Here is a 72,089-nt window from a genome sequence, read left to right on the forward strand (position 1 = left end):
GTCCAAAATCCAAGCTGCAATGAAAAGAAAACAAGATAAGAGTGGAACATGGTGGCTATAGTTGGTAAGTAAGACTGAAATAATAATAGTAGCAGTAACAACAATAATAACAATAACAACATAAGAATATATGACTGAAGAGATATGATTCATTATATTGTACAAAGTAACCCATTAAACAGTGTTCAAATATCAGAGTGCTGGGTACTCAGTCAGTGCATCAGTGTTTCCCATTTCTAAAGAGCAGTCTCTAAAGAGATTAGGAGTAGCTAAGGGGGAAGTCTTCATATTTTAATTTTTTTCCCTGGTGCTATGGTATGTGCATATCCTTTTGGACAATGTTTGTCATCTCTTTTTTTTAAATAGCAGATGAATAGCCCAGGGAAGTGACTGCAAATTGTAATCATAAATAACTAGATTTATGATAGCAACAGTGCACTCAAGTGTGGGGAAAAAGCTGCCTCTCATTGCATCATTTGTTCCCAATGGTTTCAAAACAATCAGTGCCAGAAGAAAAAAAACCACGTAATCTGTCCTTCCTAGCTTTTCCTTCCTCTAGATCAAAAAGTACCTGTTTCTCTGCTGGCAGATAGAAAAGGAAGCCTCCCCCCTCTGCCAGTGCCTCTGCAGCCCTCCTGCACCTGCCTGGGGCTGCTGTGTGCCAGCGTCACCCAGAGCCTGGCTCTGACAGAGCCTGACATCCCTGCGCCAGTGGGTGAATCACTGCCCAGGCTGCTCATTTGCACTGACTACGCTCTGAATTTCTGTTGGTGTAAGGCAATGATTTCACCCAGCTTCAGAGTGGTTTCATCAGTCAGTCTGGACAAGCATTTGCTGACATTGCTGACATCCCTGCTCACAGTAAGGGTTTCTCTGATTCAGACTGAGTGAGGTGATTCCCCATTTGTTTGCTGAGAAAACAGAGCCTAAGTGATTTAATGATTCATCCTTCTTGCAATTACCTCAGCCATTAAACAGACCAATACCCTCTAGCTGGTCTTCCTCTGCCTGCCTCTAGACTCTGTTATGGTTCACTTTCAGGTAGAAAATTCAAACCAGTCTCAACTCTTCTGTCTCCATGAATGGTTCTCCTGCCTCCGGATGTCATAATGATTTACCTTTGGGAAGTCATGGCTATTAAACTCTCCCTAGAGGCACATAAGAGAAGGCTGATATGTTTCTTATATCCTGAAGGCTGTATGAAACACCATCTAGCATTGAATAGATTCGTATATACGGAAATATTTCTGTCACAAAAATTGATATCCACCTTAAATTGAAAACAGCATAGCAATTCAGGGATTGGATGACATTTCTTATCAGCTGATGGCTCTATGGGGAATCACGCTGTATGGAAATCATCTTCTTTATATAGGAGTCAGTGTGATGTCATGTTCAACAGCATTTGGAAAAAACCCAACTTTACAAAATTTTTCTTGTCTCAGCTGAAAAATCTGAAGACATGGAGAACAAACTTACAGAGATTTATCAAGTTTTGAATGAAAGAAACCTGCAGCAAGAATACTAGAGGTGACATCGGCTAGTAACAATAGAACTAAATGAAAGTCCTTTATCTTATTTTCATCACTTTTATTTCTGGGTACATTAATATATATTATTATTGCTAGAGTATCTGCTGTCTACTATCACAATAATGATGTGGTCTTCTGGGGAGAAGAAAATGATAAGAAGAAAGCACTAAATATATTTTTTTTCTCCCATGAAAGCCATAAATGACTGGTAGTCATGTTTTTGGCTCGAAAATAAATGTCAGAAGTAGTACATAGTGGAATGATTGAGGGAGGCATGCAAGATACGTGCTTCAAGTCAGATTGAGGGTTATGGTAGATATTTGCATGCTCAGCAGCAGAATTTTCCACCTTGTTAAGAACCAGTTATTAAAATTATTGGAGAGATGTCTCTGCCCAAATTAAGGTGCGAATGAGACCATGTACAAAAGTCAATAGCATGGATTTTAATTTAACAGTAAATGTGAGGTAAAGAGGGAGAAGGAGAAAGAAATAGGAAAAGAAAGACGCTATGAATCCTGTAGATCCTGTTTGTCCCCTTCTTCTGGTCTCAGTGGTGAGTGTCCCAGTACTGTTAAAATGCTGGTCTCTGTCTTCATGGGGTGGGGGAAGCTGAAGAAACACAGAGTCCACTGGGTTCATATTCAGTCAGGTATGGGTGGGAATGCCCAGGTACCTCCCCTGAGGTGGGGAGCTTCACACAGGATGTTACTTTGGGTCATGGGACACCTCAGGAGTCTGATTGTTTAGGGCACCTTCTAAAACATTACAGCCACCTCTCCTCTCCCATCAGTGAAATTAAGTCAGTCATGGCCCATTTTGGCCCATCAGCAGGGATGAATACCTTTGGGCTGTGTGTGAATGTCCTGGCACTCTCCTCAAGGGGAGTTTTCCCACAGTACCTGTGTGTATGTATGTGTGTATGTATGTGTGTATGTATGTATGTATGTATCTATCTATCTATCTATCTATGGAGTTTTCAGCCATTATGTAAGGGAGGACATTGGCATGATGAAAAGCGCTATCCCACCTCATAGGATTTGCCTCTTGTCAGACTTTTCCCTTACCTTGTTCAAAATCAGCTGTTGGCTCCAGCCAAGGTGTGCACTCCCTCTGCTTCTAAGCTGTTAAATGGTTGATTGTTTGAGTCATTAAACATTAACAGTCCAGTCTCTCCAAGTCTGCAAGCAATAACTACCACAAAAGAATAAATCCGACCCAAAAAGGGCTATTTGCATGTTGTTTGCACTGATTCCCTCAGCGTGAGAGCCCCAAAATAACTTTTGCCCATCCAAAAGATCTGGTTGGATATAAGCCAACCCAAAACATTTCTATAACCTAAGAATAAAATTTAAGAAAACATAAGCCTACTCACAGTACTTATAAGTCCTTTTAATTTCTCTATAACAATCTCTGATTAATTAAGTTTAAACTTTATAATTAAACTTTTCTTGCATCCAAGGAATATTTGGGACATTTATTTAAATAAGGCTACTCAATAATGAACTTTAGAGCTCAGCAGTAGGACTCAGAAGCTGTTTAACAGAACAAAACAACGTGTGTGAGGAAGATCACCATCATCAAAATTTAACAGTTTAAATTAAATTTAACAGTTTAAATTTAGCAGAATTCAATTACCTACTTGGAGTTTGTCCAAAATGTTGAAAGCAACATGTAGGCCTAACATACCTACCTTATAAAAAGAGCTATAAAGATTTTGTGTCTGAAATGTGCACATATTTATGAGTCAGAAGATGACAGAAGTTTGACAGAATTTGAAATTTTATTTAGATGATACTATCCAGACAAGCTATCCATAAACATGGATAACCTGGAAAGCGTGCTTGTGGTGCTTAATAAATGGTTATGAATCACATGAGAAAGAGCAGCACTAAACTAAATTTCCCTAGAGTGTTAGCTCTTTTCAATGTAACAGAATGCCAGGTCCTTTTATTCCATATACTTGTTTTATTTATATTTTTCAACCAGCCAAACACAGAAAGATAGCCTCTATCTCTAGTGGGAGCTAGGAGAAAGAGATGTATGAGGAATTTCAGGACAGGGTTCAGGAATCTCTGCTACTGCTGAAACTGTTTCAGGTGGGGCTCTGAGAATGAAGATGTCTCTGAAGCTTTCATGCTGACTTTTTCATCTTTGTTTGCAATGAAGAAAGACTGATTGCAATACTTGAAAATGAACCTTGAAAACTGTCATTAGTCATTTTTCTTTAGAAGCAAAGAGTATATCTCTTTTTAAAGTTCCTGGCTGTTCCTTAGTCATTGAAATAATGATAAATGCATTATGGATACAGGAGGGGATATTCTTTCTAGTGAATCAGGGTTTCCTGTAGTAGGTTCTTCTTCCAAAGCTTTGGTATTTGGACTGGGACATGTGATGGAGAAGTGGTATCAAATATTAGGTCAGATTTCAGTCAAAAAAATGTGGGAAGACATTTTCACATTTAGGAAATTTAAGCAGAAATTACAAGGCCTGTGTACAAATATTTTGCTCTGCTATTACCTTCTAATCTCAGTTTTTTTTCTTTCTCAACACAGCCCTAACTATAGTTTCCAGTGTAAATGACAGTGAATCCAAGCTCAGCAGAGCTCGGGTAGAGCTATTGGAATCATCAGACAGAAGGTAACATTTTTCTCTTTTTTGTTTAGTGGTTGCTTCACAGCCTAGCAAACCTTTAGTGACCCTCAGATCAGATCTGTTCTGTGCTGGATTCTAGCACCCAGATCCCTTCCCTGGGACTTGACTGTCAGTAAGGAGGTGGGTTGGTGGAGAGGTACATCTCTCTACTTAATCCTGCCCCCAAGTAGGATGTCTTGACTGCTTATGTGGCCCCAGAAACTGGTGATGTTACTTGAGTGGGCGGAACTAAATGTCTATTTTAACATCTGGCCCGTGCATCATGTGAAGGAGCAGTCTAGCTGAGTCCATCTTATAGCATGTTTTTTTTTGTTCTCTGCTGAATTGAAGATTTTTCTCTCTGATGGTTCTTATTTACACAACTTTTTCTTTTTTCACAACAGAGTTTTTCTTTTCTTTACATATTGCTGCTCTACTGTAAATATTTTTCTGTCTTTTTTTTTTCCTGTTCAAAAGGAACACAGGAGAAGATATAACAGAGCTCTTAATGGAGCTCAGCATAGGAATTCAGTTCTAATCTAGACTGTAAAATTTGTGTCCACCAAAAACTTTGGCATCTAGCTACAAGCTAGAACTCCTGGAGAAACAGCTAACGTTTACACATCTGTTATGGTGGCCACTTATATGACTAGAAAAAGAAAGAGCTACAAACAATGAATTTTTATCCCAGCTAGGTAAGAGAAGTAACAAAAAGTGCTTGTTACCAGCTATCTGGCATGGATCAAAATTTACAGTCTCTGTTCTTGCTACTACAGTCAGTAGGCTATAAGGGTTTTCCAGGCATTCCTGAAGGAAAAGTGGTCCTTGCTTTGCATGACTCAGATAAAAAATAACATATTTAATAGCTCACCTTTTACTTTGTCCAGAGTAAATAAACAAATTAAGTCTGGAAGTACCACATAATGACAGAAGCTTTTCCTGTACTGCTGCTTCTGTGTTTAGCTCAGCAGCTTGACTTCTATGAAAACCTACTATGAGAAAAATAGAAATGAATGAACTGTTCAAATGGCTGTGAATTTCAAGTTCAGGATAGTAATTGATTGCATTTCCAAATGCAATGTAGAGCATTTCTCTCTAAAGATTTTGGAAATGGATGCTTTCTGCTCGCCCTAGCAAAAAGGATAGCAGAAAGTTTCCCTATGTCTCTGTAGGTCCTTGTGCACTTTTGTGCATGGCCTAGACACAGGTGTTGATTTCCTCATTAATTTAATTCCTTCATTATATAAATTGAACAAAAATTGCACCCAATTCACTAATGTAAACAGAAATAAAAGCACAAAACCCTTGACATTCTGTCTAACAATTGTTTAACAGAAGTTAAATGAAATCTACAAATAAAATGACAGTGTAAAGCACTTACCATATGAATAATTAGGCATTACAATAGCAACAGTATGCTTGGTTTGTTCTTGTCTGTATTATTTCCATTTAACCGCTGCTAAACCTGACAAACAATTGCCAGATGCAAGAGTTCCCTGATGGGGACCTGAACATGCGCTGAGTGTCCTCATGAACTTTACTGCAGTCAAAAAGTGATTCTGGACCTGCAGAAAAGTAGACAGATGTTTTGTTGACTTAGCAAATGGGAATATTCCTTCTCTGAACAAGTGGGAAATGCACTAAATCTGTCTCAGATAGAAAAAATTTGGTTAGCATTCACTGTTCAAATTATCTGCTTTTGTAATCTCTAAAGTGTAGAGCATGTTGTTCACAAACTTTACTTACTTGCAGCAAAATGAACAAACTCAGCTTACCACACATGCTTTTACAAACCAAAACACTTGCTCCCCAACAACAGGAGGGAAATCCAGATCCTTTGAATATCTCTGTCCTGATGATTACTCTGCTAATTTTGTATTAAGAATTAGAGATTACAGAATGTGCTTCTGATTACTGCCAGTGTAATAGAGTCGGAGACAGTTGCAAACAGTCCTTTGTAGAGTGAAAAAAAAAATTAGTATCACAAGATGTCACTGTGAATTCATACCATCTGTCTAATGATGAATGACACCAGTGTGGTTGGTATCAAGTCAGCCTACAGAATGGTTATATATACTTAGTAACCTGCAAATACATCACACAAAATGGCCCTGTGAACACTGTGCATCAAAGCAGAGCATATAATGCTTTTTCACAGGGGAAACTGGTCTATTAAAATGGTCACATGTTCAGAAATGAAGAAGGCAGTTGCTGGTTTCAGCCCATTTCATTCTTTTTTTTTTACATATTCTCTCCTGAAATCTCATTTTGTGATTCAGGTTCCATTTTGCTGCTATTTGAATGCCAGAAATTCTATTTTTTTTTTTTTATACCTTTTATTCTCTGATGCACGGGAATGTCACAAGTTACATTTTTTTGTAGTAATTTCAAACAGTGCACTCTAAACTTGTTCAGCAAAGTGCAAACAATCTTTGCTTCTTAATACATGTCTAGATACTCTTTCAAACATTTTGCTACAGTTTGATATTATTGATTTGTGGTTCTTTCCAGACTTGGAGCTGGAAGTGCTCCAAACTTAGTGAAATGGAACACCTAGGGGAGATTCTCTGCTTGTGTAAGCTTTAGAAATTGAGGTATGTATATGTATGATGAACTCTGACAGCAAGATTTACCTATATATTAAAGAAAATACATCAGAATTATAAATGAGATTACAGTTTCCTTCTATTCTCTTCTGTTTTTTTTCCTTCCTGGTACAGCTATATGCCTGGTCTCACTTGCCATAATGTGATTGCTACTTTAGCTTAGTTTTTCATTATAAAATTATTAAGGGCTTTGCCTCACTTGACCTAATATGAGTGATTTAAAAGTTAAATATTGAGACTAAGTTTATTATCTAGACTTCCCTACTTTGTCATTGGTGAAAGATGTAATGAGCTGCTTCTGCAGGTACCTTCTTTCACAGAGCCAGAATTCTCAGATGTCAGTCTCAGAGTAGCCATTTGTCTTTCGGTTTTCCACATACAGCATCTGCCCCCGGTCTTCATCTAGTACTGGTATCTTAGTTCTATTTCAAGCGGAAGCAGCAGAAGCATCATCTTCTTTGTTTCTTTCAACTTAGTGATATATAAAACATGATAAATCTGTGGATTTTATTGGAAGCCATATTATTTATCACAGCTTCAGGGTAATGTGTTGGTCCAGTTCCTTGTGAAATGCAACAGTCACATAAAAAGGAATGGATGAAATAGCTTATTTACAAGTGTTTGCTCTTTTTTTTACAGAGTGCTTCTCTATTCAGGCAAGATCTCTCTAGAGACACTTCATTTCCTGTGTGCTTTGACTTTATGGTAGCTGGAACCCCTGTCCTCGAATTAATCAGTGGCAGAACATTAGAACCAAGCTGAGCAGAAACAAAATCTAACAGTAGCCAAATGATTCAGGAAGAGTAACAATTATGGACAAGAAATATCTCACTACTGCAAAACTCCTGAGTTTTTAACGGACACTGCTCATTAAATGAGATAAGCCTTTGAATGAACAGAAGTGTGTAGGAAAGCTAAAAATGATAAACAGAAATAAAACAGTTGGCAGGGTGCAGCATCAAGCTGCACAAATGGAGTTAGTTTAGGCATTGAATGCAGTTTTAGTCTACAGGAGGAACAGAGATGCTTAGTCAAGTTTTATACTTTCTGTTGTTGCTGAGAACATGCACCCAGGCAGATGGTACAAATATGTTCATCTCAGGTTTTTGAACTCTCAAATGTCTTATGTCACATATACGACCTATTTAGAGTCTTAATCTGTTTACTACGGGATATGTGCACTTAGCCCCAAAGTCACAAATTTGCTCACAGAATGTCCACAGCTGTAACACCAGGATGAAATCTTATGCATGTAAATGCTTCTGTCAAGAGGCACGCTCCACTTTGCTTAATTTTTTTTTTTTTTTTGCAGAGAAAACTGTGCATACAGTTTCTTATCTGTCATAACCAGACATAAAAATATTTCCCAGTGAATAATGGAATTGCCATGAAACTAAACAACAAGCTAATTTCCTACCAACAGAGTGCAAGATGTGAACAGTATTTGCAAGGTTTTTAAAACGTGGTACTGATTAATTCTGCGTTTATTCAATGCTACATTAACTTTCTAAGTCACTCAGGTAGCATCAAGTTATTTGTGCTCCAGACAATACAAGCTTACTCATTGCCTGCAACAGCAGCAAAATGGTTTCTGTGAAAGGATATATAGTGCCAATTGGAGAAGATAAAAATATTACAAATTTTTTGTGCAAAATATGTGTGTTATAGAACATCTGATTTTTTAAATGTGTGGCAATTAATTGAAAGACAGTTGCTTTGTGTTGTTTAAATAAAAATAAATATGAACAAAGTAAATTACTGCAGGTTTCCAAGCCACTCGGATAACCATGGAAATGCTATGATACAGTTAACTGCAGCATAGGTAGCAGGCTAAGTAATTTCTCCAGGTATCTTGCAGCCCTGTTTGGATAACTCCATAAAAGATACTTTGAACTATTCATTCTTCTACAGAATGTTCTTTATTCTGAGTCACATTTTAGTACTAATGAAATATATTTCTTGTCAAAACTCTTGTGGGCAAGTGGCTATGACACAATCAGTGGGATTCAGCATCCTCCTCCTCAAATGAATTTCACAAATATTCTTATAACTGTATTCAATATTAGTACAGACTTTGATACTAGATGTTTCTATTTGAAAGGTAAGTAACAATGTATTTTAACTCTTGTAACTTATTATTTTTACCTATTTTTAATGCATTAATTATAGTACTTAATAATACAGTGAATCATCTTATGTAGAAAGAAGTTTGGCAAACATGAGTGCTATGAAATGCCCCTAATCATTGTGTTTCCATTCTGTGGATGGGAAATAAGTAATTTTAGATTTCAGCCTTGAAAAATCATGATTTTACTTGGGCTGAAGAGCAATATTTTCATGCCTCTTGTTCTAAATAAAGTCAAAATAACCCCCACATAATTGTTGAAAGATTTGAACCTGCATTTTTAAAATCTTGACCAGAAAGTCTGAGATGCTTGAAGCTCTGCAGCTGCTTGTGAGTGCAGGCATTACCATTCTGGGTTGGCTGAGCTCATTTCATGCCCACACCTGTCGTGGGGTCACAGCCTTCGGGAAGCAATTCCATATTCATGAGTCTAGAGAGAAAATGAAGCTGTAGAGAGTGTCTAGGGAATGTTTGTCAGGAAAGTGAGAGGGGGATTGAGGTCTTAATGCTGCATTTTTCTTTAAATGAGGAAAACACAGAAATAGCACTGTAAGTAGGAATCATCGTGCAAACTCAGAAGCAGCTTGGGGGTTTAAGGTGCTACTACATGATATTGAGTAGACATAGCTAGAAACCTCAAGTGTGGGTTGGTTATTTTTACATCTAGAGCTGGGTGCTGAACACTGTGGCAACCACTACTTGTGATGTGCTAGGATAGGGCCATGTGATTCCCTGTGGATGAATCCATGTTACCCTACTTCTTATTGTTGATCCTTGTTGCCTCAATTAATTAGCTTTCTCCTACTCCTTGTTCAGATTCCCTTGCCCAGTCCCTGACAAAGCAGAACATACGCTGTGGTTGCTGTGTGGTGCTAGCTACAACTGAGTTTTATTTAATAACATTGTGTTATTAAATAAATGTGCAACAAATTCTGACTAATTGCTTCTCCACTGCTCTGCCAGTCTGTGAAAAGGTCAGCACTGAAAGCCATCAAGTAGCAGCTCCTTGCTGAATCTCTGTAAGGTTGTGTAAAAAGCAGACTTTGGTGAATGAGGTTTGACTGGTAGGGAAGTTAAATGTTTTGTGAAAGAAATGTACTCATCATTGATTCAGGTGCTGAAGTTTTTCATTTTCCCCCCAGGTGCAATGAACATAAACAGTTTTGACTGTAGATCTTGTGAAAAACTCTTCCTCTTTGCGTTTTTTAGCAAATCAAACTGCTTTCATATAAACTTGTGTAAATGCTATTATTTGATTTATTACAGAATCACAGAATCAGAGAATATCATGAGTTCAAAGGGACCTATAAAGATCATCAAAGTCCAACTCCTGCCCCTGTGCAGAACACCCCAAATGTCACACCTTGGGCCTGAGAGCATTGTCCAAATGCTTCATGAGCTCTTCCCTTCCCTTCCCTTCCCTTCCCTTCCCTTCCCTTCCCTTCCCTTCCCTTCCCTTCCCTTCCCTTCCCTTCCCTTCCCTTCCCTTCCCTTCCCTTCCCTTCCCTTCCCTTCCCTTCCCTTCCCTTCCCTTCCCTTCCCTTCCCTTCCCTTCCCTTCCCTTCCCTTCCCTTCCCTTCCCTTCCCTTCCCTTCCCTTCCCTTCCCTTCCCTTCCCTTCCCTTCCCTTCCCTTCCCATTTTAATCAATGAATATAATTTCTCCCTTTCTTGCTTTCTTCCTTAGTGCTAAAAAGTACACAATGTCTTTTTAATATTTAATTAATGAGATCACTTTACAGGTTTTAGTTTAAAGGTAACCATAGCACAAATGCATCCATTATTAATTGCAGAACTGCAGTGGCTTCTTGGGAACCCTCTTTAGTTTAATATGAGAACCCCTGTCAGCAGAAAACAGCGCTGATATTGTTGTTAAGTGTGACAAACTGGCAAATGCAATGGGCACCACGCTGGAGCAATGCAACCTGCTGATATCCATGGAGGAGGCGATGTTCAAAGGCGAGGGCAAGGCGGACAGCGAGCGGCTGCTGAGGAAGGTTCGGTTCCGCGTGGCGTCCTCGCACAGCGGGCGGGTGCTGAAGGAGGTGTATGCCGACGGTGAGGCCGCCGACTCGCTGGACTCCGAGTATGCCAGCAGCTCAGAGACCGACCAGACCAGCCGGCTGAGCGAGGTGGACGGGCAGCAGAATGGGCACGCGGGGTCGGAGTGCGATGAGAATGACAATGAGCAGGATGACTTGCTCATATTAGTCAGAGCCACTAAAGAGAAGGGGTTTGGTACAAAGCGAGTCAACATCCTCAGCAAAAATGGCACAGTCAGGGGGGTCAAGCATAAAGTCAGCGCTGGTCAAGCCCTTTTTGACAATTTGGCAAAAGTATTTCAGGTAGGTGGTGCAGATCTGCTGGCTGTAAGCTGTCTCTCTGTCCCTTTTAACTCCACACATCACTCTTCCCTTTGTTCAAACTGCTCTCATTTAGGATTTCTCAATATTCCGTCTCATTCCCATTGCTATCCACTTGCATAAGGGGGGCTCATTGGTCCTTCCAGTATCAAACAGCTCCACACTCCATACTGGCTGTGAACTTTGCTTTTCAAAATTGACCTAATATTTTTTGAATAGAAATATGTATGTTGTGCTTTCCATGTCTGGATGAGGAAAGAAATGTGCCAGAGGATTTAACTGGGGCTTTGCTGGAGATCTATGCAGGTCTCCTGTACACGGACGTGTCATGTTTCCACTCCTATTATATTAATTCTAATGAGGTTACGATGTTATCTGCTGTCCCCTACATGTAAATATGTATACTTGCAAATTCCATTCTGTTTAATCTGCAAAGTAGATCAAAGTAGGTGCAGGGTGGCAGCAATGACGGTTTTCCCACATGAAAATTTCAGGGGAATGAAATCTTAGTCAGAGGTCTCTTTTATTAATGTCTGTTTTCTATCTATTTTGTAGAAGGAGCAGAATATCTGTATTGGAAACAGTATATGCCACACTAATGCCTTAGTCAGAGAAACACAGGCCTTCAGAAAAATCAAGATAAAAGTTCTAAAATATTTAGCTCATATATATAATTTATCTGTATATGCTGTTCAAGCCTTTCAATCATTAATATGCACACAGACAGCAACAAATGTGCAACCAGACTCTTTCTGAAGTTCTTAAAATCCAGAATGATGTTTTTCAATTAAATTATCCTGTGATGGTTTCAGGGCATTATTTTAAAACTTTTTATGCAGTTTTAAATCATGGGGAATTTGATTTTAATAATGACTCTTTTTGCATTTTGAAATTACTTTGAAATTAGGTAATTTTATATTAAATTAATAAATGGCAATAGATTAACATTCTCTTGCTTCTGGATAGGAATTTATCCTCTATGTCATAGCTAAATTAACAGTCTTTGTCAATATGAATGTTCTGCAGAAGTTGATGTTTCAGAGAGGAATTTCCTGTTCATTTTCATTCTTTACATCACATTCCATAGCACTCAAGTAGTTTGCTTTCTTTCAAGTTACTTATGGAAGAGTTTGTCTTTCATTCCTCATTTTGATAAAATTTGTAACAAACTGACTTTTTAAAAGTAGATTTGAATTAGTAGGTATCAACTGAGGCATGTTTGGGTTCTTCTCCAACTTCAATTCCATTGTCCTGTGCTATTTCACTACACAGAATACCCAATTTCACCCCACTAGCCTCATGCCCTTCTAAAAGCTGTCTTCTACTACATCAGTAACACTAAGCTAAGAAATTTGAATCAGCTAAATAAACAGACCCATTTGAATACATATGCACCTTAATTAGTGCCCCTGCCTTTTCCCTGCTTTTTCTATCCCCAGTTTTAGGTTGGAAGTTCTTCAGGAAAGGCCCATGGACTGAGATGAATGTACTTTGATTGCAAAGTTTCTTGTATTCCTAATAGAGTTAATGGTATGACCAGTGCTATTCCCATGAGCTGTTTTGCTAGAAGAAAGTATTTTCTTGAAAGGAGGCATATCCATCTTATATATAACTTCAGAAAAGTACATTTTTCCAAGTCTGCCACAGAATTCCTTTATTAAACCTGTAAAATAATGACTGGTTTAAAAGGTGGTAAGGATTTTTTTATTGACAATATTTTACTGTGGAAGGAAGGGGAAAAATTAAAGAATCAGATGGAAACAGTTTTTCATATGGCATGTAATTCCAATGAAGAACTCTGCTACAGGCATTGCAAAGTCCAAAAGAAAAGGCAGGTTTTCAAAGTGGATGAGGAAAATACATGTGGAATTGAGAAGCTTCTTCCTAGGCAGGTCTAAATGAGTGATGTCCATAAAAAACTGTCTATACTTACATTAAGATATATATTGAACAGTACTGAGAATAGAATGATTTGAGGTTCCTACACAAGTTGAGATTTCCCTAGAGATAAAGCCCTAAGTCTAGTGAAAAAGAATGATGGTTTGCATATCTTTTATGTCATACTCTGAGCCAATTTTGTATGCCACATGCTGAGCACAGAGGAGAGCAAAACACAAAGGTTAGCTTTGAGATGGATTTGAAACTGCTCGATCCTAATGAGAAGTATGATTGAAATCCATCCAATTGCAAATGAAATAATGGCCTTTAGAATGAGATTAGAGGATGATTTCTAGTTTTCTGTAAGCATGTTCCAGACAATTAATTGAGCTGTAATACCAGTTAGAGAACAACTAGAGTTCTTCTTTTGAAGGCTAAGTAAGATAGGAAGATGTCTTTTTTAGCAGGTACAACACAAAATCTCTCGATCTGGGCATTTTTCTAAGTTACCCTCTTGATTATGTGAGATCATCTCCAGTTACATATTTGTCTTAGATGAGTAGCAGCAAATGTACGGCAGTTAAGAGGATAGTCCTCTTCCCTGAGGAGAGTCCATCTCTGCCCCTTGGATGATTCAACAGGAGAAGCTCGTATGACATGTATGCATTGTACATTTCTCAGCATTGGTGTCAAGTTGGTATTTTTAATCTCAGAGTATGCACATGAACTCTTGAAAATCCTGTATTCTAAGCACTGATATATTCTTGTATCAAACGCTTCTTATTTAGTATTTACTATATCACTGCCTAACTAAAATGTGCATGTAAGAAGCCAAATACTGAGTGTGTGTGAGTGTCCTGTGACCCTGAAACTAGGGCGTGGCTTTTTTCTGCAATATCAGCATTCTGATTCTTCAGATTATCTGCAAACTCCTTTAATATACAATTTCCCCAAATCCCTAGAGGCTCTCTGTGATAGAGGAGAGATCCTTTAAAGCAAATCACTTCACTCAGATATTCTAGGGATAAGCAGGAATTCATTAACTGGGCTTCATTATGTTGTGCAGTCAAGACTTTTGATTTTCTCTGTTCAAATACCTGTGCTAAAAGCACTTGTGTATTTTAGTATTCTATGGAAATAGTTGGATTTGTGAATATTTTTTTCACACTTTCTTACTACAGCCTTTCTACAGAATCGGTTCAGACACTTTCTTCCCACAACAAACTTATCTGAAAAAAATCACACCTTCTGGAGCTTTTTTAAATTTTAAGACAGTGATATAAGGCAGGAAGTATTTTTGGATGAAAAGGTCTTTTTGGTCATTGTTGCTATATGATACAAGCCTGGTCTGAGAATGTATATCTAGATGCTACATCTTCCCACAGTCACACACTCAGCACTTGCCTCATCCGTTCAATCCCTGATCTCTCATTTCCCCTGTTCTCTGGGAAGCTGAGTCCTTCCCATTACTCTGTCTGAGGACTCTCTGTGTCCCCAGATGAGAGCTGCTCCAGTGCTGTGACAGTGAAAGGTCTCCCTCTGGGTCACCCTTGCACACCAGGTCATCCCTGGTGAAGCTGCTGCCAGGTGAGAGGGAGCAGCTGTGGGAGCTGGGGCCAGCACAGCCATGGGGAAGGAATGTGGGACAGAGCAGGACACATCCAGGGGTTTCCTCAGCTTCAAGGCAGAACATTCTAGGGGAAGAAAGGTGGGGAAGAGACCAGCTCTATTGATGCTTCAGGACAGCATGGTTTCCATGGCAACACCTCCAGCCTTTCCTCCTCAGGGTGGATGCCACAAACAGACTGTTGACATGGCAACCACATCCAGGCAGGGTGAGGGAGTGGTGGGTGAGGTGGTGATGGGTGTTAACATAACAACCACTCTGGGTCGGGAAGGTGGGAGGGAGGTCACTGGTGGTCATCTGTGGCGGGCAGGGACAGTCACATGTGTCACCCAGCCTCCCCTAGCACCTCATCTGGGCCTGGGGATAGCCTCCCACAGTGCTGGAAATGCAGGCGGCAGACAGCTGGGAACGGTTTATTTGTGAGAAACACACACTACTGAAAATCCTGAAAAGCAGGAGGGAGCTGGAGCTCCCACTCTCCCTGTTCATGCACCTCCTTGGTATAAATTTTCTCCTGCTGACACTCTAAAGCTGACAGCATTGGCAGCTGTGCAGCTGGGGACATGACTTGTCAATTGCGTCAGTAGCATAAGTCCCTTCTCTGCATATCTGAAGTAACTGTGGTTTTATTTCAGTATACTACCAAAAATTTTGTATTCTAATATTACAATATTGTTTAAATGCAAATGGATATGACTATTTCCCGTAACTTTCTGTAAAAAGCAGTAGAGAAATACTTCTTTTTTCCTCGAAATAAATATAATTATCTTCAAAACAAATTTTTATGACTAAGCCATTCCTATGGCTATGGCCAAGTCACATAGAGCAAAAATCCTTGGGTTGTCTCATATACTACTAGGTAGTGCAATGATCATTTTATGCCAAACTGGGTTTCCATCCCAATGTGCAATATAATAGAGCTCAGCCAAAGGTTTTACACAGGTCTCTCCTCATTTTCCATGTTTCTGCATGGGTATTTTTCCTCCATTCCCATACTTACACACTCCACTGGCCTTCCAGCCTCCTCTGAAAGGTCAGGTTCTGCTAAATTAGCCACAGAACTCATTCTCAGGCAGGGCTTCGTGACGTCTATTGCAAAAGGGCAGGTCTGGTTAACAAACCTGATGAATGCCTTGGTGAGCACTGCGTCAGAGAGGATACGGGTGAGGAGTCAGACATAACACAAAAATTTCCAAGCATGGTTCCTCAGGTAGAGCTCACATGTAAGGTTGTCAAGTGCAAGTCACTATTCAGCCTGATGAAGAATGAGCTTATTAATGTTTAGAGAGAAAGGTGGGAAAGGATAAAGAAGTTTGTTAAGAGGAGAGCTTTTGGGGTGGTTAAGAGCACTTTCATCTTTCTTTACTTGTAGGTGACCTGGAAAAGTGAATATACAGCAGGACATGCAGAGCTTACAAACTTAGAGGGCTAGCTAGTATCACAAACAAAATAAAGTTAAATACAGCAGAAAAACCAACCATCTTCCAAAGAAGTCAGAGGCTGCAAAGTGATGTTAAGGAAAGGTTCTTGTGTAGTAGTACAAGCAAAGATTTTTGGGGTAGCTGGCATGTTGTATACCACTGCAGCCTCTGGAGCATATATCACTGCAATCCCCAAAAGTCTGGGGAGACAAGAAAGAGAGATCTGCATTTTCAATGGAGAAGTCTTGATGAGACTTGAAGAGACTTCTCTTGATAAAGAGAAGTCTCTTTCTTGCTGATCAGCTGATAATCAGTGCTGACACTCCAGAAATCGCTGGACTATTTGAATTCAAAATCCTCTTTTAGGACCGGACAAAGATTGGAAAAACTCTCCTGACCTTTGCCTTCATATTCTCCTCCATACACAGTACTCTGACTCCCAAATGGATGTAACTTACAAAAGAAAACAATGGATTGCTTGTAAAGAGCATTTGATGTAGTAATGTCCCTTATATGGATGGAGATTAATACAGAGATAAATGCAGTATCTGAGTTACAAGCTTCCAGTGTATTTTCCTAGTGTTATTAAGTCTGGAAAACTAATTATCGAACAGTGTTGCACTGAAATCCAGGGGAGAACAGGAAAAATTGTAATAACATGGAGGATCAAGTGATTATGAAAAGGTTTTTGCTTGTTACAGAAAATTCAGAGTTAGAAGGAAAACTAGATCACTACTGGAATGGGCATAGAGTTGTTTCACCACTCGCTTTGTAGCTTCAGAAGGGCTTTGATCTGTGACCACACTGCATTGGACAGTGATTCTGCTGATGCTGTTAATCATGTTCTAGTTATTAGAAGTGGTTTCCAGAGTGGGTGTCTAAACAGACACACTGAATTAAAAAGGGCCATGGTCAGGTCTGTGAGCTTTCAGCTGGAACCTGGATTTGGTCAGTACTTAAGATATCATTTTTATTGTTGGAGAAATCAATGGTAAAGCACTGAGGTCAGACAAGTCTATTACTAGACTATTCAGGGCATTTGAGGATTTGTTTCTGTTGGACTTGAAATACATATTTGACATATACTTGGTAGGATCAGTAAATAGGTTTTTAACTATCTAAACCTCTGAAAGTGATATACAAGTTTTGAGTTAAAAAAGACTCAGCTGTCTCATTTTCAGAAATATAGATATGGGATATCTTAACTTCTCAATACACTCAGCATTGGGTGGCTTACCAACAAAACTGTGGTTATATATACCACTTTGTAAAGACTGAATCAATAATTGAATAAAAAAAAATTATGGGCTTTACTGCTGGCAGTCTGACCAGCATGTACTGGACATCTGTCTAATGCTCCAGTGCACTGCATGGCCTCAAAATTATTCTTGCCCTGATGAGTCTTGATCCATGTAAAGGATCCATAAATGAGGTCAGTTGAGACACTGGCCTTGTCCCTTGCATGGGAAAGAGTATAGCAAAGAAGGAGTGGTGTTACTGCAGGAAATATATATATACAGAATATGTAGTACTAGAGTGAATCAAGACTTTAGGTATAGATACAAAAAACTCATAGGCCTCTGAGGAAGGACTTAGACATCAAGCTCAAAAACTAAGATTCTCCAAATCTCTCTTGGTGCCACCTAGACTCAAAGGCACCAAAAACTGTTCCTTAATGACAATTTCATTGATGCTCTGCCTTGCCTTGTCAGGATTGACAGCACCTGACAGTTACTTCCTTCTTGTGTCCTATGGGATCCATAAAATAGGGGTTCCACTGCCTGTCCGAGCTGCATGGCTTCATGAGCATTCCTGGTGGATCAGCTGCTATACAAACTGCACATAAGCAGATGCTGCTTTGTCACAAATTGCCTCTGCAGGAGGCAAAGGTGGAAGATGTACTTTGAAATAGACAGTCACAAGATAGCAAGAATAAGTTGTTGGAGTTGTGGAGTAGAACACAGGATTGCTGATTCTCAACTTGCCATACCAAATAGTACTGCATTCTTCAGCATCATGCTTGACTTCCATTTCCTTCCTTCCTTCCTTCCTTCCTTCCTTCCTTCCTTCCTTCCTTCCTTCCTTCCTTCCTTCCTTCCTTCCTTCCTTCCTTCCTTCCTTCCTTCCTTCCTTCCTTCCTTCCTTCCTTCCTTCCTTCCTTCCTTCCTTCCTTCCTTCCTTCCTTCCTTCCTTCCTTCCTTCCTTCCTTCCTTCCTTCCTTCCTTCCTTCCTTCCTTCCTTCCTTCCTTCCTTCCTTCCTTCCTTCCTTCCTTCCTTCCTTCCTTCCTTCCTTCCTTCCTTCCTTCCTTCCTTCCTTCCTTCCTTCCTTCCTTCCTTCCTTCCTTCCTTCCCTTTTTCCCTTAAGCACAGTAGTAGTCACAGTGTTACAGAATGGAGGTATTCTATAAAAACTTACAGCCTGTGACTTGCTTGTTAGAGAAAAGAGATAAGAGAGGAGACTGAATCGGTATTCAAGACATGAGAGATTGCAAATAATCGTGTTCTTCTGGCTTGTTTCATCCTCTCTCTTTAAATCTAAAATTAGGTTTGCTTTCTTTTTGAAAGAATGAATGCAACTGCCAAATGGAAGAAAAGGCTTCCTGGTTGTACTAAGTGGGATTCCTAAGTCATATTTGCCTCAGGAAATTTTCTGAGCTGAAAACAGTCATAAATGAAACAGTATTAGTAGGAAATGCCATATATGCTTTCCAGACACTTACTTTTAATTATCAGTCTGGTAGATGACCTGGAATACCAGATGAGCACTGGGTCTGATCCTATGTTCTGCTCTGGGACTATTACATAAAAATGTCCCTTTGTGGGACTGCTCAATAAGGTGCTCAGCCTTTGAATTAACATGGAAATACTTCATCTTACTTCAAACTAACTTGAAAAAGGGTCATGTTACACAAGCAGCCTATCAAAAATATCTTAGGATGCTAGTGCAGAATTTTTTTCTCCTTATTCTAAGAGTAGGTTTTTTTCCTGAATTGGCCTCTTACAACAGAGATGAAACAGATTGACTGATTAGCCTTAATCATTAATTAGTAGCAATAACTCTTGTCTTTTGCTATCTGTGAAGCTCAACTTTGTAACTCAGCAGGAAAATAAGGAGAAAATGTGTTTTGAAGTATTCTTATAAACTAAGACTGTTAAGAGAATTTGGGGCTACTCACTTTTCTTTGGCATGGTACAGCAGGCTGCCTGCTAGTTCGTTGACCCTGAACCTTTGCATGCCTTCAACACAGCAAATACATTTTGCAGAACACATAAAGATGAAATAAATTACCTATGTACTTAATTCCTAGCCTCATACTTGGTCATTGACTCTTAATTTTGTGTACAAATAAATTAATCTGCAACCAAATATTTCAGAGTTCTCACACTTGAGTGTCTTAGGTTAAGTATCTTTTACTTATAACTTTGCAAATATGGAAGCAAATATTTGGCTACATTGGGCCAATTCATCACCAAAGTGCACAGCTGTGCAGTTGCAAAAATATGGTAATAATGAAGATAAAAAACAATAATGAAGATAAAATCCCTTTATTAAAACTTAAAAAAAAATTCTAACAAGTTAAGTGCATTAAAATCCCATTATTTAGTTTACAGATCTCAAAACTGTTTCAGTTCTGAACTAGGATTTGTAAATACACTAAGCTAGAAAATATAAATGTGTATGTGCCACAGGTATTTTGTTGCTAGACTGCTCCAGTCTGTCTACAGCTTGCTGTGATATTTATCTACTCAGGCTGGATATTTATCTACAGTTTATTACATACTGCACCAAAACAAGGTACATGATTAACAGCTTGACAGAAAGAAATGGTCAAAAAGACAATTTTTTTTTCTTGGCTGGAACTTTAGCCTGTAACTGTAATGTTTGTGGCATCATAATTTTGCAGCTGAAATATAATAAAACATTCTTTAGAATGAAATTTTCAACCAGAGGGAAAAGGGTATGGCTTTTATGCATGAAAACCTTTCTAATTGCTGCAACATCCTTTCAAATTGCTGCAAGGTAGTACAAAACATGTAAATTAAACCTCAATGAATTTTTCCAAAGCTTGGAAGAGGAATAATAGATAGGACAGCATCCCCAGCCTGTTGATTTTGAAAGAAGCTGTAAAGTTGCAGCTCCCCATCCAAACAGGCAATCTTGTGGTTTTGCTTGATGCAGTAGTTATATTGTGGAGAAGCTGCCACAGCAGGACTCTTTATAGCCTCCATCAGAGAAAGCAACAGAAATGGTCACAGATGAGCAGCTGGAGGCACTGAGGTGGAGACTCATTTCACGCATGGCAAGAAAGAAGACAGAAAAACCATCATTCATTGCTAGTATGAATTGTGGAAAGCATTTTAACAACCTTAGTACCATTTTGCTTTGGAACTTTATCCAGGGACATCATCCATCAATGTCAGATGAGCTTGTCTTCTGTACTGCAGTAAAACCACAAGGACTCATTCTTCCTCCATTTCTCAGAAAGAAATATAAAAAGTCTTTCTGGCCAATATTTGCACACATTTATAACACCATGCAATGTTATAAACTGCACTGACAAATCAGCCAATGCTGGTACAAAGGCAAAGAACAGTTTCTTTGGAACTACTGATTGCTAATTATCTAACAAGCTTTAAAACTAAGGATTTGTAAGGAGACATACACTGTTATTTAAGAAAATTTCTCCTTGAAAATTCTGTAACACAGGAGGAATTTTGTCTCTAAAGAACTTACAGCTTTTTAAAGAAAATGCAATATTTTCCTGCCCAGCCACTCATGTCTTGCTGTTTGTTTACGACATCCAAATACAAAGCACTCTCCCTCCTAGCCCTGCAGGCAACTGTGAAACATTTCCTTGTTGTTCAAGTGGAGAATGTCCTAAGAGGCAGACTGATAGACACAGTGAAAAATGAGAGCTTTAAGCATTATTGCTTCTTTCCACCTGTCACATTATACCTTGAGAACTTTTCTTTCCAGGTGTTGGCTGATGAGGTCTCTGGTGAGACCTGCACCTGCAGTGCTGCATCCAGCTTGGGGATTCTCAACTCAGGAGGGAAATTGACCTGTTGGAGCAAGTCCAGAGGAGGGCAACCAAGTTGATCAGACTCTCTTATGAGGAAAGGTTGAGAGAATTGGGTTTGTTCAGCCCAGAAAAGGGATGGCTTTGGAGTAATCTAATTGTGGACTTCCTGTACCTGAAGGGAGCTTAGAGAAAAGATGGGGAAGACTCTTTACAAGAGCATGTAGTGACAGACAAAGGGGAATGGAATTCTTCAAATTCAAAGATAGTAGGTTTAGATAAGATATTAGGAAAAGATTCTTTACTGTAGGGGTAGTAAGGCATTAGAGCAGTTTGCCCAGGGAGGTTGTGGATGCCTGTCCCCTGGAAGTGTTCAAGGCCAGGCTGGATGAGTCTCTGAGTAACCCAGTCTAGTTGAAAGTATCCTGCCAATGTACCCTATGATTCTATGATGCCTTCAATCAGATTTATTTACATGCAGTGGGCAAATCTGGTTGTTCTTTCAAATCCCACAATAATTCAAAAATATAAGCACCTACTCAGACCTTTCAAGTTCAAACTGCCATAAGGATTTTAAAAGCTCCATTTCTAAAGGACCTTTTCAGGAAATAGATTATTTTAATCTAACTGGAAGATATTGCCATGACAGCTGTTGTATCTACTGGGTGGTCAAGCCTTTTGCAAACCTGACTGCTTGGTGGTTGATATTATTTTGCATCCTCATGTGGAAGATTGTGGGGTGGAAGGACACTTTCACTGGCCAATATGTATAGATGAATGCAGATAATTAATACTATAGGTTGGGTTTTTTTGGCTGCTCCTGACTGGGAGCAGACTTGAATCATGTAGGTCCTTCAGTCAGGTGGTTTCATCATCAGCTACTCCAGCAGCTCATGAATAGACACAATAAATAAGGGCAAGAGGTCCCAAAATGGGAGAGTGGTCTAGTGAAATTTCTGACCTGTTTTTTGTGCTGTCTCAATTGTCATTTTGGAAGAAGGTTATTCAGCTGGCAGAAATGCAATCAATTGTGGAGTTTCAGCATTTCTGAAGACATAATATGAAATTAGAATAAATGTTACTGATTTTTCTTGCTGCGTGGTATTAAATGATTATCTATGCAAAGGAGCCACTGAAATGTTATTCCAAAAGAAAACCAGACAGGTGATTTAATAATCTCAGCTTCTTCATTTGTAGTCTTTTTCCTGGAACAGAACACATTTAACTCTATGCCACGATATAGATTCTAGCCCCACTGTAAGAACATTATTGTATGAAAAGTATGATTATATGAATATTTTATTTAAAAAATGAACACCTCTGAGCAAAATCCTGTATCAGACTAGAATGTAAAGTTGCTTACACTGGCCTTGGTAAAACATTAGTCCAGCTGCAGGTGTGATATATACATAATAACTAATTTGGTAATTCTTTTGACCCACAGGTTTAGGAGGTGGTATAAAGCATACAACCTTCTTCATTCTGATTTTCAGACATTATACCTGTATGGTTAAAAACAAAAAGAAAACAAAAGCTTACATCTTAGAGTCTTTCCAGCAATGAAGTCTAAAATTCTACTTCATGAAGTTGTCTTGTATTTTGCTTATAAAGATGAGTGGTGGATGAGTCATCTGTCCCCTTTCATACATCAGGCCAGCAGCCACAGTATAGGCTATTCTAGGGCAGACCTGGTTTATGTGTGCTGTCTAGGAATTGTATCTGCATAAAAATCTTGAGCTCTCTGCCTTTTTTGAAAATCTATTGCTTAAAAAAGGAAATGAAGCACTTAAAGTGTGCAATGTAGACAGATCTTTAATTTTAAAAATGGGTATTGAGTATATAAGTACTAATTAACTACTCAGGGTTTGAAGATGAAGGTACCAAATTTCTAGGTATTATTAAGTAATGAGATAGCTGAGAGCATAGTTCCAATTAGGTTAAGTAATATAGTGGGGAAACAAGGTCGTTCATCACTCAGTGCTAGGGCAGGACAAAGGAGTGCTATAACTACAATATACCCCTTTACATCACTTCCACGTATTGAGTGATAGGGCTCTCTGAGAGCTGGGGATTGACTCAGCACTTTGGTGCATTAATCACGCCATAACTTTGATCTCTGCCTTGTTCAAAGACCTGTGTGGAATTCATTACGGGTTGCAGAGGGCTTCGTGACCCCAGGTGAGACAATGCTCCATGTCCACCTGAGAAATGGGTGTCCTTTTCCTTAACTTTAGTGTAGTGCAAATGACAGCTGCAGCCTTTACACAATAGTCTGCTTTTATCTCCACCCACACGGGTAACATTTTCAGCTAGACTTCAAGTTGTATAAAGTGTCAGGGAAGAAAAAGTACATAATGAGTCAGGTGCTTGGAACTGAAAACTGAGGGAGAGTGGTGGTTTCCCTGATTTGCTCACTATTCCCTGGAAGTTTCAGGATTTTAGTGCATCTCATTTCAGCTTCTGTTTGTAGGAATACAGTAAAAGGTATAATACCTTTGGACAGAAAGCTTGTTGCCTGCTGAACATGAAAACTCCAGGGTGTATCCCAAATCAAAACCAGGATTCGTTTAACCCTTTCCACTTGTTTTATTCCTTAGGAAGGTAAATTGTGATGAATTACAGCAATTTTTGATTTTTTTCTGCTGATGATTGGAGTTGAGAGTAACACTTTATTTTATTTATGCTATTACCTTCTTCAGTTTATGAGTGAACAGTTCTGTTATATACGACAGATTGACTCCAGGCTGTAACTAATCCATGAAAATCTGAAACATTTTTCAATTAAAATGCAATATATTTTTGACTGAGCTGTGTGACTGATTAGGGCTTTCCTGAATACCAGTTTTTACTTGCTGATTCTCTCTAGCACTTGGAAAAATCACCAGTTGCAACACTGCTGCAAATATAAAGAAGTAATGGATTATTGTGTTGTTTCCTAAGCTAGTCTGATATACTGAACATAAGTATTGGGAAAACAGGCCCACTTACCACACAAAGCATATCTGACCAAAAAAGGCAGAGCCATGTAACATCATGAGCAGGATCTTACCAGCTAACTGCTTTATTCTCCACTCAGAAATATGATGAATGGCATTGGTAAGAAGCTCAACAGACTAGAATACAGTTTTCATAGACCTCTAATGCCTATTAATTAACCAAACTAACTGAAATTTGGGAATTACAAAGGAGATCACCACATGCATTAACTGCACCTGGCAATGTTTAAATGTAAAATGAGTCAGAGATCCCTGTGTGTATGTGCTACTATTATGTTATTATTAGCATTTATCAGTTTCTACAGCAGTCTAAGTCTATTTTATAAAGAATGAGTAAGGAATTAGTGAAAGAGAGGAGCAAAGAGAAAGACGGAAGGGATGGAAATCTTGTTTTTAAACTTCATCTGTCTGCCAGAAAACACTATATAGGGTATTTCAAAGCTACTGCCAAGTCAAAAATAAATGGGCCAGAGCAGACATTGTATTTTTCATGACACCCATTTGCTGCTGATCACACAAGTCTGTTTCTCTGCAGTATGAAATGTTCTACTGAGTGAAGCAACAGTGCTTACAGACAGGTGGGGTCAGGGTTCACAAACCAGAACTCACTCAGAGCCATGCTCTTTGCTAACTTTTCCACATGACCTGAGATACCAAACCCTTTCATTTTTATCTGTCTATCCTCAGCAAGTCCTGTTCTAGTTCACTTCTGACTAAAGCCATCCTTACTTACAGAATATTCTCAAAGAGGATATGAGGTGGCCAATGATTGTCCCCAAATACACAACATCGGTTCAAACACCTAGAACAGTGTGATAAATAACAAGAAAATGAAAAGCTGCTCATGACAGGAGAAAATAGGATTTGAGCTCCACAGCTGCTGTTTTAGGCAAATGTATTGTGTTTACTTTTTTAACAATTCAGGGTGTCATCATGGGAAATGGTACATGAGTAAACAGCAGAATTACCACCAAAGTCTGAGTGTGTAGTAGGATTAAACATTCTCTCCCAAGAGAAGTAAACATATTTGAAAAATTTTACTCATATTGTTAGAGAGAAATCCCCAAAGTAACTTAAAATGTCAACTGACAGTATGGAAAATAACTATGCCACAAAAATAACTAGTCATTTATTCAAATATTTCATACATACATTCAAATATAAGCAAGTCTAGAGGTGTTAAAAAGTAAAAAGTCCTTTTATGGTCAAGCGAACAAACACTAAGTGCTAAACAGAGCAATTTCAAGAGGACCTACATGGGGTTTCCAGCCCCTCTTCTTTTGAGTAGAACCAGAAAACAGAAAGGCCCAGAAGGAAAAATAAAAGGCAAAAATTGAATTATGTTTTTTAAGCTAGAGAAAAAGTTCCATTTTATCAAAGTTCAATTTTCATTTCACTCTGTATTTGTTCCTGTTGCTAGTGATAAAAGATAGAAGTGAAATAAACACTGATCAGCTGCTGAATAATAATTATTTTCATACTCCTACGTATAACTGTTATCACCAAGTGGTAACTCATAACTGTTAAGTAGTAGGAAATTAAATGATGTAATCTAGGACAAATCTTCTAAGAGCAGAGACTTATTCTCAGATTTCTGGGACTGTAGTTTTTTTAGAATTGTGTAATTAATACTAACATTCTTCTCATGACCCATCTGGGATCCATTGTTTCTGTTCTCTGGTCCTCCACACTATTTACAGGCACAGCTTCAGGTAGGCAGATGTGATGCAGCTTAAGCTATACATTTTTAATTTACTGATAGCAGCATTTCCTTAGGTGACATGCTGTAGACTTTTTTCCCCTCTTTTACATTAATTAGTTTCTGTTTGCAAGGTACATTGAAATAACAATGACCTTCCAGTTTGCCTGTTCTCTAACTATGTGTTGTCTGTTAGTAGACACCGAAAACATACAGGAAGGATAAACTGTGAATGGTTTTTACTTTCACATTTAGTTTGACTTCCCAATTTCCAGCATTTTAAAATGCCTGTATCTTACTCATGTCTGAGGCACATTGCATAAACTGCTATGCTGCTGTTCTGTGAGCAAAGTCTTCAGTAAACTGTCTCCAGATAAACAGCTGAATATAGTCAAAGTGGAAATTTCCTTGTCTTTCCAGCCCTTTCCTTGTCTTTTCTCATTGATGTAACAAAGTCATAAACCTTTCCTGGGATAATTTAAAAGCTGGATCCCCTTAGTTTCACATAGATCAGATATATTCCTATAGCCAAAATAAGTCTAATATGTCATGAAAATTCAAGCCAAAATTTATTCCTAAATTAACATATCTCCAAATGCTCATAGGATTGATGCAACAACATAATGTTTGTGTAAACATCACAACTGTGTGCAGTCCTCTCACAACATCAGCCATATCTGCCAGAAATGATATTCTTCTTGCACAAGAGGGAATTTTCAATTTGACCACTGATATGCAATGCTTCATTGCAGGTTTCCCTGGACTGGGTGTGAATCTTATTGCAAATTATTTACACATAATCAAGTACTTCACAACTCTTGTAAATTTTGTATCTGATGATTTTTAAAGGAATTCACTTACATCAAGATGTACAGGAGATGAGATAGAAAAGGATGATGAGTGGATATTGGGGTTTTATAGGTAAAACACAATAAGTTATTGCTGGTGTCAGCAAAGGTCCTCCCATCCCCCCCCACCTCCTCCCCCCCCTCCCCTGTTATTCTGTAGACATACTTGAAAAGATAAAGCTAACCAAGAGCCAGAACTAGTAGAAACCAAGGTCAGGGCAAATGATGCTGGCTGGATTGTAGCTACTGAGTTAAAGTAATTATTTTTCAGAAAATCTCAAGTGGTAATTACACAAGGTCTGTGACTGTGAATAGAGGGGATTGGCTGGAAGGAAATAAAATAGGAACACTGATATTGCAGAGGGAATTCAGGAGATAAATGCTTGTGGAGAAAACTGAGTTTGCCTGTGAGATGCTGGAGAAGGCTCTCTGGCATATGCATTCATAGAGATATCTTGGAGGGAAAGAAGAAGAGGGGAAGAGCTGTGATTCCAGTTTTAGAAATATAGTCTTGGAGCCTGAAAAGCTGATGTGTTGGCTGTGGAGAGACTAAAATAATTTTAAGTGCTCTGTGTTTTCATTGTTAAGATGATTAGGTAAATGTGTTCACTTGGATTCAGAGAATTCCTCAACAAACCTGCCAGAGAGGGAAGCAATCCTTGGAATTCAACACATTTCAGACATAAACTGCAACTAACAGAATGTGCCAGAAGGGCAAGTTCATCTGAAATTATGGTGCTGTACATGCTCCATGGCAATGCATGGTGATGATCTTCATACAAAAGGGCAAGATATTTGTGACAGTTTCAGTGAGTATAGCTGCCCAGAAACCAGGAAACTGCTCACCACAAATGCCCCAGGTTCCATCTGGGGACATCCTTCTGCTTAGGGGTGTGAGACCTCTGGTGGGCTTCTGTCCCATTTTGGTTGATTCATTCCATGCTCAGCCCTACTGAAACATAACAAGGAGGTGCCAAATACTTCTGAGCTGTGAATTATTAAAATTATGGATATTGATCTAGTACCAATATCCAACTGTGAGGGACAAAGACTCTCTAACAGTTTAAAGTTAGAAAGTGTGTGTTTATTGCAATGAGGGCAGCGTGCAGGATGGCTCCCAAATACACACCACTATTTACAGGTGATTACAGAGTGCTTTTATCTATACAAGTGTTGAATACCCAAAATACAAATGCATATTCATAACTTGGGTACATCCCATTCCCCACTTTGTATGGTAATCAGTTCCAAAGCTATTAAGCATGAGTAGTTTGTTCCTTGAAATGGGTCGGTGGTCCCTTTCATGGGGAGGGGTCCCAAATGAGGAAGTAAATGAAGTCTTCCTCCTTCTGACCTTTCTACCTTTTCAATGCAAATATGACAAATGAAGCCTTGGTAGAACTCCCATTTCCTGGTTTCAATTGGTTTCAGAACAGAGGAGGCCTACAATTGTCTTATGCTCCTAAGAGCTATTTATCAGTTTCCATATTCTTCATTAAAACCCCAGCTAACCAAACATCATGTTGACAAGCAATCAATTATTAGTTAACTACTAACTCTTAACTTCATCAAGGCCTACCCATTTATTTTGATTAACTCTAATAAAACTTATCTCTAACTAAAACCTCAGCTCCTCTAAAATCTCTAAATACCTTAACATTTATGTCTCAGCTGGCACGATGGAAATCAGCTCCCAGCCACCCCCACAGCCCAGCTGAGCACAGGTTTGTAATTTTGGCCTTATGTAAATCTCATGAAAAGGTAAGGGCCTCACTTAAATCAGTTCCTTAATAGCTGTCAGAAACCTCAACTATGGCAGTGAAGCACTCTGTCTTAAGAGAATGAAGCCAAAAGTGAGAGGCAGTAGAAAAAAGGGGTTCCACATTTTGGCAATGTTAGAGGAAATGAAATCACTCCTGGAGGCCTGACAAAATTGGGTGTTCATGTTAAAACTTATTTAAAAATTAATCACTTTGACATGGAAGAGAAATGAAGAGCAATCAGGCTTTCTGGGGGGAAAGGGAAGCTTACTCTGCAATCTGGTCAGATCTTTGAAGTAAAGAAAGAGAAAGGGATGAGGGAAACATGAGTTTTCAACTACAACTTGAATTCAGAAGTTTTGGCAAAGACAGATGAATGGGAGTACGTAGGAGGTTATTTTAACACTGTACTTCAACCACACTTGCTGGTGACCAACACTGAGTTTAATCCTTTTGTTCATTCTTTTGATTACAGCTTTAAAATACCTATATTTTAGCTGCATCTTATGGTGAATTATTTTTGTTTTTTTTTTTGCTCAAAGAGCAAACCTTAGTGTAGTTTTTAGCAGAAATTCAGTTCTGACCACAGAATTTGAGGTTTTGCAAAATTTGTGCTGTTTTTGCCATTTAATTTTCCTGAATTTCACTCTTTATCTGTACCTGACTGGCACAGTCTAGTCCTTAGGTGGTAATAAAATTTAATAAGCACTTCCAATCAGCATTTATTTTATGCAAAGACCCAAGAAGCAAATGAGAGGGCTAATATATCCTATAACACTGTTACACAGTTGTGCAGAAGTATGGGTTTCAATTTCCTGATCCAATGATTACATCAAACAAAGGAAAAATGTTTATATTGCCACTCAGATTGTTCAGCTGAAAGCCATTTATCAAACATAGCAGATAATCAAACATCAGGAGCACTAGCTTATAAATCTCCTACTAGCACCACACCTGTGGAAAACAAATGTTTCCCTGGTTGGATGCCAGGTTCCAGCACACTACAATCAGCCTTGCAATACAGAGTAGGCACAGAAGGGAAATAGGGCATAAGTCAATGCCAAAGAAGTTCATTTTTAGGACAGGTGCTGACTGGAGTTTGCACAATGTGGAATCACAGAATCATAGAATGGTTTGCATTGGAAGTGACCTTAAAGATTATCTAGTTCCACCCCCCTTGCCATGGAATGCCACTTGCTGGACGAGGTTGCCCAGAGTCTCATATTCACAACTTCTCTGGGCAATTTCATGTTTTATATAGGTCAAGGTAGATATTAAGCATGTTCATATTAAATATACTGTAAAACAGCCATGAAAAGCAAAAAGTACTTATCAGAAACAGCAGCATTTTCCCACTGAAAAACTGAGTTTGTTTTGCTGGAAATAAAAGGTTTTATGGTCTAGTGTTGTTTCCTGTCTCAAAGGAGCCATTTTGAAAATATTGTATTTATAAGTAAAGTAATCCCAGCACCTTGTCTCTTGTAGAGCAAATCTTGTTACTCCTAAATGAACTGATGAGGGAAGAAGAGGATAGTATAAGAACAGGCTGCTTGATCAACAGCATCAGAGCAACAACTAACTTTACTCTCTCCTTTCCCAATGAGTTTGTTTCAGAGATGACAAAATACAGTTACAAAACTAACAGGTGAAAAAACAAGGCCAGAATGTGCCATGGCCCTCTCACTGAAGGCTGAGAAACACTCAAGCTCTCAGTGAAAATGAAGATCAATGTCAGAGAAAGCAAGTGTATTTCCCTTGGTGGTCTGAGCCCATTTTGCTCACCTGACAAGAAACCACTGTATTTGGTAAAATGCATCCACTAACTCCCATGGAACTTTACCCAGGTGAATAGTCACTAATGTGTACTCAAAGAACTGTGCTCCAAGAGATAGAAACTAATTTTATGAAGTATGCCTCCAGTCAACCTTCCTAATGACAAATACATTCCCTTTGCCTAGTGTATTCTAGGAAATACTGCTTTTCACTCACTTTATTTAGTGAATGCCTTGTGAGAGACAGAGCATTCTCTCTGTCACATTTACTTTTATGAGGCTGAGTCTTGGTTACCAATTAGAACTGGTTAAAGGCCTTGAAATGTATGTGTGTTGTTAGCCAAATAAGTAGATCTAAAATAATCATCCTAGAGTAATTCTTTCCATGGCTTACAATGATTGATAAAGTCAAAGGAACCAAAGCAATGGGACAACACCCAATTCCTGATTTGCACTGCTACTTATTCCAGGAAATATTTGGCTACAGAGACATATTTTGTAGGAGAGATCATAATGAGGCTGAAAGGTTTTGTATGAGGTTTCAGTTGTCAATTTTGGTGTGAGATCCCACAGCACCCATTGAAAATGAAAGGGAATGCTATCATATGCCTTGCTGAAACTTGGCTTAGATGACTGCTGCCTTAATGTTGCACTGGGAGGTTCCTGCTGTACCTGGCAAGGAACTGAACCTGTCTGTCCTCAGGAAATTATTACATATTATTTTTGCATGGTGATTGCAATGGTTGATGAAAATTTTCTGAAAGAATTTTCTTGTGTTAATGCTGTTAAGAAAATTGTAGTATGCTGAATATTGTGTTGAATTTTTCTGACATGAAAGTCATAAAGATGTAGTGATAGGATTATGGGGAATAACTTCCAACAGAAGGAGAGTAGGTCTAGATTAGATATTAGGAAGAAATTCCTACTTTTGGCAGTGGTGAACAGGTTGCTCAAAAAAGTTGCGGCTGCCCCATCTCTGGAAATGTTCAAGGCCAGGCTGGGTGGGGCTTTGAGTGACCTGGTTTAGTGGAAGGTGTCCCTGCCCATAATATGGGGGTAGACTTTGAGCTCTACTTCCAATCCAAACCATTTTATGATTCTGCGATTTTCCTTGGTTGTGGAAATTTCAAGGGTATTGGCAGTCCATCTTTTTACAGGCAGAAAGATTACCTGCTGGACCATGTGGCTGGCTCTAATATTGTATTGATATTTGTTTTGGGCTCCATGTGTTTTGCTTGGTGCCTTTATAAGGCTAAGGGGAGGGGAAGAGGACACTAGTAAATTGAACCAAGCAGCTCTCTGCAACAATTAAGGAGTATTCAAATAATGGTAACAGCTCAGCTATTACTTCTCTTAGCCTGTTCCCTACACAGGAGGCTCTCCCTGAAGGGACTTCATACAAATGTCAAGAACAGTCTAGGTGCATCTTGTCTGGCTTCTGCTGAATGCAGGAATGCTTCAAAGAACTGCACAATGTGCAAGGAGGTTGTTGGACCCTCCTTGTTTTGGCTTCTAGTGTCTCATGTAAACTGCTGAGAACAAAACTATTTTCAGTAGCTCCTGCCTCTTCCCCTTCAATCTTTGTAAGGAGTGTCCTTGCAGAGCAAAGAAATGCTTCTCCTCTCTTACCAGCCGGAGGAACATTTCCAAGGGTCTTCCCAGAGCCTTTCTCTTTTTTTTCATTTGAGAAGAATTTCTTGGAGATGTCAAATTGGTAAATATGAGGTGAGAGAGAAATAAGGACTGAGCAAGCAAAAGAGAAATAGGCATTATATTACAGTATTTCTTCCCAGGAGAAGTGTAGACTAGGTTAGAGTTAATCACAGATTTGCTTTTGATTTTCAAATATTTCATTTTGTCCTACCATATGCTGAATGGTATAAATAAGAAAATACTGATAGAACTTTCAGCACTTGATAAATAAAATCTGATTAGACATGAAGAGGTAGTGATCTTCTTTCAACTAATTTGAAAATATTTTTCATATATTTGAAATTAATTCTGCCCTGTCTGACTTGGCAGCATTGCTGCACCCTGTTGAACAGGAGCTGCTTTTACCCCAGAGTCAGAGCTAGATGTGTATCACACGGTGTGACTCTAGAGGCTACAAGGCAGAGCCCACGAGCCCTGGGGAGATGATAACCTGCTCTCTTATCAGAGCTCAGGTCACCTGGGAGCAGGCTGTAACCTGGTGCTGTGAGGGTGTGCTGGATGAGCAGCAGTAGGACACAGGGTGAGCTCAGCTGTAGCCTTTGTACCTTCTGAGCCTGCCCAGAGCTGGAGCACTACAAAGAGTAGGGAGAGGCCAGGTCATGCCCTGTACTCCTTTGCTGTGGAATTATAAGTATTTTTCCTGCTTTGATATGAAAACACTTTGATATCCCTTGAAAAGCAGCCTGTGCTGAAGATATGTGGAAAAGCCTGCAGTGGCAGGAAAAGAGACATGATGGTATATTGTATTATTTGAGGAACAGAAAGGGCAACAACACACATACACATGATGTCAGAGGATGGAAAGACCTCCTATTTTAGGTTTTTCATATTTTAGTATACTGCCAAGTGATTTTAGGATAAAAGGAACAGTATAAATATCTTCCTCTGACATCCCCATAATTGATGGACAGTCTGAAAAGTACTAATCAATTACAAACATATATAAATATGCTATACCAATATCTGAGGTATAATTGCATTCTGTATTATCTATTTTATGCTACAGTTGAATAATTTTGAGGATGTCAACCTTCAGGAGGTAAAACTGTGCTATTTTACAATCAGCAGAATATGTTGTGTTTGTAGATTAGAGAGACAAGGATAGCCCAGGAGTTAGAAGACCAAAGAATTCAAATTGTTGCTGGATCACAGCCCTTCCCTGTAACTATGCCCAGCTCCTCAGAGCTATCTAGCCCTATGAAATGCAGACAGGAACAAAAGAGATGTTTCATGTCCTGTGTTAAAACAGGCCTGGGCTCCTGTTCCAAATATCTCTCAAATATATTTCCAAAGGCATAGCTTTTGGAAACTGAGGTATTCCTGGGGCTGCTGTTTGTGTGTGAGGTGAGTACAGCACACAGCCCACAAAGCCACACAAGAATTTGTGCTGTTTTAAAAGCTGAGAAAAGCAGCGACCTGGCCCCTTTTTTTGGAGAAAGCAAAGCTAGTATCTGTTTGGGAATGTCCCTGACTCTCTAGCTACCTTGTGTAGGAAGGCAGCTCTTGATGGCCTCACTTATAAATTGGTCTCCATGGTCCTTCCCAGCTTGCTGGTAGTCATGAGGATGGCTACTGGTGATATCATTTATCATTCCACTGCCCTGAGGGGTCAAAGGTGGCAAATCCTGCAGTTTATAGTCCCTTTAACTGCCAAAACTGCATAAGGAAAAGTATAGTGTTATTTTAGGAGTAGATGCTTTCACTTGAGTGTTTTGGTGCTGTCTTGCAGACATCAGACTTCATTCTATCGAGCTTTTGTAATACACTGAATTTAATAAAGTTCTGAATTTTACCAAATATTGATGTAGGCTGGGTCTTTGAAGGCAATGCAAACAGGACTGGAGTCTTAATGCATTAAAGTGCTTGAGAGACTGTGTAGATCCAAATTTACATGTGCACTCTGCTTTGTGTGAGACCCCATAAAGGGCTGGACTGCAAAGAGTGAAGTGGAAGGGAATGTGGTTTCATGTGAAGAATTCACACCTTGGTCGGGGACTGCTTGCAACAGCTTCAGTATGTGTAAACAGATCTTACCCAAGAAAAACATTTTATTTTGGTAGATGAAATCTGTGTGTTGGAAGAGGCCTTCTGACCAGCAAATCAATTTTTCTGAAAAATGGCATTAAAACTTTAATTTGAATGAGGCAACCAACGAACAGAATGGACTGGTTCACAACACCCTTAGCAGTGTTCTGTGTGGTTATGATGGAAAATATTGTGGTTTTTGCTTCAACATAGACCTTAAATCTTCAGCCATCTCATTCAAATGTTATATGTTTTCATATAAACAGCAACTTGATAAAAAGTATGTTTTTCATAAAATGCTGTACATTTTTGAAAACATGTATGCTCTCATGGAGTATTATGTAGAAAAAAATTGAAACATTTTGGTCATAGCTTTTGACTTTCAAATTATCTTTCAGAATAAATACTAACTACTTTTAGTATATATTTTAAAAGTCTTTTAAACTGCAAAAGCTAGTAAAGCTTTTAAATATTGCAGAAATTAAATGCTTAAATTTTGTGTTTTTTTTTTTCTGCAGAACTTCTTCAACAAGAAACTCATAGCTGTTTTCTTCCTTTCATTTTCTGAGGGTAAAATAAAATCAGAAAATTCAAAGCAGATTGTGATCAGTTTATTGTTAAATCACAATTCTTCTTGCCACTCTGTTATTGATACAAATTCAAGCTATAAATGATGTAATGCCAATTATGAACTAAGCAGCTTAATGCAAAGTTTTTAGATATGCAAGCATACATGCAAAATAGGCATGCATGTATATTTATGTATAACTAGCTTTCTTCTGCTCAACATTTTTGTTGGATTGTGAGTTTTGCATTTACTCACTGAAGCATCTCTGGCACAAGGTTTGTAATGTGCTCTAGATTCCTGCCTCAGCCTACTTAGTGAAGCAGATACTTCTGCCAGTCTGATAGTATCTAATTACAGAGCCAAGGGGTGCATAATTCAGCAGAACTCTCTGAGATGTTGAAAGATGATCTTGTGAGACAGAGAAGGGTATATCAGCCCTTGATTTAGGTCACACAAGCAATTCAGTATTGCATAAATAACATGTTGAGTGTTTTACCTGAACATAGTAAAAACCTTTACAAATGTCATATGTGATAAAGCATTTCAGCTTGTACTGAGTACAAGGTACTATAACAGCTATTTTTTTTTCATTTATTATTTTGTTCTTTAAAAGAATCAAATGTAAATTTGTGGGTGATGCTCCCATTGAAATTAATGATCTATGTATGTAGCTGTTCTTTTCAACCAATGGGGTTAAAGCACATGTTTATATTTTCTTTCTAGATGGAAGATTAAAAAAATGGAATGAATACTTTAGTAGTGTTGCTTTCATGGTTTTCATTTGCAACCAAATAAAAATGAGGCTAACATCATGAGTACAGTATTTCTCTTACTGATGGACTTGTCTGTTTAGTTGTTTACAGACTTGGTCATATACAAATTTTTCAAAAAGAAAATTTCACCACTGTTTAAGGAGCACCACTTTGTGCCCCAAGGGATGCAGTGGTTCTTACACTACAAGCAAAAAAGCATTGGCTTGGACAACTAATAGCTATTAGTTATGCTGCAAAAGTATCCATCTTAAGGGTTTTGGTCCAAAGATAAAAAGCCACTCAAAGTCACCAAACAGACAAAAATGCTGTAAAATATGTTAAATAAAATCTATAGTGTTTAGAGAGGGATTTATGGCAAATACGCTGAAGAATTAATTTGGTATTGGTATTCAATTGTTAATTTTATAAATTCACCTCCCAAAGAGAAGAGAAATATCTGCTCAGACTGGTGGGACAGGTCAGGGCCAAGGTAACTATGAGACCAATAGAAAACATGGATACTTCTGGCTGCTGCTTCAGTTGCAGCTGGACCCAAAAATCAGGGATAAGATATAGTGGGGGAAAGTCTGAACCCAAAAATATTAATGAGATTAATGGTATTTATTTGGCTTTTAGAAGCACCATGGAAGCACCTGACTATTGTACTGTTTTTTTCAGAGCTACTGAGAAGTCTGTTATTATTCTTGAGGCAACTGTTGTAGGAGAAAGGTAAATTGTCAAAGACAAGTTTTAGGAGTATGATTCTCAAATATTTCATATTTCTGAAGCTCTAGTAATACAAACCATTTTTTTTTTAAAGACACTCCAAAATTTTTAAACAACTTGGAGATTCACATATTCTGTAATGTATTTGTTGTACAGTTACATTGACTACTTAGATTTCTTTTTAAAAAGGTTCAGGATTTTATTGAAGTTCTCTGTGTTTTATAATTTACTTTGTTTTGTTTTACTGCCTGTTTTTTTTTTTTTGTCATATTTTTATTTCTACATTTAGTGTCTACTACTCTTGCTCTCTCAGTCCTGACATTTTAGGTTTTGGTTTATCATCTGGTTTTAGTTCTGTATTTTCAGCCCTTTTTCAGTCCCAGAATCCCTTCATTTCGTTCCTCATCTGTTTGCTCTATTAAGCCTTCTCTTTTTAATCAGCAATTTCTTCCTTTCTTTTGTGGTGCCACTTGATAATGAGCTCAAAAGTTTAGCCTCATGGATGACATGCCTCAGTTAAGGATTATATTTAGTCAGCCGTGTCAGATGGGTGCCAGTGGGATGGCAGAGGGATAGATTTCCCCCAGCAGTACATCATGACAGGGCTTTGAACAAACTGCTCTAGTGGGAGGTGTCCCTGCTCCTGGCAGAGCTGTTGGAAGTAGGTGATCCTTAAGGTCCCTTACAACCCAAACCATTAAAGAATGCTATGATTCTATGATTTGCAAAAGCCCTGACTGACCTGATAAAGAAGTCTGGAAAAGACTGAGTCAGGAACAAAGTAAGTAACATTGTGGTTTTTTCATGTTCAATCATGACAGGATTGAAGTGTTGAAGCAATTACTTTTTCTCTCTAGACAGAAGAAAAGGGCAGCAGTTTCTTAGGCTGGAAGTGGCAGCTCTGCTGTGAAGTGATGCAGGTCATGCTGCTGCTGTTGCTGGCTACTTAACTCTCCCAAGGAAAATGCAAGCTCTTCAGGCTGAGGCAGTAAAGCAGATTTGCCCTTTGGCTCTTGGGGAGATGGTAACATTGGGCTGCTAAATTAAGAGATGTAAATGATGTAGAGGACTACTACTGAAGCAACTTTATTTCCTCCTGAAAACTTAAATTTCTTCCTTGCCAATCTTTCCATACAGACACTTTCTCTGAAGCACAGCCCTGGCCCATGTGCACAGGGTTTTCCAGAATATGACACAGTAGCTGCCTCTTTAGGTCAAATGGTATCCATAAGTGTTGCTTATAATCAAAAAAGGCCTTGCAACAGTATTAGAATAGTAAAATAAAAAGCAGAACTTTATTTGGAAGCTTCCAGGTGTCCCAGTGATGATAGGCACACCTGGCTGGATTTCTACAATTTTTACAAGGTTGATTAATTAGGATATATAATGGATATGCCCAATAGGAGATGCAGTTGCCCCAGTAACCCAGCCCTGGGTCAACCCCTTAGCATTGGTCCAAGGGCTTCTTTGCCCCATTTCTTGTTATGATGTCTCAGATTCTGGCTGGAAAGCAAAATGTTTGTGGGCAAAATCTTCTTGTAGGCCATCTTCCTGACAATAAGACTAAACACTATTTCAGGAACAAGGTTAGCTTATTGCTCTAATATCTAGGGAAAAAGGGTAGGAAAAGTACTGGAGCTACAGCCATGCATTAGCTATTTAAAAAGCTACATATATATGAAAAATATATAGAAAGCTTAGGGATCATAAGCTTCTTGCTTCGATGAGAATTCCACCTACAAGAAGTGCAAATAAGAGGTTAAGTTCCTCCAAATCTTTTGATATAATAATCCGTCCAACTTCTGCAGCTTTATTAAAGTTTTGTCATGCCCATTAACCAGAGAATAGCCTTCTGTTTAATTTCACCTAGAGTTTTATGTGCATTTGTGAGTTACATGGAGTGATTTGAATTTCAAATTTGCAAAGCAATATTGTAAAAGTTCATTTTTGAAAGTGTCTTTCTTTCCATTTGTTTACATTGCTTGTTATTTATTACAGTTTTGCCACAGTTCCAACCTAGGAAGGAAAAGCACAGCGTTTACTGGTTTATTTCAAGAGTGTATTCTGGTAATTAAATATGACAGTTTTCAGCCTCTATATTGCTTAGAAAAATAAGAATTAATATAGATTATAACCCTCTTGTTCATTACCAATGTGGTTTTCAGACAGGTGGCAAGAAGGATATCTTTCCATGGCAAAAGTCCTTGAAAGGACAAGTTGTGCACATTTGCAGCATAGAAAACAATCGTTGTATGAAAATTTCCCTGAAGAATTGTTTAATCAATGTTCTTGATACTTCTTTGCAGGGCAAACAATGCTATTTCTTCACTGCCACATTAGGAAAAAAGAAAGGAATAAACATAAAAGTGACTCTTTGTACACACCTTCCACTTGATATCTTTCCAGATCACTTTACAACTTTCCATTTTTCCATCTCTTCAGCTGCTTATTTGTATGCTGCAGGGACACCACAGTCCTGATGCTTCACCAGATAATGACTGTCTGTACCCATGCTGCCAGCCTCTGGTGTCTGGGAACAAGCAGCATTAGAGATTGGAGCTGTGGAGGAACAAGAGCTTCCCTCTTGTTGAATAGTTTTGCACTTCAAAATGCATTGCCACTCCAAAGAGGCAGAAAAGAGGAATACGTGAAATTTTCTATTTAAGTAATATTTTAAGAACTTGTTTTGGTTACTTATGAAAACAACAAACTCCTCTTCCTTTAAGCAACCCATGTGTTGTTACTAAAATATTTTGCAGTATTTATGTAGAGTAATTATCTTTTATGGAGAGAACGAGCTAATTCTCTTGTTTGGAATGTGTGAACAATATGCTGGAGGAGAGTCATGCTGCAGGAGCAGTGCAACAGATTTTCAACCCAAAAACGGGCTGCAGAAAAGTAACCCATTTTTATAAAACTTATTGTTAAAACTGAATTTCTAACATCCATTCTAAGAGAAAAAATATTGACATATCACAACATGGTTCCTTTCCTGAATGGGAGATGAAAGCCCTGGCTACATATTACACCTCCAGTGTTCTGTAAGTGACCTGTGAAATGCAAATATTTTTCCTGAGAACTCTTTACTAAATGAAGAACCTTATAAACACCTCTCTAAGCAGAATATACTTTTTCAAGGACTTTTTTGGTATTCAAGTAGTAAGTTAAATCATGACTGGCTATATCGCAAAATCTGCAATAACATCTGCCCAATTTAACAGCTGTGTTTTTATAGTTAATTCATGAGATAGGTAAAAAATTATCTATTCACCCATCAAGGTCATTTTCCATACAGTGCTACAGTGTAGTAGAGGTATCATTGCTTTTTGTTTTCTAACTTGTGTTTTGACTCCTGGAGTACTGATGAAATAATTAAATATAATTTGCTGAATACTAAGGATAATTTGGAAAGCTTGGAAATGCATTACCACCCTTTTAAAAAGATGGGATTTTAGTTATATATTTGAACATAATATCTTTATTTAGAAGAATGATTCTCAGGCTTCTTGAAAATCTATCACACTCTCTTGGGGAAATTAATCCCTGTAGTATTTACACTATCTGATTGTTGTCATCCTAGAAAGGAAAGAAACAGCATAAAGTTTTACATATTGAAAAGTAGGGTAAAAAGTAAAGTCTGAATTGTAGTGTGAAACTTTTTTCCAGCCAACTGCAGGAGGTTTTTGATTGGACATTGAATACACAAAATATATTTTTTTACAGTTGTTTGGATGTTAGAGTAATTTGTTGAGGAACTACGTTAAAAATTAGGGATACATCTGTACCTTCTTCAGTCATAATCTAGTTCAGCATGGAGACCTAAAGTATTCTAAATTAATCTTTGGTCATGGGCATGCTAAGGCTTAGCTTAGGCTCTTGTCTTGAAGCAGATTGTCAATAACATCTAAGCCAGTAAGTTTAGTCTTAGTCTGGGTCCTATCAAACTCTGTGCAAACACAAGTGACTGTATTAACAGAATCAGACATCAGCAGAGCAGGGTCAATTTATTCCCATCTGGAAGTCCATCAGGATCTAAAATATATCTGTTTCTTGAAAATATATGTTGACTTACCATCTCTAAGACTTTCCAAAAAAGTCAAGTTGCACCTTACTTTAAGGACTTAAATTGCCTTAAATTGCTGTTTTCAAGAACTTCCTTCTTCCTGTTCCATCTTCATATTTGAATAGAAGTTGAAAGCTGGATTGTGTTTTTAAATACTGCTTTTTTTTCTTAATAATATTTTAAATAAAAATAATCAATACTTGGAAGATATTAACCCTTTGCTTAATGTAATGGGAATTATTTTTTTTCCAGGTCTCAACAGTCCCAGAGTTTGGCCGCATAGTAATTTATACTACCAGTCTTCGTGTGGTGAGAACCACTTTTGAAAGATGCGAACTGGTTAGAAAGATATTTCAAAATCACAGAGTTAAGTTTGAAGAAAAAAACATTGCCCTGAACAGTGATTATGGAAAAGAACTAGATGAAAGATGCAGAAGTGTCTGTGAGGTTCCCTCACTCCCTGTTGTGTTTATTGATGGCCATTATCTTGGGGTAAGTAAAGCATGAACCTTTATTTTATTGTAGAGTTGGGAGGAGCAGATGAAAATGTTGATGAATGAGAAGAGGGATTTTGAGAAAATTGCCCATGATGCTTCAGTGATGGTAACAAGCTAAGACAGAAATCCTTTTGTAGTATGCACTGCACAGATCCTCACTGATAAGTTTGATCTGAAGATGCAAAAGATAACCAGGGAGTAAGAGGCAGTAATAATCTAAGATATCATCTGCTTCTTAAAAAAAATCTTATTTTGCAGTTGAAACCATGAAAATCTAGAGAAATTGATTTTTTTTCATTATAAGAACCTGTATGTATGGTTGACCCAGGAAGATGGATACACACAGCATAAACCTGTCATTTATTAATATCTGTGTTGAATAAGAGACTAACACTTTGGAGTGTCAGACTTTGAATATACATTGATGCAGTCTTTATCAGGATCTGTACTCAATTGAACATATTTTAGATACAAAATTGATTAATACTTACTTTTTAAAAAGCCTAGCTGTAAAAGAGAGAGAAGAAGACCCCAACACTGCCCTACTGTAAAACATAAACTCCAAATGGAAAATCCCAATTTGTACACTACTATTCTAGGTCTGGAAGCCTACTGACATTCAAAATTACCTTTTCATTGAACCTGTATATTTGAAATGTATTTCTCATAAACAGAAAAAAAAAACAAAATAAAAAGATTCTGGAAAGTGGCACAAAGAAAACAGTTTGAAAACTCAGAGAAGTACTTGTCTTTTGTGGTGAAAATCTAGCAATTAGCACCAACTGTGAGGCTGTGATTTGTGAAGGCAAACTATATTTAAACACAGTGAGGTTACTGTGTTTGCATCACTTAAAGCTTTCATTTTCACAAAACATTTAAGTAACAAAATGCAGTGTAACCAACAATCAGGGATAATAAATATTGGGGCTGTATGAACACTTTCTCCTATTTTTCCCCATCCCTTCCAAGATATCCATGCATTCTGCATGAGTTAGGCTTCCCTGAGCATTATAAAAAATGGTTTTGCAAAGGCCTTTCCAGACCACTAGAGCAGCTGTAAAACCACCTGTGTGCAGAACATTAGCAGACACTGATTTTTAATTCATTGTAGAATATGCTTTTATCAAAACTCTGATTTGGAGATTTCTCCAATCAGCCATGAGTAAAAGTGCTACCCTCAAGAGCAGTTTAAAATTCAACAGGATTCAGATGGAGATTTGTTCATCTAATTATTATGTTAAAAGTGTAAGTAGTCAGTTATGATTGTCTCCAAGAAAATCTCAGTCCACCTATGACCAATTTGTCAAAAGAATTCAGCTAAGATACTGAAACTGATTAAATAAATTATTTGCTTAACTGGAGGAAATGCCTGGATACATTCATTTTGGTATGATGGATGGCTCATTAAGTCACTGCCAGGTGGGGGATTTTTTGTTTGTTTGTTTGTTTCCAAAGACTTTAAGAAATGTTTTCTAAAAGAGGAGTGACAGTGTAAAACCCAATAAAATCTCATTAAAACTCTTTAAGTACTGTATGAGATTCCTTAGAGAGGTGTGGAAAAGAAGGCAAGGGAGTTAGGAGGATAGCTTACTATGGAAGAGACAAATCTACCTTCTATAGGTAAAGAGAAATTAAATAATTTAGTGCTCTGATCTAGATACATTTATTGCAGCAAGAAAATTACAGTTACATTGTTTAGCACGAGAAAACTAAAAGCATTGGGCTGCTAAAAACCAGGAATACCCCCAGATATGGGGTGTGCTTTACTGCTTCTTTTCCTTTTTTTTTTTCCTTATCTTGATGCACACTGTAGTTAGCTAGAAAAAACCTTGAGTTTAATGAGTTAATTAGAGTTATTCCACGAAAGAGTGACATTACTTATGGAAAAGCAGCTTTGCAGGCAGGGAGCAATGCATGAGACAGCTCCTCTGCTCACGGAGCGCTCATGGCAGCGTCTGCCTCACCCCTCCTCCCGCACAAGGTCTGTGCCCTCCATGCTCTCCACTAATTATCATCATGGGAGGCTCTGCTGCGTGCTGCAGCACCACTCTGGGGTGCCTTAGCTGGGGGGAGATGTGCTCATGCATGATGAGGAAGCCAAGTTCAATGTGAGCAGGGCAGCAACACGGGCAGCGCTCTGCGGCTGCTGGGCTGGGGATGGAGAGCCCCAGGACAGGCTCGAGGGACCTGTGTGCCCTCATTCCTTTTGGTAAATGTGGCAAGTCACACCGCTTTATGGCAGTTATTTCTCTGTCTTATGTGTCTTCACGAGAGAATCTGAAATTCATTCATTTAGAGAAATAAGGAGGGGTGTGTGTTGAGAAGGTCTGGCAATGAAGTATTCCCCCCACTCCCCCAGCTCTGTCAATTCACCCTCAGAGGACAGTGCATCCTGACCCCAAAGGCTGTGTGCTGCCTGGAACCTGTGCCAGGCTTGTGTTTCATTCAAATGCAATCGAGAACTAATTACAGAATTTGGTCTCGTTGGTAACATGGATATTTCTATAATGCTTTTTATAATAATTAACTTCTGATATGCAAATGAAACACAGAAATCCCAAAGCCTGGTGTGTCAGTAAATAAACTGTGCATTATTTTCCTTTTTTTTTTCTCCTTCTCTCTTCTTTTTTTTTCATTTTGAATATTTGTTTCTGGAGAAATCCCTCCCTGAAGGAGATTGCATGGAGCAGTACAAAGGAGAATCTATATTGAGCTATGCAGCTTTCAATGAGTCATAACGAGAAAAAACCCCAACCCTGAAATAAAATATGAACAGTTTTGAAAAGTGAAAGATTATTCTTAATGAGATAAAAGTAACAAAAGCACCAAAACCCAGCATATGTATGTCTGATAGAGTATATTGTACCCAAGCTATTCAGAACCATGGACAAAGTTTTTTCAGCATTGCAGGCCGTGGGGATAAATATTCACAGTGCTCTGGAATTTATCATTGCCTGCACAGGGACAATGAAACAAATCCATGACTTGGGCAGAAGCAATAAAAAAAAAATCATATTTAGCCCTGTCAAGGAAAGTACTGCATGCTGCAGTACAGCAGAGCTTTTAATCTTCTCTTTTTTTTCAGGATTGGACCATTGTATTTCTTGACACACACTGTCTAAATATCAGTCTGTCAGGAAATTGCTGTTTCTTTCTGCTGCATGCTCTTTACTGGCTGATCTAATCCCTTCTTTTCACCTGAAGTTGTCTCCATCTGAAATGGAATTATGCCATCTGCTGGGATACCAATGCAGAATAAAAAACTGTTTCCAGCACACAGAAAGCCACACAGAAAAAAAAGAATTTATTTATTCTTACAGCATTCATTTACTCTTATAAATGCATTTGGAATAGTTAAAGGTTTATGTTATGCAAAGACCCATACTCCTGGAAAAGGGATGCAAATAAAACAGTCAAATAAGTAATTCTTTGTAAATATGTTAACTCACAGCATAGTATTTTAAAAATACATGTATTTTTTTTCCACTTGAAATATATGATTGAATTCCGGCGTTCACTTGCCATATGTACCTCCTTGATTTTTTTTCAGATATGTGAATTTAAGACTTTTTTCTGAAGAAAATATCTCCTGTTTCGTTTTCCCAGCTAGAATGAATCCAAAGCAGCATGAGATTTATAGTAAAATTATTTTATTTGACACATTGGTTATGATCCTTTCCAAAGAATAATGAGGATTTTTCTAGCTGACTTTTAGAAAATATATGTGTATAATTTTTTTTGTGAAACAGGAATTAACAGTTTTCTTTTAGCTGATTTCCAGTGCCCATATGTATTTAATTGTTCTCTGTGTTTTGTTAAATACATTCTTCTATTCACTTGATGGGAGAATATGACTGGCTCTGTGCCAGTAAAACTATTATTTAATTATTGCATTCAGTCACCTAGCCTTTTCCCACTTGCTTCCTCCATTTTGCAGTTTAGCATGTCAGAAAACGCAGTGTTCACTCACTTTTTACACATCAACCTTTCCCATTCTTTGCACAGCAAATCTGGACTTTCTGGTGCTGGTGCTGTATTGCAGTGCCAATTTTCTCAGTTTATGGGCAGATTTCCAGGCAGTCATTTGTACCCTCAGTGTCCCTGCTGCCAGGGGGCCCCTGGCTGTGAGAGCTGTGGGCAGACAGGACACACAGAGCCCAGCTCCTTGCAAGGTCCCAGAGAACAACGTGGGCCAGTGATGTGAAGTGTGTGAGTGCATTTTTGCTGCCTTAACAAGAGGCCTTGCTTATGTGCTTGGCAGAATAGAAAATAGGGCATGCAATTTATCTGCACTGCAAAGGTGTCCACAAGAGGGATGGTGTGGGGCCTCCCTAATTTTTCTCAGTATTTAAGGAATGATGTGGACCAGAGGCTGCTTCCCAAAAGCTGCAGGTATTCTAGTAAAGCCAGATGCAGAGCCATATATCTGTGTTTATTCCTTGATGAGGAATTACCATCTCCAATCATGGAGATGGTAATGGTTTATATCCAAGACAGGTAGCAGCAGACAGGTTTATTGACCAGACAGAGTTGGGGCAGTAGAAAACACAGTGGACCTCGTTCTAGTTCTACAGATATTGGGAATTTAATATTTGAAATATGATGTTAATTTCTGGATGTCCTCAAGGGAAAATTGGGAAAATAATTTTATGAATTAAAAGGATCTGGAAAATATGCTGAGTGATTTAGCCAAGTCTGTGGCATTTCCTTGCCAATGGAATATCTAGCTATGACCCCTGGGCTCCTCCAGCAAAATTCAGTAAAGAGAGAATCAGCAAAATTGATAGGCAAATGGTTCACAGGCTTTGAAATTTAAAAAAATTGGGTAAAAAACCTGAAAACTCACTTGTCTACTTCTACTCACTTCTACTACTGAAGATTATGCCCATTGTCCCTCATAGTCCTTATGTCACACTCTGGAGGAACAGACTATTTAAGGCTTCACATACCTTTCTGAGTAATTGTGGACTGAGCACAACCTAGGAAGAAAAAGAAAGGCATCACTTTCTGTTCAGAAAGCACCTATTGGACTTAACAGCTGTGTTAATTACTCTATTAATTATGGATTCTGTGTGTTAAGACTCAAAGATCCAGAGGGAAGGTTAACCTCTACAGACTTTTACTTATATTTCACTTGGGGTAGCCATTAATCAGAGATGACAGAGTGGCATTTAAAAACATTGATAGCCATTCTGATGTTTGGGTTTTAATTTAAAAACCATGGCGTTCTATTTTGCAAGGAACACAGCTGACTGAATGTCATCAGAAATATAAATCCTTTAAAATATAAACCTATAATGGGAAACCTGTCCAACTTTTAATTACTGTGTTGTAAAAGCCAATTAGCATTACACAACATCACGGAAACAGAGGGCAGAAGTCACAGGAATGCTTTTCCCTGTGGCAACAGAGAAGAGACCTTTTCCTAAAGGGGGCAATTTGAGGCTTGTCCAGCTTAAGGAATTTGGAGTGCTGCAATCCCATCATCAATAAAGTTGCAAATCCTTAATGTCTCTACTTCAGAAGAGCAGCACAAGCTTTGTCTGAAGCTGCTGCAGCGTATTCAAACCCCAAGCTAATACTCCATGGGCTGTCTTGGCCACGTTGTGCCAATTGCTGCCATTGCCTGTTCCCTGCGTGAAAGCAAAGATGAGAGGACAAGCATGAAGGGGGCCAACAGACTGCTAAAATCTGCCCTGCTGGGGACACAGACAGCCTCATGCACATGTTGGAGCTGGTGCACTCTGTGCCCATGATCCATAATGGATTTCAGTAGGAGAGTCAGCACAATAAGGCTAGCTCATCAGTCCCCTGTCATCTACTGTGACTAATTAACTACAACTAATTACCTTGTGGGATACTATTTTTTAAATATCTCTCATTGAAAGTATAACACTGTAAGAGTAGTGTCCACTGAAAATGTGGCTTTCCACATCCACTAAAATATTAACATTTTCTTTTTTAACTAAAATCATCAAACACAGTCAAAAGTGCTGCTGTTTTTTACAAACCTAATCAAAAAGACTTTCTGTAGGGAAAAGAACCTTAGTAGGGTGTCATAAAAAGAGCTTTGAAAGGTTTGGTTCCCTTTAGTTGGCTTTTGGGCTACACACTTGTAGCCTCAGTAGTGCCCAGCAAGGTTCTGTGAATGGCTGGACACTTAGAGTCACACATATATTCCCTGTGCTCACCAGCAGCTTTTCCTGTACCTCCCAGAAACTGGGAGAGATGCTGGTGAGGAGCTGGGGCTGACCATGGGCAGCTCAGACTAATGGCACATCTGAGATGTGTGCCAGCATCCCACTGCACCCCAGCCCTGTGCCAGGGTCCCACCACACCTTCTAGTTAAGGCTGGAAGCAAACTCCGACAAAGTTTACAAATTTGGAAATGCAGGGACCAGCAAACTGGGGCAGGCATGAATTCACCATGGGTGAGGATGTGGCCAATTGCCCCAGCAGCAAGCAAGGCCTGTGTATCTGTGCCTCAGTTTCCTCAGCTTTTGTTGGTTTCTGGTTAAAAGTGTCTGCCAGTATTTCACTATATTTAATATTCAATGAAATCTGTTCCTTAAGTGAAGTATAGATGTTCAAATGTGGTGGTCTAATTAGAAGAGAAGGGAACAAGAGTTCCATATCCTCCCTAACACTTGAATTTTGTCTGCAGATCTCTTAGCATTTACTTTCTGGAGGAAAAAAATCCCCAGCGCTTCAGTAGAGCTTTGGCTTGGGACACAGAAACCCTAAGAGGCTTAATGCAGTCAGACTAAGTTATTTCTATGTACTGTTGTGTCTGACTTTAATGTTTTAGAGTGTTTTCATTAGCCTTTTTCTCCTTTTGTTACACATTAGGCACATTATATCTTCATTCAATGCTCAGCTGCCAGAATATTTGAAATACAATCTCCCCATTTTGCTGCATTCTCTGATGTGTTGTATATTTATAAAATTGTAATTTTTTGACATAATAACTAGAAATATTTTTTATTCTGCCAGGAAATGTACCCTGTAAAATAAGGGGAAGACAGTCAGAATTTCCAAGCTGTGTCACCTTTTACAGAAAAGGCAATGTGATATGTCACATTACTATTTAGGCATTACTATCAGACCTGTGATTAGATTTTCCTCTCCTTCTAGCTTTACTAAGGTTGACCTAATTGCAATATAATTAATGTGATTCAAATTTGTCCTCAGCCTATTTAAAGTTTCAAGTCCATATCTTCTAATCATCTCTGGTTTTTGCATGGTAAAATACCTGACATTTTTCATCTTTTCCTAATAGGGTGCTGAGAAAATTTTACTAATGAATGAATCTGGGGAACTGCAGGATCTCTTAAACAAAATTGAGGTAATTGTATTTCTGCAAATAAATATAGGGAATATACATTTACTATTTGTAATCAAGTAGATTTTTTTTTCTACCATTTCCTTTTCTTCTGCTATAAATTCATGAACCCAAATGCTTTTCTTGTTTTACTGTTTTTTACACCCTATTTTGGGGTGGAGGCCCTAAAATGTTATTACCAAGCCAAATGTGTGTCCTAATCTTGGGTCAAAAAAGTACATATATAGGACAAACAATGTCAGACTACAGGAAACTGATAACTTCTCACTGAATACCACCACTGCTTCACTGCCTTTTGGTGTTTTTTGGGTGTGTTTGGTTGGTTTGGGGTTTTTTCCCTCTCATTTTTTTTTTCCTCAAAATGGGTTTTACTGCAGTTGCAAGGAGCAGTCTGTTTTCTTCATTGCTGGAGATGCCAAAAATGGTTCCACAAAGTGCCATCTGTTCAAGGAGGAAATGGCCATTGCTCCAGAAACTGAGCTAAAGCAATTTTGCTTTTTTTTTGTAACTTCTGTTAGTTCTCTTAACTACATCCAAATGTATCTGTATATTTACAAGCCCAACAAGCAATAATGAATGTAAAGATTAAAAATATTATTCTCCTAAAATTTTGAGATTATTTGCAATAATGTTCAATAAAGTAAAAAATCACCAAAAATTACAAAATGTGGGAGCACACCTGAGATAAAAAGAATGTTAATTTTACATTGAATATTTCCAATTGTTGTCCCTGGAAGAGCTGATAGCAATGAGAGCTGTTTGCCTTGTGAAGAAGAACAGCAAGTTTATGAGCTACAGAAAAAAATGCCTTGTTTGCATGTTTATCTGAGTTTTCAATAGGTGAATGCTATTATTAGTGGATTTGCAGAAATATTTTCATTTTTCTCAATGGTGCTCCAGGTGCTACATTTTTTGTGGGTATTTTACTGTACTCTGGTAATAATTTGTCACTAATTTGTAGTGGTACATAATTCTTCAGACTGACAGTAGCAGGAATTGTATGGATTTTTGTTCTTTCTTTGTGAACAAACCTGCAAAGTCCGTACTCAGCAGTTCAATGCTAAAACAGGTGGTGGTAAGTACCCAAAGTGGTAAACCTTTCCTTTCTCTGATTTGAACTTTGAGGAAATTGTTGAATAAGCTAGCCAAATTTTCAGCAAGTGGAACTTAAAAGAGTCTTTGAAGTCTCTTCTTCTATGCACTGCTGTCTTTAATCCAATAAAAAAATAAATTTATTGTTTTACTTGGGAACTGGGACAATTGAGAGGCCTCAAGCCTTCCTTGAAGCAATTTTCTCTGGGTATAGCTGTAGGACATTGATGATTTTTCTTCTTTACTCTAAAAGCTTCAGCATTCTACCCCCATAAATTTGAGTCCACCACTTATTTCCTTGAGTACCACTTGTCAGAAGCTATGCATGGCTTTTTGATATCATCAGCTTTAACTGTAATAGGTATAATATGTTCAGCATGAGCATGCAAATGCTGAAGGTAATAATATATATCTTAATGTACAGCATAGAACACATAACATCAGCATAAACTGCCTGGAGTTTGGATTCAATCATCTCAATTCCTCCTAGATTTAATCTAGACCCAAACAACATCCAAGTAATGCATGCAAGCTATCCTTTAGCTTGCTGTTTTGGCAAGTGTAAATGCAGGCTATGGAGGTATTAAGTGACCAATGAACCTGCAGTGAGCCTCTCAGACACTGCATGTGGACCTGGCCAAAGGAAAAAGCAGACCTCCTGCTCTTCCATGGTGGTTTGCCACGGAATGGGGTGGTGGACCTTGTCCAAAGTGGGAACCAGGATGTGGATTTTCAGCTGTCCTGGAGTCCTCCTTGTCCTAGACCTTATGGTGGTTGATGAGGTAACACATCTGTCTTTCTTTCATTCCTTGAGCAGAGAGTCCAGCATCCTCAAGAGTGCCTCTCTTGCGGGGGCTTTGGTTTCCTGCCGTGCTCAGCGTGCCATGGGAGCAAGATGTCCGTGTTCCGGAACTGCTTTACGGACTCCTTCAAAGCCCTCAAGTGCACTGCTTGCAACGAGAACGGGCTCCAGCGCTGCAGGAGCTGTGCAGGCTAAAAATGGCACCTCCACAGGTTCAAACTAATTTTATGGTACTGCACCAGTTTGTAATATGTATTTTTTTTTAATTAATCCATTTATCCAAAACAGTCAATAAAATTCCATTTGTTGTATACTTCTGGTTTGAGTGTTTGAGCTTTTTAATCTTTGGCTGTTGACCATCTAATGAACTCTAAAATACATCTTTCTCATTTCCTCACAGAGAGATTTGTAGTCTGGAAAAATAATCACATATATGAATTCTTTCTTTTTCTATATAGTATCATCAGCAGTCATATGTATCTTTGAGTAATGCACTCAAAACTTACAGCAGAATGAAGCTTAAACTTCAAATTACTGAGCAGTGCTGTTTTCAAATTCAGTGAAAATAAAGATTTTGTAATGTGGACTTGCCCAAGACTGTTCTGCACAGCACTTCCCTGAAAAGTCACTGGGGCTGAATTCGGTCCTGAATTCTATGTGACAACAGAAGAATAGAAACATTTCTTGAAAGTCCCATGAATCAATTTTCTCTTTTAGTACTGCTTTCTCTTTGTTACAAAATTATTATTGTTAGACAAAGTTGTGAAAACATTTAATATGTTAAATGTTCATAACTGTGATAGTATCTCAGAGCTTTATGATTGTGTATGTCACAGTAGATCTCATAATGATTCAGTGAGAACACCTGACAGATTTATAAATTGCATATAAAGTAATTGAGGATGAGATTTCAGTTTTTTCAGCTTAGTAAATGTTGAGGTTTGATGACTAGCCTGTCATGATTGTTTCAGGGCATCTGTTCCCCAGGAAGGCCCAGGCCTATGGCCAGACAATCCAGTACTGTAAATACCTTTGCCAATTTTAGTGGGTTTCCCCAACACAAGCACAAGAGAATTAGTCAGAGATAAGTCTCCATGGACTGTGGGCTCTCCACACTGAAAACATTCCACTTTGGAAGTGCATTACCATTCATGTTCTTCCACAGAATACTTTTTAACAGGGTAACTTTAGCAGCCATCACCAACTGCTCATTCATTCTGGCATTGCACGTCTGCCTCATGCTCCTGCTGCCCATCTGTACTGGCACAAGGAGTAGAAAGGTACTGGAAAGCCCCTTGCTGAGATTGGTGTTGGCCAGAATAGGCTTCCCTGGTAGTCATTTCACCCTGCCCAAGCTGCATTAGCAAGTGCTGAGCCATGTAATTTATGCTTTTCTCCTCATTCTTTGTAAAGTTGGGCTGACTGGGGTTTAGGTAGGTGCAGTTTGCTTTATTAGATGTTGTTTACTCTGGTTGGGTACCCCATTTCCCATATAACCTTCCTTAATTTCTCTGTGATGAAAAACTCAGGTATGCTTTCAGTGTTTCGGGCACAGCACAGCTCTGGTATAAACCAGGATAGCAACAGCTGCACAGAACCTGGCTTGCAAAGGAAAAAAAAAACAACCCTCTGAAGACCTTTGTTTTTCTGAGGTCTTATTTTCCTCAGTGAATCATCAGACCACTATCTTTCCTCCACCTCCCTTCCACTTGCTGTGTCTAGAGGTTTTATCTGATGCTGACAAGTTGGAAAAGTTGAGTTTACTTATCTCTTTCAACATTTGAATCTAAGGGACTTATACATATTCTATTGCACCTTGAATGTGCAGGCCTGAAAGTGCTTGTACGATCCTACTGCTCCTACACATTCTACCTTGAGGCTCAGGAGGAGCATCTGGATCTTCGGCATAACACGAGAGAGATTAAATTTATACAAAGGCCATCCATAATTCTTAGCAGCACCCCATCTATAAAATTCTGAATTGCAGATGTGCTTACTTTTTTACAGCATGGGTAGGAAGAGAAGAAAGAAAATACATTACCCTTCTTTTATTTAACAGCTGTGCGCCTTCTATTTCTGGCTAATATTGCAGTCCAGACAGGTATGGTACAGAATGAAAGGCTGCATAAAGCAGAATACTGATGATTAGAAAGTCATCATTTCTGATGCATGAAAACAAACTTTTTCAGTTTTTAACCTGCTATGGATCTAGAGAGTGAGAACATTCACAGTAGTGAATACTGAACTCAAGATGGCATACTCAAATTCATCCTTGAGGGAAATTACTAGTGAAGAAAATGCCAGTGCATTTGTGATACTGTAATCCCACAGCCTTCACTCCTGAGAGGACATATTGCCTGATGAGATGGCTCATATCACCATTCACCCACCATATGACCAAACTGCTATGACTTGACAAAGTATGTTAAACATGTCCAGTTTCACTGAAAACAAAATTTCTTCATTGATCTGGAAGAAGGGTTTGAAGCTGGTTTTCTTGTCATTCAGGCAATCAGAAAATCACTTTTCTTCAGAGTGAAACAAATGCAGTAAATCCCACTTCTTTCCTGATTCATCTCCAGGGGCTGTGAAAGAAATCTAGACAGACTGTCCTAGCCAAGGTTGTAACCTGTCAGAGGCACATAATGTCAATGAGCAAAGATAAGGCAAAACATCCTTAGAGGTTTTTTTAGAAGGAAAAATTATGAAAGCAAAAGGTCAAGTTTTGCAGAACCTTGTTTTTGCCCCCAAGGATCTTTATGGGAGACACAAGACACCTAATGCTGACAAACATAGTATTCTTCAGGCACTATTTGTCAGTGCACTAGGAAAGGATTTTTTCTCTCCTCTCTCATCAACTGAATTGCTAGCTTTTTCTCTCCAGCTATATTTTTCTTGTAACAGCCTGTGTGAAAAACAAAACTTTTTTTTTAAGGAGATATTTTTACTGTATTGTTTACAATCTCTGCTAGGGTTTGGGGTCTGGCTTCTCAGCTCTCCCCAGCCATCCTAGGATCACTAAGTGTGGCAGAATGACAGCATTACAAAGGCAAGCCCAGGAGCAGCTGGGAGATAGGATGGTTTCTAATAGAAGAGATGCATCAGGCAGCTAGCAATATAGCTTTTAAGTCAGTCTGAAATAGGATGAGGTATGCAGGTCTGTTCTGATTTACACCAGTAGTGCATCTTTATTTCCAAGGAGTTAGCAGCCATCTCCTCTGCTCTAACAAATAAGACTCATCCAGCTGCATCTTTGTACAGGAAATGCTCTATTCCTAAATGCATCAAGCTCTGCTTCTCCTGTTTCTGGCCCTCATGGCAAGGCTGAAGTAAGGATCCAAGTAAATGTTCTCTGCCTGACAGCTCAGCATATTGGCCTGTATGAGAGCTAGTAACAGACAGCAAGGTAATCCTTGGGCTGTTTCTTTGCAAAAGTCTTTATGAGTTTAAGAAAGAGAATGGTTTGGAGTCTTCAGCTTGCAGCACTCTTTCCAGTGGAATACATGTCTGAGCACAAGACTGTTTTTTAACTCCCTAGAGCATTTTGCTGTCACAGGAGAAGGGTAGGAACACAGTGTGTGATAACTGGGAGTGGGGCTGTGGCTGACCTCATCCCCAGAGGGTACAGCTGTGAAAAGCCGGTGGGCAGTGTTGAAAGCAATGAGCCATGGAGTGCTGAGCTTACTGACCAACCACCAAGGGAACAGAGGGCACACAGGTGCAATGTGTGAACATGAGGGGTATAAAAGGTTGGGCTAAAGAAAGATGCTTGAAGCTTTTTGTGGCATGGTGTGGCTGTGTATGGGTTGAAGCTTTCTGACATTGTATGATGAGCCTCTGTGTATTGTGGCATATGCTGTGACAGAGCAGAGGGTAAGTTGTTTTCTTGCTCTAAATAGTGAGGACCACATAAAGCAGGGTGTTCATCCTCCTTCTGTGTTTGTTCTTTTCAATGGGTTATTTCAGAGTCATTTTCTTCTCACTTGCACTAAAGGAGTAGGGACTGTAAATTTTATTTAATATTGTACTATTAAATAGGCATACTTGTTTTTTTTCCTGTTGGGGAGTGGTTTGCTCTTTTAACATACCAATGGACGTTAATTTTGTGGGGAAAAAAGACTTGGGAATTTTCAATAAGAGCTAGTGCATCTGGGAGTTGCTTTCCATTCAAACTTTGTTTCCATGGCATATTCTTTCTAAAGATACCTGAAACAGACCGTGTGTTCACAGTTATGTGTGAACAGGCTACTGTAATAAAATATTTTATATATATTTGTAATGAGCTGCAAAAACAAGCTTAGCCTTTTATTTAAAGCTAAAAACTACATCAGGCATAGATCTTACTGACCTCCACACTTAATTCTGAAGTTTTCTGACCTCAGACATGGTCCTGTTGAATCAATGAGAACCATCCTACCAATTTAAATTCCTGGTCAGCTGGGTCTAGCCTATCTTCCCTTTGCAAGTGAAGTGCTGTGAAATAAACCATTATGTAATTAATGCTTCACTGTATAAATTTATGCTGTGTAGTATAAATTCCTCTTTAAAAGTAAGAATATGGTGTCTTGAAGCCCTCCAAGCTGTTCACTCACACTGTGGTTTATTTCTCCTACACCTGTGAACTCATAGTAATGAATGAAAACAACCTGATAGGTTTTGAAAAAAGATAATACACCTGTAAGTAAACATGCATTGTAAGAAAGCTCTCTGCTTTTGACTTTAGTGTCCTGTGAAAAGAGTAACAAGAATTCCCCAAGAATGTTGGAGTTCTATTAATGAAAATAAGGAATGACTCTTACTAACATGAGTTCCACAATTTTCATGGGTGAATACCTAATGGAAGGCACTTCAGGTATTGTTCCTAGCTATTGCCATTGTATAATTGCATTAAAATGAATTTTATTCTCTTAGCTTGAGATAGGTTATTTGACCACAAAAGCATTCAACAGGAAATATTTATGCTCTAAATAATTTAGTAAGGAGAATTAAGATTTCTTAGCTTACTTTAAATAATTTAGAGATGATAGTAAAGGACATTGTAATCCAACAGTAATTTGAAAAGTAAAAATTATTAGAGCTAAATCTTTGTTTAATCCAATTTCTTTCTTCTAGCATTAATTTTCTTAGGGATAGTGAATCAGGAAATAATTGCTTTAGAAGGAAATGACAGTGAAAAAGCACTTACAGTTTAAGCTTCTTCAAGCTTATCAGCTCTACTTTGAAAAATTGGTTTCAAATGAGTTAAAATGCTTATGAAAACCAAGTTTTCCATTCAAGAAAAACCATACTGCAATGAGACACATACTGCTCTTTTTTCTTTTAGGTCTCATATTTTTGCTACTGATGGAAAAACATTTTATTGCAAACACAGTTTTATTTAAAAGACTCCTCTCCATCCCAATAATCAGAAGTTAATTTCAACAAAAATAATTTTCTTTTAGTGTCCTGAAAGAAATATGCTGCAGGGTAATGCCCTTTGGCAGCTGACATTTATATTTGGAGAAAAAGCCTGTTGTGACAACACAAAACAAGCAACAGTTATATGACCAGTCAGAAGAGTTGACTACAAGTTGCTATTTTCATTATTGATTGGGATCTGTTCAAAGTAGGCAAATAATGATCAATATAAATTCATCAAGCATCACCATATAAATGTGAGCACTCATCAGCTTACCACTTAAAAGTGGCTATTTTACTTTATAAATATTTGATCTAGTGGATGCATTCTTGTCTGTCAGATATGGACAAAATTCTCTCTGATTTCAAGTCAGGTAAATTATAAATGAGTGAGGATGACAAATACACAAAACATCATCTAAATGTGAACCCTCTCTGAGCTAACTCCCGGTCCCAGCATTATACTATTATTTTGGAACTCTGCCCCTGATTTGAGCCAATATCTGAGACTTTGAAGAACATCCAGACACTGTCTTGCCCTCCAGCTTCACAATAACTTTCCTCACCATATTGCACATGGGACTAGGACACAGTAGGACAGGAATGTTGTAATCCAGCAGAAATCCTCCAGACCTGTGGGATGATATATTTAATGCTGGTGCATCAATAGGTCTGCACAGGCAATGAATGTTTTATTCTGCCTCAGGGATCCAACCAGACAGAGCGAACATCAGATCAATACTTCAGCCAGCAAAATTCAAGGACTCAGTAAAAACTTATTTTTTTAAGTATAAGCACAAAGATAATAAACCGTCATCATTGTTACTCTTATATTTGCAATATTGCAATCATTGCTTTTAACATAAAATCATGATGCCTCTCATTACAGCTTGATGGTAATAGCTGATGCTGGTAAGTTTTCCTTTCCAACATAATCACTGAGTTAAATTTGCTAGAACATTATCAAGCATCAGGACTGTACTTTTAAACATAGGTAGACTATTATTATAATTATTATCTCCATCACTTAGGCTCTCACTCAGAAAACACCAGAATAACCAAAGCAAGATTAGCAGACAAACCTGTCAAAAAGTTTAGTCTGTAGCCCTCTTCCTCAGTGCTTTAGAGAGATGCATCAATGTGTTTTCTGTGGGATGCAGAGTTTCCCAGGGGGCTCCTTGCTATTTGATGTTTATTCTTGTGATATCCCCAACAGTGCACACAGTGCTCCAAGACAGGTGGTGCTGTGCTACCTTTTTCCTCATCCCATGTTCTTTTACCAGTTTGGAACATAATGATCCTAAATTTCCCAGTCTTTTCTCATGTTCTTAACTAAATGTACACATCCTGCATCAAAGAAAAGTTAGCAATTAAACCATCTCCTTTCTTCATAGCCACCAAATCTCATCTTGTAAGACATACTTCATGAGCAATATGGTTTGAAACCTGGAGTATTTTTCCACATTTATTCTCCACTCCTTTATCAGGTCTATGATGGCAATAAGTCTTTCCTATTGCAGCTTATACTTCTTGCAGTGCATCTAATGTTCAATAATGCCAAATTTGTCATGCCACACTTTATGCTTACCTTCAGACAACTTGGTATATCTGCTTACAGTATGATTTATAGCCTCAGGGCCTACTCACAAATCCTGTTGTCCTCTCTGGGACATTTTCTATCTTCTGTCTTTGCTGTACCATGAATTATGGTCCACAACATCTTGCTATGCCATAACTTGGTTTTGGAATTTGATCCCAGGTCACTTGCTGCATCCCCTCTTCTTCAAACTGTTTATCTGTCCTGCTTAATAGAGGTTGTTTTTCCCACCCTTCTCTCCTAAATCCTCAGCTGGTGTCATCTTTGTCCTTCAGATCTCCTGAGTACCAGTCAGGGGGGCTATTAACTTACTGTAACCAACCATCTTCATCCAATACCCCTACAGAGAAACAGCAGAAAGCCAAAGCAGACAGTATCTTTTCAGCTTGAGATTTGTTTTTTTCAAGTCATACTGAATCCCTGAAGCATTTTTTTCTAACGTGGCATTTCATATTGACAATGAAAGTAATAATTACAAACTGGTAGAGGCTACTTGGCTGTGAATCTGAAAGTATTCAATAAACAGAGAAGACCAGCACAACAATTCTGAATAGTAAATCAGATTTAACACACCTGTTTTAACATCCCAGCTTGCCTCAGAGGCACAGAATCTAAATCTCCAGATAAAAACAATTTTTATTGATGCCCAGATTCATGTAGATGCTATCAGGCAGAAATTGGAATATACTGTCTTCTACACCTAAAAATTTTTTTAAAGTAGTTATCTTTCTTAAGTATAAAGTTTTTCCAAAAGCTTTATACCAGAGAATGTCACTTTCTTTCTTTCCTTCTTCTATTGCCATTATTAGACACCTAGAAATAATTAAATCTTAAACATAGTTGCAACATCTGCTTTAACTTTAAAAATCTAAGTGTGTATAAAATCAAATGTGTTGCAAAGTACATAAAGAAATTATCTTTTTTGTCACAAATTTGTTCTTAACATGAAGCAGCAGGTTCTCCATGTCATCATTGCTTATTAGGGATAGGTGTCCAGAGTGGCATGCTAGTAGGAAGTTTAGTAATGTTTTTTATCTTTATTAGTATTTGATTCTATGACATGAAATAACTATTAATATATTCAGCCATTACATTCTGAGTGTTTTTTTGGGATAGTCCAATCCTTTTGCACTCTGCCTACAGAAGCAAAATTTTACATTTCATAATAATAAAGGCTGTCACAGTGTTTTGGAAAATTTTTCAATTTTGAGCATTGCACATGTGATGATCTTTTTTTCTCCTGTAAGTTGCAATTGAAACTGACTGCCAATTTTTTGTCATTTCACACAAATATGACAATTTTTCAGTGCTTGTTCTATTGACCAAACACTAGAAAATGGATCTTATTTGTGAAGGACAGCTGTTACCTTGATTGCAAGAGAAGGAACTTAATTATGACACATACATTAGCTGGATACTTTATCTAGTTGAAAGAAAAATATCTGCCACCCTTCAGGGATGAAATAGTTTATGCATTTTGCTATTAAATGAAATCAACCAAATAAAGATTTATTAACTAACTGCATTTTATCTACCTACTCTCCTGCACTTTTGTCCTAGAACTTGTTATATGTGCAATCTGCTCATAATGTTTGCTTGCATTTGAAGGAAGATTATGAATAACTGAAACCATTATATTTACTACAACTGACATCAGCTGTGGCCTAAGCCCTCACACTGTTAAACCCAAAACTTAGAAAAGTAATTTTATTCCTTTGTTTCTGAAGAAGTAATTTTTATTCCTTGTTTCTGAAGAAAATAACTTGAATGTTTGTTTTGTTGTATTTGGGAATTTGTTTTGCTACTCTCACAATGCCACGTGCCCTTCTCATTTTTATTGCAAAATTCTCAGAAGTGGAGGAACCTGTTCCTGGCACAATACTTATGCATCCTCTAGACTCTACTGAAGCAGACTAGTTCACATTATCCATTAGCACTTTTAGTCCTGTGTGAGACTGGGGGAGAACTGCAGCATTTCAGGAGAGATTTTGGGCATTGTGTCATGGCCAATGTGCAGGCATGCCTTGTGCAGCCCACTTCAAGTGGGTTTTGGGTGCTGTAGCAAGTATTGGTGCCTCTCCTGATGTGCCTCTGTGAATTGGCCAAAATCTGTGCCATGACTAGGGAGACATGATAGATCTTAGGTGAGGTTTCTGTGTTTCACAAAATAAACTCCACTACCTGTCATGTTACTGAATCCAAACATGATTACCCTGATTTTCTGTTACAATTTTGAAGCACCTTCTTTTAGCATTTCACTTTATGCCATCTATTTTGAGCTTAGCAATTCCTACTAGTAAGTGTGCATAGACACACAGCTCATAAAAGAGCTTCAAACATGAAACAAACACCTTCACATCTGAAAATAAAAGGCAAATGAAATGCAATCTAAAATATTCTGTTTAGAATGAAGGTTTGTATATTTCCAGTTCCCTTTTCTCAGTAACCACTTCATTTCAGAAAGAAATGTGCAGAGGAGCGTTTTTATCTATACAAAATACATATTTAATCAATAGCAGTGTTTATACTTGCTAAATAAAAGATATCTAGTAGTATTTGATGTGCTGCAAGAGCAATCAGTGATTTATCCTGGGGCACATAAATTCATGGACACTGTAGGACAATCCTCCTCACATGTTCAGCCACGTACCTCTAGTGGTCTCCAATAACATTCCCCCTTGAAATGTTTAAATCTCAGTTCTTACAGATGAAAGAGATTATACCAACTCAGCTCCTAAATTTCTGTAACTTAGCCTGTTAAGTAAAATGGAAAAAAAAAAAAAGCTTGCCCCTACCAAACATAAGCTGTGTATTCAGGGTTTTTTTCATATATCTTTAAAATAACCACAAATAAAATTCCCCCACAAATGCATAAGCTCACATCAGTCATTTAATAGTAATAAAAATCATGCCATTTCAAATATTTTCCATATATTTATCTGGTAGTTTTCCAGGCTTTCAATCGCTGCACAAGGTTCTTCTTCACAATTTTCTTTTCTCTATCCTATATGTATCTAATCTCCATGATAAATTGAATACTTGCTCTTCCACTACATTCTCAGTGGCACAACCTAACAGTGTCTTACACTGACCTCACACCTTCCTCTCTAAAGTTCTGGAAGGCTCTTTGTTGCATTTTACTGTGTCTGCTGGCTTCTTGGGTTTCTTTCTATTATGGGTATTCTTAACTAATTCTTTTACACCAAAGAACCTTGAGTTTTCCACTCAAAAGGGTTTGCCCTTTTTGAGAGAAAATGCAAAGTGCCATTCTGGTCTATGCTGGAGCAGGATAGCTTCAGACTCCTTACCCCTTGGATAGAGAATTATATAAAATGATGAGATCTTGCCTGATTTGGTTTTTTTTGCTCTGGAAGGCAATGATCAGAAATCCAAGTCAGTCTTGCTACTCTGAATAATGTCCCTCTGAAGTACACAGTGAAAGTTGCCTTTGGCATTGGCTTCTTGACCAGTTTCCTTTAGGTAACCTTGATTTGTTTCTAGTTTCTATGGAGTCAGTAATCCACCTAAGATAATTATATAAGCAAAACTTTTGTGTCCTGTATCCAAGTTACATGAGAGTTAAATTCCTGATGGTTTGAATAGTGAAAAGGTTCCTTTGGTGCAAAGCACTGCTGGCATCACAGTCTCCTTGTGTAAATGAGGACAAATTTTTTTTTCTTTCCGTTAGAATGAATTCATTTTTTTAATAACAGGGAAAATTAACCTGATTAAATTTATCACAACCTTTTAACAAATGGAAATTGCTGCCTCAGTTGAGAGTCAGTGATCATGTTAAATGCTCATTCAAACTAAGGGCATTCTCCAAAATGGCATTTAAGCAGCTTTGATGTGCAAGTGCACTAAAAAGTCACATCTCTGGTGACACACTGGTCTCATTCCTGTAATAAAAAACAATGAAGTTGAGTTGCATTCTAATATTAACTGTGAATGTTCCTGCTGTGATAATATGTTGTTGCTATTTGGTTGGTTTTGTCTTTCTGTCCTATGATATTGGAACAGTCTGTTAGGAAAACCAGAAGAGACAGTGAGACTCTGAGACTTGTAATGGGAAAAAAATATGATACATGATACTGTAGTTTCTCTAAGGTATGCCATGCAGCCTTTTATTGAGTTTCTAGCAAGTTTAGATTTTTTAGCACTGTAACTTCTGCAGCAAACTTTGTATTACTGCAGGAGATCTACAGCAAATGAACTTGAAAATGCAGTTTTAGAAGAGATTTTCAGCAGCACTGAGTTCTTTAACAAGAGAAAGCATTTGAGACTGTACACAGTAATAGCTATAGATAAGACAGGCTGGGCAAAAATGTTGCCTAGATGCCTTCAAAGTTATTTGATCTGGAGGTAGTAATTTGTTGGTCTATTTTTACTTCATGGGGAAAGGTCATGGAATCCTGAAAAATATTGCTGCAAAAAGACAGCCTGCATGCAGTAATCATGCAAAGATCAAATGTCTTCTGGACTGAATGCAACAGAAGTTCTGGCAGAGCACAAGTGATGTTGAAAGACTTTTAACACAATCCTAAACTAATTGGCTTTATAACCAAAGGGGCAGCAGTGTTATTTAATTTTAGGGAAAGCAGAGATATCTTTGAGGAAGAATGATTAGCCAAAAGTTGTCACTGCATGTCTCTAATCATGCTAGATGATGTAACTATATACATAAGTAAGATGGAGATTGCTTCAAATGAAAAGTATGATGAGCAGGACTGAACAGGCAGTGAAAACATTCCTGTTTTGTACTGATGATGATTTCCTTTGGATTTTAAATTCCTGATGAAAAGTAGGTGCTGGTTCCACCTCTCTTAATCTAGGGGGTTTCTCTCTCTAATTTCAGCTGCTCTAAGCTCATGATTTAAGTGCATATCATATATCACAAGAGATCACAAGTTGGATGAGCTGGCTGAATTTTAATGATGCAGTAGAATAAATCCTCTTTGAGAGGGTTTCTGCTGATCCACTATCATAGCTCAGATGCCAAAGCTATGCAAATAATCATAGCATCACTTGTCCCTAAATATTTGTATGCATTTTCTTAGAGGAAAATACTTTCTGCTTAAATCTTTCACACCTCTTGTCTCACATGGCCATAGCACCTGAATTTACAGCAGGCCCTGGCCTATTGCATTACCCAGTATATCAACCTGAAATATGACACAGGGGAGCTATGCAGCCTCTGCAATACGACACACGTTGGAGCCATTATGTCAGCAAGTCATGATGTCTGTGTAAGGCAAATAAAATATTGACTGTCAAAAAAACCCAAAACTAACACCGGTCTCATTTTTTAAGGTACCTTGTCAGCTTTGGCACACATTTATTACAGACCTAGAAATCAAAAATAGTTTCATAATATACTGGGGATTTGGCTAGTTTTCCATCCTCAGGGATGAGTAAGAATATTAAGAATCAGGGAATGAAAATGAATAATTTGTCAATTCCTAAATCCTTGAAACAGAGTGAAATAAGTAGGTATTACAAGCAAAGCCTACTTTTTCTCATCTTGAACTAAAAAAATTAACAAAAAAATAGACAGGATTTACTAGAAGGGCAATACATTGTTCAGAGTAAAAAGGAGAGCATATCCTAATTGCAAAAGATGAGATTTCATTTCAGAACTAAAACGATTATTTGGAATATATAGCAGAAATTTAGAGGCTTGAAGAAAGTGAAAAATAATAACCCCCATCTAATAAATTCTAAAAGCTCAAAGTTGCCCTTCTCACTTCTTTAGTCTTTTGGCAAATCCAGGCTTATTGGCAGAGCTGTTGAGTGCCTTTAGCTTGAGCACCTCTTTCTTGAAGGATTTCTTGAAGCACCTCTCAGAAAGCTCCAAAGTGAGGATGTAAGAGAACTGAAATGCTCCCCTTTGCTTTCCCACCACTGTCCTCAATTATTAAGGTGGAGAAAAGGTAGGAAAGAACCTGTCTTTGGCAGGATGGAGATTAATGCCTCTTTTAAATCTGCACCATTTCTTATGAAATGGTTGATTTCTCATGAAATCAAACATGAACTCTCATGTTTGATTTTCCTCACTTGGAAAGCACAAAGCTGCATGTAGGTGGAGATAGAGTCAAAAATTCCTTTGTAGGGTTTGTGCTAGGAACTTTCACATCAGGACAGCCATTTCTGGAAGTAAGAAATACATGGCTTGAAGTGCTGGCAGTGAACCACAGGGATTAGAAGAAATATTGCCAACAATATACAAGAAAGCAGTGATACCACAAGTTTGATGAAAACAGCACCTGGAGGACAGCAGAGGAAAATGTTCTTCCTAATATTGCTGTAAATGAGAACCCAGCAGAGTATGTAGATGTCCACGTGGGAAATGTTGTATATTATCAGTGAACTTCCTCCCTGAAAGTATTTTATTGTCAGGAGTTTTACAGATACCAGAAGCAATTTAAAATGGTTAGAAAGCTTCTTAATGACTATATTGTTCACATGCTGGGCAAAATTTGTGGTCACACTGAGACATCTAGTGATACCATGGACATTTCTTACACAGTGTTACAGTACACTAGTACACTTTTGTCATATTTTTGTCTTTTCTGACAATAAAAAATGCACAAAACCAAAAAATCTGTAGGAAACTGGCTGAACTTGCTGGTTGTTTAAGATTGTTTTCTGCAGTCCCAGTTGTTTCTGTCCTGGGCATTTCAGCTCTGTAAGCTTATCTTCAAACTCTTTTATTGCGATGGCAAAATTGTCATTGCTTTTCCCAAAGCTGCTCTTGCTTCTTGAGGGCTAAATCTGTGTACCATGATGTAAGAGGGAAAGATCTGTTTACTTGCCTGCTGCTTTCTCTGCTGGTAGCACAATTCCCTGCTTCCCTATTCTGTTACTCAGAAAGCTTGTGTCACTTTGCTCAAAAATGAATCATAAGAAAAAAGGCACAGTAACAATATAAGAGAAACAATTTCGGCTTGAATGAGAAAGAGAATATGCTGTCCCCAAAAGTCTTCAGGACACCATGAGGTTAAAAGAGGAGGACAAAGCCTCCAGCTCTGGAACAGTGGTTTTATGTTGTCCCAAGGATAATTAGCTGCCTGTGGAAAAGGGCTGCTCATTTTCACAGGAAATATATTACACTGAGACAATGCAAACAACATTACCACTGGACAAGGAGAAACCTGGTGAGCATCAGCAGTCGCTGAGGACCTTCATCACAAGCAGTTACACAGAAAGAGGCACCCTTGGCTGAGATTAAAGGGATAAATAATGAAAAAACTCAAAAGGGAACTACTTCTTTTGCTCTAGTGTTTTTAAGCCAAAGCTTAAAAGAGATTGCTTCAAAGAAATAGTTTTCTTCAGTGAGTCAAGCTTTTCCAAACCAGAGAAACAAACAGCCAAATTGTTGTTGTGGTGTTTTCTCTTCTGACCCATGAAAATATTACTGCATTTAGGATAGCTAAAAGGCACTGAAATAAATTTTTAAATGCTCATGATTATTTGGATGATGTAAACAGATTTGAAAATGTTAGAGTGAATCTATAATATTTGGACAACTGTAAATATATGCATATATAAGTATGTTAATTGTAGATAAACACATAAATATATATATAAAACAGATATAATATTGGTATAGCATTTATAAGTATGAATACAGATATAAACAAAATTTACACCATGAGCAACCATATGGGCCTCTTTAAGCCTTCCCTTTAATGCTTTGATATGCATTATCACTCTCATATTTAGAGTGCATGCACTTTATGGCACTGAATCATCCCTTAAAATTGATGTAAAATATATTTACTGGAGAAAATGCAATAAATAACTAGAATATTTACAAATAGTGTTATATGAGCTTATAATTTTTCTGTGGTCTCTAAGAGTCCAATAAAAAAGACTGATCATGACATGGTAAGACAGAGATTATTTTGCCTCCAGACTTGACTCTGGAAACAGAACCAAACTAAAACATTATCCTTACGGGGCATTTCTGTGTTCTGGGAAGATGTGGTTGATTATAAAGAAGTTGATGAGTTTGTGTAGGAAGTTATCAAGGTAGAACGGTCTCTCTATAAAAAACAATTATTGTAAACAGAGAAAGTGTAAAAATATATTGATAACTGATGATATTATGAACCACAGATGAAAAGGTAAAATAAAATGTGCTTGTATGGAATAACTTATTTATGATAATTTTTATTTTCCCCCTGTAAAAACAAATCCTGCTACTGCAGTATTCATTTGGCAAGGAAGATAAACTCATATCAGATAAATGTTTAATAGTAATTACTCAGATTGGGGCATACAATGACTTTAGGCTCTCCTATATGGAGGAAAAAAGTTGTTTCTGTTCCTAATTTCAAATCAACGTTGTTACTTATGTTCCTTTTTTTCCCTTCCACCATCACCAAACTCTGCTCTGACCAGCACAGCCCTTCAAAGACCAAAAGTACAGTATGGCATACCGGGCTCCTGTAATTCCCACTGAAACACCACTGAGTAAGACAAACCTGCTGATCCTAAGGGATGAAATGGAGGACATTTTGCTTTAACAGCTTCACCCTTTGCCAGACTAAATTCACTTGCAGTTTTGATAACAACTTCATCAATGTAAGACTATGACCTTATTGAATATTACCGTGCTATGAGCCTTTCTGTACTGTGTGATCTCAATTGATTGATGCATGGGAGCAGAAAGACAACAGAGCCATTATACCGAGTATTTTGCTGTCTGCTAGAAAATAAAATGACCAGCAGCACCTTTGCAAATGATTTTTACATGCCTTTGAAAAGACAGGCAGTCAAAGGACAAGTGACCTTAACCAGCAGAAATCCACAAAAAAGCCACAGAAAGTTACCTGAAGTGAAAAATGGTGTTTAGGTGGGGATTGGTCAGTCAGTCCAGCCCTTGTTTCTGTGAGTAGGAGGGCACATGTGCCAGTGAGTGATTTTAAAATCAAGGCCTTGCTGGCACTCAGGACCAGGAAAGTGCTTCCTGTCGAGCATTTTCTTGAGGACACTGACAGCAATATAACAACTGTAACTCAGCACAGAAAGATTCAGGTGTTTTTGGCTGTGCACAGTAAGTTATCTGGATCACACAGAAAAGCACAAAGGAAGACTGAAGACAATTTGGGCACAGCTTTGTTGTTACACTGGAGACAATGGTGTTTCAGTGAAGGAGCTCCACATGAGCAGGGCTGATATTGCTGTGCAAGTTGTGGGAGAGGGGTGGAAATGAAAACTGCCTTGCCCCAGCACAAAAAGGTCAGCAGGCATTGACAGAGTCAGCGTGTGGTCACATTGGGACCAGCTGGTTATGAGGGAATTTAATTGGCTTTGGCGAAATTTGGGAAAAGACAGATGTTTCAGAGCTGGCTGTGTTCCTGCAGCATGATTGTCACAGTGTAATTTCCCACTGGAGTGTTTCACATCCTCGGAAGCCCAATTAGCCATTGAATCTTTGCTTGCAGCAGGCATAACTAGGAATGTGCTGGTTTTCCCCCAAGCAGCTACTTTCTTGCTTTATGCTACAAGGAAAACTAAAAAGTCGTCTTTTTCAGCTAACTGAGCCATAGCACCAGCATTTCATACTAGCAAACCTTTCAAAAGAGGCTGTTCTGTATATTCACAATGTTTCACATCTCCAGAGCTCTCTAATGTTTTCCTTTCAAAATTACACACTCAGGACTTCTTGTCCCTTTTTCTGGGAAGCACAGAGCTTTATACCTGACTCGATCTCCCATTCTCCAAGCCATTTCCAAAACACACTTTTTCTTTGGCTCTACAGCTTTATGACCGCTATTTTCAGGGCCTTACGCCTCTCATCCAGATGAGTCTGCTTACTTTTCTTCCCCAGACTCTCCTGTTCCCCTTATCTCAACCAAAATTAGTTATACTGCAGCCCAGTCCATATGTAGAACATTTTTTAATTCTTCACTGAGTTCAGGAAAGACACCAGAGGCACTCTGCCCTTTGCAAGCTGGTCTGGATATTCTACCTCTTTCACATGGATAGAAATGGGCTGAACACTGCCTCAATTAAAGAACAAATATGACAGGAGAAGGTTTATATTCTTCCTCTTATTGTCAGAGAAACAGTCTTCTAGTTTTCTCCTTCTTTTCTCCAAGTCATCTACTTGAATTTTTGCTAGTGGTGCTCTGAAGGAAGTTGATTGTTTTTATTGGTGTTGGTTACCTTATATTGAGTTCAACCACCATCATTTCTTGTCTGTGTAAGCTTGTGCATTGCCAGAGATACTGTGAAGGTGCTTCTCATGAAACTCACTGCAGTGTTTCAAGGAATGCTGTCCATTAACACAGAATCCATGCAGGAAAGGAATTTTATTACCCTCATTCCATGGTAACAAGATGTGAAGATCAGCATTTGAAGACTGATTATAAACACACACTCAATCAAGACTATCTACTGCCACTTGGGATGACTTGAAAAAGCAGATGAATAGCGCTGACTTCTTCATTTTCAGTACCCAGAGGTCTTGAGGGAGAATAGTTCTTGGTCTTTGCAGCAATCCTAGAGCAGGCCTCCACTGTGGAACAAAAGAAACACACACACACAAAAAAAGTGCACATGTAAAAATGACAGTTACAAGGGAGCATTCCTAACTCTTCATAAAATTCATGTAACTAGTTATGAAGATATTTAATTTTTTATGATCTATCTCCATCTGTTGAGGTTCAAGGCTTATTATAACTGCAAACTGAAAGTTTGTGATTTAATAACTCACAAAACTTGTTCTGTTATGATAAGCAGGGAGAGTTAGAGAAGCACAAATGAAAAAGGGGGTTTTACCCTGACACAAAATGTTGCGTTGGTACCATGTATGAACTGTTATCATCACTGGGTGTTCTTCCCCAAAGAAGGATAAGTATAGTCAAATACATCCTTCCATGTAGGTTAATAGGTTCAGGGTAGAAAACAGTTATGTTTGCAGTACAGAAAGAACTCTCTCTGCCTTAGAGACACTGCACAGGTCTTGTCCCAGTGTATAGATATCCAGGATTTACAGACATTACAGAATCTTGAATAATTTTCTTTCACCTACCTGACACCAAACAGGTTGCATTTAACAAATTTATATCTCTAGGAGAGACATTTAATCTTCATACAAAGACATGAAACAATTAAAAATTCACCATTTCCCTTAAGATTGCCTATAATGATCAATCATCTCCATTGCTGGAAAAGTATCATGCCAGAAGTGTCTGGCATTATTTCTGTCCATATGTTCTTATTATGACCCCCCATATTAAATATCTTCTTAATACATAATTTATTACTGTGAAGGCACTTGCAAGCTGTAATCAAGCCACTTCCCAAGCCCCTCTTCTTGGGCTGAACAGACTGGGCTCTCCAGCTCTCACTGCAAGGCAATTTCTCCAGCCTTTAAATCATTTATGTTTCTTTCATCTAGAGATTTCCTAGCTACCTTTTTACTATGCAGACATTTAAACTATACACAGTTTCATAATATTAATGTCAGTCTTGGCATAGCTAAAAATAAATTCATTTCTCATACACCTATTGCTAATTTAAGTATCAAGTGACTGCCAGCTCTTTTTAGTGCTGCATCACATGAGTGCTTATGTGGAGTTGTTTTTTCATTAGGGGTATGTACCAGGTCCTTAATTTCTTTGAAGCCTGCTCTTGGTTTCTAATATTAAAACTTTGCTCAGATATTTATTTTCAGATTTACTAAATTACTAATTTAGTTCACTCATCCTGCTAATCTATTCAGCTATTTTTATTTTTAAATTTCTTTTCCGTGGTTTTATTTATCTATTTATTATGCAAACATTTTGGCTGTTAATGGACAAAAACATTCTGTGATGCTTCAAGTAGAAGCAGCAAATACCACCACAAGGAAAAATAGAAACATTAAAGAAAAAAACTAAACAGATTCCTTGCAAATACATTTGCCCTTCCATGTCCTGACTAACTATGCTGTCTTTTTTTTAAGTTTCTAGCTTTTTTTTTCCCTTATCATTATTTGAAACTCCTTTTCAGAAACCTTAGTTCCCCTTATATAGATACGAGATATCTTTTTTTTCATCAAGATATTTGGCTTTGATTATGCATTCTCAGCAAATTGATTGCTTGTAAGCTTTATTGATTCCATTGCTTTTTTCCTCTTCATGCATTTGCCAGGTACTGATTTCCCACACTGTCCAAACTTCAGTGTTGATCCAAGTAGGCTTCTTGATATGATTTGCCTCCATTTTGAATATATAAGTCTTAAAACAGACCCATTTTTATGTGTGTTTTTTTTTAAACATAAACACAGCAGAATTCTTACTTTTATGTATTAGTCATAATTTTAATGAGGTTGGAGAGACAGAGCAGACTGGCTAGAGCTTGCCTGCCCTTCCCTAAAAATCTATGCCTTTAAATATCATTACTGAAGAAATTCTACCAAGAGTGCAGAAATCTTTATGTAAAGGCCACACAAATGCCTGGTAAGGCCTAGGATATAAATGTGCACAATAGAGAAGCATAAAAAAATGTTGAAGGTAAAATGTAAAATGAACAACTACACCACACTGCTTGGATAGGTTTATTTTTATCTGACAAAAAGCTTGTTCTACTTAAATGAGCAGACCAAACAAACCCATCACACCCTGGTAACCTACATATAACTTGTGCACTGTCAAAAACAAGCAGAGGCAGAAACAAAATATATCACTTCTCTTAACAGACACTACATAATTCTCTAATTTCTCTCCTTTGCCTTTCTCTCTCTTTTTTTTTTATTTTTAATTTTCTCTTTTCGTTGTGTATCGGAAGTTTTATTTAACAAAGGTTTTGATCTCAAATATGTTTAACTTCAACCACTTATTTCCCAGCTAAGGTGCTGCCAAGCCCAAATGCTGGTTTGACTCATTAGGTACCTATTGACAATCTGACAAAGAAAGGCCATTCCCCATGAAAAGGGCTGTGCTGCTGAGAGCTGCTAAACCCCTGTGCATCTTCCCATGAGTGACAAAGGAACAAAACTGCTTTCTCACCCTCACTTGTTGTCCTGCTGGTGTGTGGGATGGATGTAACCTCTGCAGGCTGTGGAATATGGCAGAGTGATTACATTTGGGACACCTTACAGCTCAGAAACCATTTCTGGGTGAAATCAGTCCCTTTGGTAATGATGTGAGACTTGTCACCTTTGAAATCATGGAAGATGGGAGATACTTGGGATGTCACATGTGAACCTTAGAAAGGTCCAGTTGTAGGAGGAATATTTAAAGCACTTACTGTGGGTTTTTTCATGTCTGGTAGATAGTATTTTTTATTTACTTTTTTTATGTCTCTTTTCTTCAACTGCAGCCCAAGGGACCCACATTGGGTTTTCAGAGTGGCTGTCTCTCCCACTGTGTGGAATCTTGTTCTATCTTAAACAGGAGACATTCATGAAAGGAAACACCCAGAGGTTACTGAGAAGCTTCACCACCACCCTACATACAGCTTGCCTGGTATTAGAATTAGCACAATGGCTGAGTAAAATATGCTAATTAACTGTGTAACTGAATGCCCTAGATTTTCCACCAGATTAACACCTGGGCTGTGACAAGTATGCATATAGACCCAAAGATAGTAAAGTCAATATCTGTAAAAAGTTTATTCAGGACTTTTCTTCACAGAATAGCAGACACTTCACTAGAACACACTTAAAAAAATTACAAACAGCTACTTAAAACTTGGTGGAGAAGATCAAGCACAGAAAGAAGTTTCTCATCACCTCTTGTGGGACACAACCCTCCCAGCTAACAGAACAGACACTAAGCACAGATCTTGATAATTAGAAGCCTGAGTAAATACAGCAGGAGCTAATAAGCCAATCCTGCATGTGGGGTGTGTTTAATATTAATAACCTCTGTGAGCCCACAGATACACGAGTGAAATGATGCCAGAACAAAGCCCTTTATGTACCTTAGCAAGGCTAAAGCTTTGGAAATCTGCATCAGAAGAGTCTGTGTTTAGGGGTTGCTCAGAAGCAATCCAAACTTTGCTATCTGGTTTTTGTGTACATGCTATTTCCTTTGCCTTTGTGCTTGTCACTTTTTTTTTTCCCCCACTGTAGGTTTATAGCCCTTTTCATCCTTCTTGCTGCCCTTGTGGGCAGAAGCCAGCCAGGACTTGGGCACAGAACACCCACACCACAGGACTGATTTGCATTGCCCAGTAATCTCCTGTCCTTGGCAACTCTTAAGTTTTCCCACACTTGAGCTGGATCTTGGGGCCTTCTTCATGGAAAGGCTATCACAGAATAGAATTGTTTCATCAACAGCTGCATGTGAAAACAATATGTCAGTAGGGTTGTTTTACCTCACTGAGGTATCTTCCAGTTGATTCATGCTGTAATTTAGAGAACTTGGAAGCCTTTTTAAGGATTTAAACTATTCTGAGTTTTTTTCTGATCTGTCAAAGTTTACTTTAAAGTGGGGAACAATTATTGTTTAGCATTTCTGCAAACTGAGAACTTATCAGTAAGAAAAATACTTGCCTCATCTTTGGTGCTCTAGCTCTTGAACAGGATTCAGAGTCATGTGGATTCAACATTCAGCATAAAAGTTTGGTTTAGCATGCCAGCATTGTCTACAAAACACCAACCTGAGATCTCCTAAGAGGGAATTCTTTATTTTGTTGTGTTTATTTTTTTAATATTTTTCTTCATTTTCTTTTGGTCCCCCCATCCTTTTTTTTATATAAGCTGCAAAAATAGAGGTTTTAGTGATTTCTATGCAGAATTCTCATCCTAATGGTACTTCAGATAATTTTCTCTAGTGGGGGTAGGAGGTGAAAAATTGTCACTTACTTTTACTCTACAGTCAATTTACAAATTTTTCATGAATAACAAGTATTCATTTTGACATAAACCTATTGCACATAGAAAAGACACAGTCTTCTGAATCAAAGTTTAATTCAGCCTGTCCCTCCATGATCACAATATAAAGATTACTTTTGTGATTAAAATCTTTTAAATCTGGTTAAAAATTGCATAATAATTATAGGAGTATTGACATAAATGGATGAGAGCAAAATCAAGAAATTGTAAGACTAGTGATTCATTTTTGTAATGCAGCTGTTTATTCTCACTGTGAAAGGCTGTATTCCTACAGAGTAGATTTTGAGACAACTAATATATTATGTTTGTATTGAGTCAACTTTGACAAAGGAACTTTCATGGCAATCTTATCTCCTTTCAGTGCTCATCTCTCTATATCAGCTGGATGATGATAATACATTCCTT

General features: G+C 38.2%; 1 protein-coding gene across 1 annotated transcript; it reads left to right on the plus strand.

Moving 5' to 3' along the window:
• Window positions 1–10,790: 10,790 nt before the first annotated feature.
• Window positions 10,791–50,052, plus strand: GRXCR1 (glutaredoxin and cysteine rich domain containing 1; the record flags this gene model as incomplete). The annotated part of the gene is made up of 4 exons (XM_084203999.1): window positions 10,791–11,237; window positions 40,377–40,616; window positions 47,901–47,966; window positions 49,873–50,052. The coding sequence occupies 4 exons, from the start codon at window positions 10,791–10,793 to the stop codon at window positions 50,050–50,052; spliced, it is 933 nt and encodes a 310-aa protein (XP_084060125.1).
• Window positions 50,053–72,089: the final 22,037 nt, after the last annotated feature.

This window comes from Fringilla coelebs, assembly GCF_963513975.1.
Source record: "Fringilla coelebs genome assembly, chromosome: 4".
NCBI lineage: Eukaryota > Metazoa > Chordata > Aves > Passeriformes > Fringillidae > Fringilla > Fringilla coelebs.